The sequence below is a fragment of the Candoia aspera genome, chromosome 10 (assembly GCF_035149785.1).
Source record: "Candoia aspera isolate rCanAsp1 chromosome 10, rCanAsp1.hap2, whole genome shotgun sequence".
In the NCBI taxonomy this organism is placed as follows: Eukaryota; Metazoa; Chordata; class Lepidosauria; order Squamata; family Boidae; genus Candoia; species Candoia aspera.
This window is the reverse complement of record NC_086162.1, coordinates 22,401,954-22,473,826: the sequence shown is the minus strand read 5'-3', so window position 1 is coordinate 22,473,826 and position 71,873 is coordinate 22,401,954. Positions and strand designations below refer to the sequence as shown.

At 44.4% G+C, this 71,873-nt stretch overlaps 1 protein-coding gene across 3 annotated transcripts; it reads left to right on the top strand.

Annotated features, from left to right (window-relative positions):
• Window positions 1-25,901: 25,901 nt before the first annotated feature.
• On the top strand, window positions 25,902-62,914 carry LOC134503623 (carcinoembryonic antigen-related cell adhesion molecule 16-like). 3 transcript variants are annotated; one of them, XM_063312478.1, is made up of 8 exons: window positions 25,907-26,315; window positions 28,517-28,894; window positions 52,390-52,662; window positions 53,084-53,344; window positions 56,014-56,137; window positions 57,788-57,840; window positions 59,178-59,206; window positions 60,468-62,914. In XM_063312478.1, exons 1-8 carry the CDS (start codon window positions 26,258-26,260, stop codon window positions 60,588-60,590), a joined length of 1,299 nt encoding a protein of 432 aa, XP_063168548.1. In that variant the 5' UTR covers window positions 25,907-26,257; the 3' UTR covers window positions 60,591-62,914. The 3 variants fall into 3 exon arrangements, with proteins under 3 accessions (XP_063168549.1, XP_063168550.1, XP_063168548.1); XM_063312480.1 differs by lacking the exon at window positions 57,788-57,840 and having other exon boundaries at window positions 25,904-26,315; window positions 60,468-60,562; XM_063312479.1 differs by lacking the exons at window positions 57,788-57,840; window positions 59,178-59,206 and having other exon boundaries at window positions 25,902-26,315.
• Window positions 62,915-71,873: the final 8,959 nt, after the last annotated feature.

Below are 71,873 nucleotides of genomic sequence, written 5' to 3'. Positions count from 1 at the left end.
GCTAGCAACGAGGAGGTTGAGAGGTAAGGAAGCAGCCACACCTCAGCTGCAAGATTGAGAGGTGTGGAGGTGGCCAGATCTCATTTGCCAAGTTCCTATTGGATCGAGCTTGGTCAGAATCCCTGGTAGTTTCAGATTTTGGTTCTGGAACCAAGAAACCAGCAGACCTTCCAGATATACAGTGCAGACGAAGTCACCTTGCGCGATGGATGGTGTATGCAGGTCCCCTAGAGGGAAGAATTCCTGGTGGATGGTGCTTTGGGCAGGTATGGACCAGAACCTCAAATAAGCAGAGTCTGAAGGGGCTGGATGTGAACTTGGGTGGAAAGTTGGATCATCTCCAGTTTTAATGGTTGCTTAGTCCATGCTGTCTTGTTTAATTTGTTTATGTTTTAAATTGTTTTAATATAGTTTTATATTTTGCAAGCTGCCCAGAGTCCATTGGAGTGAGCTGCTACATTCAATCTAATACAATTTATTGTATTTTATATTTATTGAATATTGGTATGATTTATAATTATATTGAATTTTAAATTGTTCTTACTGTGAACCACCCAGGGTCCCCCATGTGGGGGAGATGGGCGGTGATAAAAATATGATAAATAAATAAATATAAATTAGAATTAGAATTCCAGAAGCTTCTACCTGTTTTTCACAGCTTTGGTCTATTGTTTTGACATTAATGCTGGTCTTATTTTGCAAGGCAGGACTTTGGTGTCAGTAATGATTATTGATTGCATTTCAGTTAATGAACTTAGGGAGTCCCAAGACTTAATAACAAAACAAACAACAAATAAAAACCCCACATATTGGGTGGAACTCTGGAAGGTCCATTTTCCCAAAACGATTTCAGAGCAAACCATTTGCAATGTCTCCCTAGGGCAATTAAAATTGGGAAAACCTGTGGAACACCTTCTGTTTCTGGCCCCACTCTGTATGACCATTTCTCCAGCATGGATTGGAGGACCAGAGATCACCTCTATTCATTACAGTTTTCCCACATGGTTAGGAACTGTGATTGCGCTGGGTTCTAAATTGTGCAGGAATAATGCATCCATAAGGGTAATACCGATCTTCAATAAAGCCCTTCTACCATTTTAGCAAAATTAAGAAACATACAAACTGGTCAAGGAAGTGGTTGTTCAATCGCTTCCCATTTTTCATGACCCAATGGACAACAGTTTGCCACAGTAATCAGTAGGAAAATACTTATCTGATTTGTGTAAACTCAGATTTATGTTATCAGCGATAGTGTCTACCCATCTGGTCTTTTGTTGGCCTCTTTTTCTAATGCCTTCAGTTCCTCCAAAGACTCTTACTTCTGCATTGGGTCCAAACTAGTTGAGTTCTAACTCCATCATTAGTGTTCCCAGTGAGTTGTCTCTTCTTGCTGTCTGACGTGCTCTCAATAATTTTCTCCAGCATCAGAGTTCTTCTTTCAACCTTTCTGATGGTCAGGACCATGGTCTAGACAGTACATATGTCCCTTAACTAGCTCAAATTATTGTGTGCTAACCCTCTCATTCTAGCACAATAAACACTGTGGTTTTTTGGGGGGGGGCGTTGTTCACAAAGGCTTCAAAACCTGTGAGCTGGTGGTTTCTTTGACTTCCCTGGCAGAGATAATGATTTATCTATGAAAGCATTTCCAAGCTGTTTAGTCACCTTCTTAGGAAACACAAAAGAAAATAATTAAAGACTACTCTTAAGACTTCGTTATACTGAAAATTAGTACACTATCTTGTATAGCTTCTTACTTGGTTCCATTTTTGTTTAGATACAAGTATTTTATCCTTCCCCTTGTTCACAAACTCCCCCCCCTTTAAATCCCTATATTGCTTTAAATATGATGCAGAATGTAGTTCTAATTGGATTATAATCCAGCCATTCTTGGATTATAATGTTATATGGATTTGTGCCACATCTGGTATTTGGATTCTCTTCTTTATAAAATCATACCTTAATCTGATTGCTGCATTTCAGTATTGATCTAACGCAGTGTTTCTCAACCTCAGCAACTTTAAGATGTGTGGACTTCAACTCCCAGAATTCCCCAACCAGCATGGCTGGCAGGTTGAGAAACACTGATCTAATGTCTTGTTTACTGCTTGGGGGGGGGAGGTTAGTGAACAAGGGGTAATCAAGTATGTTCAGTTTAAAGTTCAGTTGAGCTAATTATTTTCTGTTTTCTTATACATGTTGTATCGTTCTTATTTCTTTTTCATTTATATTCTTTCAAATATTAAATAAGTTTGTAAAGGAAAAATCCCTATATTGCCTGGGGGACAGTTGGATCAGAAAATAAATCTAAAGCTGAAATGGCTTGCTGGAATCTCATAGACGTATAGTGTCCGAAAAAAGAACTTGGATGGTTTGAACTCCAATTATTTCAATACAATCAAAGGTCCCGTCAATTTTCTATAAATGAGATTGTCCTTCTAATATTGTAGCACTCGAGGTCCTTCTGGGACTGTAGCACCAGAATTGCCTAGACTGCTACCTCTCAGCCAAGACTAAGAAGTGTGCTGAATATGGAGCTGCCCTTGTAGACTATTTGGGAAATTTCAGCTGGTTCAGATCATGACAAGAAAGGTAGAAAGTTAAGACATTAGTCTTAAAAATCTGTACTAGCTACCATGATGTAGTTCACACAGTACATTATATTGTATAGCTTGTTCGATTTTGGTACAGCATATTATGGGAACCCAGACAACTGTGGTGTATTCAATGAATTCTATTTAAATGATAATTTAACATGATGTAGGCCCGTCATTTGTGTGCTTTATATGCCTTCAGCTTTTTCTCAGCTGTTTTTTTTTTTATTAATTGAATTGATAAATTGTTCAAGTCCGTTCCTAATTTTTCTTGTGTTATAGCATTGGTTTGACTGCTCATTATATTGCAAATGAGCATGCAACAGCATTTGCCATAAAGCTTTGTTTCTACGAATAAATCAATTAGTTAAATGGGCCTTTTGCTTAAAATGTATTTTGCTTAGAATCTTTTTTTTTTTTCTGTCTTTCTCTTTCCTCTTATACTGCAGCCTCCATCTTCCATTCTAGCTTTAGCCTGGCTCTAGCCGAAGATACAGTTCCTGTTGTGTTGGATCCTTCAAATCCAATGGAGAAACTTGGGGTTATGATGAGCCCACCAGAACCCATAGATAAGATTGTCTTTTGCAGCTGGTCCAGGGGTCTGTCACCAGAAACAATGCAGGAAATTGGAATACGGTTCCGGGCCCCATTATATGGGTCCATGCAAGGACCACAGTACACTAGACGGGAGATAATTCACCCAAATTGTTCCCTTTCCATCCACAATTTACAATCCCAAGATTCTGCAACCTACATGTTGATAGAAGGAGCGCCTGGACTTTCTTATGTAGGTTACGCAAAGATCAATGTTGTAGGTATGGCTTAATACCTTTTTTCATGTCGTTTTCTGAAACCCTATGCCAGTGTTTCTCAACCTTAGACACCTGAAGATGTGTGGACTTCAGCTCCCAGAATTGCCAGTGCTGGCTGGGGATTTCTGGGAGTTGAAGTCCACACATCTTCAAGTGGCTGAGGCTGAGAAACACTGCCCCATGCCATAACATATTCAGACGGATTGACCCATTTACTCAGGTGAAGATGAGGGCTTCTGATCTAGCAAAGTAATGCATCAACTTCACTATGGAAATAAAAGCCAGTCCATGTTCATAATATATTAGAGCAATGGCTGGACAAAGCTATTAATCACTTGTATGGATTATCTTGCTTAGTCCAGTTTTACTCAAGTTTGGTTCTATATCCCAAGAGAAACTCTGGAGAAAATCAGCAGCCTCAGCAATTGATCACCATATCCTTAAACTGAGTACACAATTACACCGAGGCACTATCATACAAGTCAACAGTAATAGCAATAGGGACCTAATCAAGCCACTTGTAAAGGAGTCAAGCAAGGATGTCAAGCAAGGATGCATACTTGCCCCCTTGCTGTTCAATCTTTATATTAATGATATTGTTGAGGTTTTTGCCAACCCAGATTTCCATCCTCTTTCTCCAGCCAATCATCCCATATTTACTGTTACATGCAGATGATACAGCCATTTTCTCTCTATCAGAGGTTGGGCTGTGTAGGTGTCTTACAGCATTATTGGTCTATTGCAGTAGAGAAGACCTTGAAATAAATCGCCCAAAATAAAAGTCCTGGTATTTTCAAGAAAACATTTCAACACTCAGCTAGATGGTTGAGAAGTGGAAGATTTATTGAGCGGGTGTAATGCTTCAAATATTCAGGCATCTACTTCCAATCCTTTACCTGCTGGGGCAACCAAGTAAGAGAACTTGCTGTAAAGACCCAAAGATCATCTCCAGCAATCACAAAATTTGCAAACTGGCATGGGAACAACAGGCACAAAAGTTGCTGGTAACAACCATCTCTTTCCTGTTTCCAGAGTTTCTGCCCGAGCCAAACGTGATTGCCAAACCAAGCAATTTCATTGTGGAATTTGCCTCTGTTCGTCTAATCTGCAATGCATCGAAAGACCTAAATATTAAGTGGTTTAAGAATGGAGAACATTTCCAAAATACGTCCCAGCTCTTAGACAATAATCAGACTCTCTTCATTCCATCTGTAACCAAGAGTAATGCTGGGAGATATCAGTGCCAAATTTCCAACCCAAACAGCTCAAGAATAAGCGACATACTCAACCTCAACGTTCTCTGTAAGTATTTGGCTTGCAACATCTCTAACTTTGCCTTAACTCTGCTCTCCCTTCCACCGTTCCCTGAGATCTCCTGCATCAACTGCATCCATCAGCAGTTGCTTGAAATGGGGTCAGCCCTACCTTGAGGCAAAGTATGACGGTTTGCCACGGGCAGGAAAGCACGGTGTTATATCAGAAAATGAAAGTCGTTTTTTTTTTACAGAGTGACCCCATACTGTGCAGGGGAAAAAGAGAGAATTTAAATAGGAGAAGGGTGAAAATGTGTTTGCTCAGCACAATAGAACATGTCTCATAAACAGTTTATGTCTTTCATAGAGGGCTTGTTTCCTTATTGCATCTGACTACTGTGATTTGGCACTGCCTTGACCCAAAAAGGGCTTGAAACTTTAACTGGGGAAAAGGATATCCAGGGGAGGGGGGGACAGCCTCTAAAGGTCAGAAAGAAGGGAATTTATGGCTGCTGGTAAATCCAATGGGAACAGCAGGCAACACCCAGCACCTCTGAAGACTAACTGGGGAATGTGGGGAACAGGGCCGGACCAAAGCCCTGGTCCATAAAGAGAAGCGGTGACGCCTTGTTGCCGTTTCCTAGCGCCAACTGCCTCACCCTGTCCAACAACAGGGCTGGCCCCAAGGAGGACATAGCTATGGTTCCAAAGGAGTCCATTCTCTGCATTTCAGTGGAAACGCAGCAGGTAAATTTATGACAGGGACCAGATGGTTGAAATGTATCTTGCCCATTAGGGATTTCGTTGGTGAGGTAGTCCAGTTCAAAGGCCCGTTTGAGGCCTTATAGACCAGGGTTTCAAGACCCAAATGTGTGGAAGCCTCATATTGAAGAGGTTGCTTGCTCTTGTGTGGGAGCATGTTAAGTATTCAGCCCAGTGTGAGAAAAGAGCCAGAGTAAGCTTTTATCTACCATTGCTACTCTTCCAAATGAGGACTCCCTCCAAGGAGGGACGTGGATCTCATGAGCTTTACCTAGTTTTTTTTTTTTTAAAGGAACATTTGACTTACGCACTCTTTTGGTGCACAACGCTTGCTTGACTTTATCTTTCAAACTCTGGTTTTATTATATTGAAGGTATGTTTGAAGAGTGTTGTTGTTATACCTCTTGTGTATTTCTTTTTTCTTTTTTTTTTAAGAACTTCATTAATTTTCAGAGTATAGTTAAAATCCAAAATGTAGAATATAGAAAAGATGGAGTACAGAACTAAAGAAAAAAAAAAGAAAAAGTATAAAAGTGCAGAACTAGGGAGAAAACAGAAACAGAAAGTGATTCCGACCTTCTCTAATACAGATATAAACGCTTTTACAAATATAATCTCTTGCCATTAGTTAAACCTTAGTAACATTATTCCTAAACCATTTAATCATCAAAACCCAAAATCAAAACTTCATTTTTTTTCTGACACACGCAAATAGTCTAAAAGTGGTTGCCAAATAGAGACAAATCCAGACACGGTATTTTCAACACCTCTTGTCTATTTCAAGATGGCAACAATCTCTCATACATTTTTTTAAATTTAACTGCATTTGCTTCTGTGGGCCCTACAGCCTCCATTACACACACAAACATGGATGGATGGATGGATGTAAAGATAACCCCAAAATGATAGTGGGTAGAAATGACAGGGTATCCTGGAGCTGAGAATTAAGAATGTGGGGGGGGGGGGTCATCCAATGCTCAGGGTAGTGCCTAGATATTATGGGACACACCTCCTCAGTCCCTCCAGATTGCTGTTTCTGAATTCTTTTCATTTGAAATAATCAGCCCTGTGTTTTATCTAATCTGTGAAAGGGCCTTTCGGACATGAAGAGAAGAGGGAAGGTATTCAATCCATATCCAAATTTACCTGCATTATTTATTTGTCCCCAGATGGTCCAAGTATACCTGAAATCCAGCCAACCGAACGATATTACAAAGAACACATCAATGTTGTGCTCTCCTGCACCGCTGATTCATTTCCCCAGTCAAAGTATGTTTGGTTTCATAATGGAAAGCAACTAGAAACCGGGCCAAAATTATTCCTTGAAGATTTCACAGGGAGCAAAACAGGGAGCTACATCTGCCAGGCTGAAAATGATCTCCTCCACGAGAAAAGAAATAGCAAAAGTTTGGAGGTTTACTTAGAGAAAAGTGAGTAACCAGAGCATGGTAAAAAGTTGCTATCCATTGCAACTACTCCAGCCATCCATTTGTGGCTGGGAGCACTTTCACGAGCATTGCCCACCCCACACCCCTGCCAAAGGCTGGGCTGCTTTGCATTACAAGCTGCCTTGATGCTGACCATGTTGGGTAGTCACACAATTCTGTCTCTCAGGATATTTTTTTACTTGTACATTGAGCACATTTCCTGGTGACCTAAGATCCCTTGGGCAATTCATGGGGTGCATGTGGCCCTGAAGTCATTCCTGTCAAGTCCCCCAACACACACACACACACATGCACACACACACATTTTTCAGTGAACTGGGAGAATTGTTGGCAACTGAGTTCCTTGAAAAAGGAAAGAGCTAAGAAGATGCCAGCTGTTACCTCACGTGGCGTGCAGATTCAAATGATCCAGCAACTTCTATGGATGACCCAAGGATGGGGAGAAGGTTGCCAGCTTTGGCTTTGAATGCAAGAACTGCCAGATCAAAACTAAGTTTGGTTGGTCTAGCATCAGGATGGGCAACCAAACTGAAGAATCCCTCAGGTTGGCAACAGTTGCTCCCATGTTAGCTCCCAGTCACTGATATTCCCACATTACGGCCATTAGTCCTATCCTCTTCTGAAGTTTGCTTTTCATGTGTCACTCAAGGCCTCACCTCCTGATGAGACCTGCAGCATCATCTGCTCTTTTTCTCTCCCTGCAGGTCGTGTAAGTGAGGTCACCATCACTGGTCCATCAGAGGCCATAGAGGACAAGCCTATCTCCTTGACCTGCACATCAAGAGGTGACAATGTTTCTTATTCTTGGACCAAAGGAAGCCAGGTTGTGCATCCAGATGGCCACATCATTTTGAGAAACAACAACCAGACCCTTGAGTTTAACCCATGTTACCGAAGTGATGCTGCTGACTATAAGTGCCATGCTTCCAACAGCATCTCTTTCAATGAGAGTGACCCCTATCATCTAGATATCATCTGTAAGTCTGATCTTCCTATCTTGAGTCATGAGATGCAGCCAGTGATCAATAAGCTCAACTTTTGCTTTTTCACTCAGTCTATCTTGCATTTTTTAAGAAGAGTTAAGAGTTGGGAAACCTTTCATTCGTACTTAACCTCCTTAGTCAGTGGCTTATCATATTGTATGAACTCAGCCCATTTGGTTAGTTTATGAGTCAGTTTTTAGTGCAGAACCCAGAAACTGGGTTAATTCTGTTTTTATTTCAGTTGGCCTTCTAGTCAGTCTAGCTGCTGACCAAGGCGGTCCTTTCAACTGACATGTTAAATAAAATGAAATGGGAAAGTTCTTCATTGTGGCCCTTCAGAAGATTGCAAAGATGTTCTTTTGAAAAATGTTCTTCTACTTAAAACTAATCATAAACATGCATGTTTGTCCCAGATGGACCTGACCCTCCTATTATCAATGAGACAATTGACGTCCCACAAGCACAACTCAAGCTCGCTTGTAAAGCTGCTGTGTTTCCTTCTGCATTTTATACTTGGATTTACAATGGGATGGAATTGGCTGACACAATCCTCTTTCGGAATATCAGCTCAGAGAATTCTGGAAATTATACTTGCCGTGTGATTAATCTGGTCTCTTTCCTGAAGAGAAGTACCACCTTGGAGATTGATATGATGAGTGAGTAGCCAGAGCAGGAAACTCCTGATCAGTCACCCAAAAGATTGAGGACTCTTGGGACTGAAGGTGTCCCCCACAAAAGGTGGGGGCACACAGTCACTTGCCAATACAGGGGTGGCTCACATGGAGGGAAGATCGTTATAATATCCCTGGGGTCTCTTTCTCTTTTTCTCTTTTAGGAAAGTTCAAAAACCTAAAATGGAAACGAGGAACGGAGAGCCACTGAGGGTGCTGTAAGTACCAATTTTACAGAAAGTATTCAGGAATGATTCATCTGCCCTTGTTTCCCCAAGTGTTTTGATGTTCACAAGGCATCCGGGCTGGGCATCCGGGCCCCACAGCAGGGGCGTCCACAGGGTGGGGTGAAAACAGTCAGGATGGCAGCCATGGCACTGCAGTGGAAGCTCCACCAGGTTTTATCTGTGTAGCGTGTGCAATGCACATTAAAAACCAGGAGGACCTTTGATCACACCAATGGGGCCACCATCTTGAGTTTTTATACCATATCCTGCAGACACTCCTGGCCCCCTGGGAGGAATCTGCTTTGCAACCATACTGTGTTTGTGTCACTGCAGTTGTTTCTCTGTTGGTCCTTTTTTTTCTTTCGAATTGCCACTATTTGTACACCTACTTTTCATGAGACATCCAGATGATGCAGGCCATATAAGAAAGAGGCATTTAAGGCGGACTTTCCTCAACCTTTTGACCTTGGAAGAACTCTTCAAATATTTTTCAGACCTCAGGGAACCCCTGCACATTCAGGCTCAAAGATAGGCCAGAAGTTACAAAATGATTGTATTTATTTCATGGGTAGGCCTGCGTATATGCATTAACCGTGTTCTTAAACTGAAAATGAAGAATGAAACTTACCTCTTTCATGTGAAGTTGCCTGGATTGAAATAATTTTTTAAGTAAACCGTGATCTCCCAGGGAACCCCTAGGGACCTCTTGTGGAACCCAAGGGTGCCATGGAACCCTGGTGGAGAAACCCTGGTCCAGAGGCTTCAGAGCCTCTTTTTCTTCTTTTTCTTAATGGTAATGTTACTATGAGAGCTGGTTTGGTGTAGTGGTTAAGGCACAAAGCTAGAAACCAGGAGACTTTATTTAAATTAATAATTAATATTTATTTAATTTAATTATTTAAGCATTATTTAATCTCCTAGACCAGAGTTTCTCAACCTTGGCAACTCTAAGATGTGTGGACTTCAACTCCCAGAATTCCCCAGCCAGCACTGGCTGGGGAATTCTGGGAGTTGAAGTCCACCCATCTTAAAGTTGCCTAGCTTGACAAACACTGTCCTAGACAGAGAACCAGCTTGTGTAGTGGTTAAGGTGCCAGGCTGGAAACCAGGAGGCCATGAGTTCTAGTCCCACCTTAGACAGAAAGCTAGCTAGGTGACCTGGGGCCAGTCACCCTCTTTCAGCTCTAAGAAGGAAGCAGTGAAAAATATGTCAAAAAAACTGCAGGGACTTGTCCAGGCAGTCTTTGAGAATCAGACACAATTGAACAGATTAAAAAAAATGTTACTACAACTCAGGGAACTTTTTCAAACCCCTACCTGTGGTTAAAACCAAACTTCCAACAGAGAGTTTTCAAACAGTGCCCCAAAATTTAGAACAAAAAAGGTGCCCTAACAGTCAGATATTTTCCTTTTTAGGCTTCCAATCCCTGATTTCTGATGGTAAATATCAAGGCAGAAGAATGCAAGAAGAGCAGCCTATTTGAGGCTTCATCTGCTCTGAAATTATTTTGATTTTTGAAATATGTACCTCTCTCCTTAAAGTAGAGTCCTTGTGGGGGCTCATTCATGCCAGTATTAAATACTGTAAGTAAATCTGTAAAACAAGTATTTATCACAATGTATTAAGATGGCAGTTTTATTTTAAGGCATAGGATTCTGATCTTCTAATTACATTTTGAAGGTGCTTTAAATCATTGGTTGTTCTCTCTTTCAAATGCATCATAGAAGAATGACTGTCCTAACAGCCAGGAACCACGCTGAGACAAGGAATAAGTCTCTAGTGTTTATTACTGCTACATTAGACAGAAAATCCTAACAAACTGAAGAAGCGTGGGGAAAAACCCAGACAGATAAACCCTGAAAGTCAAGGCGGGTCTGTTCTGTGTCTCTTTGAATGGCTGCTTAATTCCTCAGTACTACGCATGCGTTTTCCCCCCTGGATAGAGGCCCCTTCCAGCTCGCCATCAGTACTCATGACAATGGCCTTGCTTTCTTTAATTAATTTCAATAACTGCATATGATTTCTATTTTCCCCTATGAAAAAAATGTGTGCCATTAATCAAATGCCTTGAGAAGTATGGAAATTTGTGTTCAATAAATCATTCCCTTTGACCTGTTGACATTGTGCTGTTTTTGTTGTTATTGTCACCGTCACTGTCACCGTACTGTTCTTGTGAATTTCTCGGTGTCGGGGGTCAGACATGCATGCCTGCAAATAAGCTGGGGTACATCCTATGATCAATCTTTGCACAGGATCAAAAACATCCTATAGATTTGGGGAGGGAGATTGCATTTTTCTTAGACATTTTAAAGAATATATATAAAAAGAAGAAAAGGACAGAACGGTAAAGTGGAAAGGAATAAACAAAGGATTTTTGAATGGCATGGAAATTATAATTTTCCAGAATATCATTAGTAAATTATGAATAACAGAACATTACATCATTTCAGAGACTGAAAATCACTATTTAGCTCTAAGCTAAACATGAATATGCAGAATCATGGTCTACACAGTATATATAACTGGCTGCCATTATAAGGACAATAAATTCAATCTATATTACAAATAGTCTATTTTGATTTAAATAACCTGTAAAGTTGAAATATAGACTCTATGCATGGAAAACTCCAAATTTTGAATATGGTATAAATCCATGTGTTAAATTGCAGTCTAAGAATGCTTTCCAATTTCAGTTTAATTCTAGATCAGATTTAAATCTAGGAACATCCTATAGATTTGTTAAGGCCCAAACTCACACTTTTCTGATATGGAAGTTTTTCCCGGTCTGATGTCCTTTAGATATCTTGGATTTCAACTGCCACGGTGCTAGATGGAAATTATAGGAGGATAAGACAAGCACTGTAAATGCTGAGCTCCTGCTTTGGAGTATGAGAAGGTACTTCCCACGAGCTGGTCCTTTCTTGTTCCTTAAGAAAAAGCCCATTATGGCCTCATCTCCAAAAATTGAGAGACAATCCTAGGATCACCTGCAGGATGGAAGTCCACCTAGAAAGAATTTTGCGGTGGCCCAGACAGAGTTGGGTCACCCACCAGTTTGACATGTTAGAAGGTAGTAATATCTCTGCCCCAACATCATCCCATCTGCAGCAGGACTTTGCATTAATATGGTAAACCACATTGGCTGATGTATTACCTGCTTCATGGATTTGTTGACCACTTCCCATTCTTGCAAATCTTGAAGCCGTTTCCATTGAGAAGAAATACCAAATACAAAGAATAAAGTAACCAAGCATAAGGCAGAAGAACATGGCAGATGCAATTTAGTGAGAACAAGAGTAAACGAAGGACAGCAATCAAGTGCAAACTAGTCATCTAAAGAAGGCTGAATGCAGGGGAAGGTCATTAAGAGTGCTGCAAAGATGGGGGGGAGCAGCCCAGGGTAAAAGTGCCCCCTACCCTGAGAAGATTTGCCGGGAAGTAACTGCAAGTTGGCATTCTGTGCTTCTCGACACACCCAGGGACCTCATCCTGGCCATCTTAGCTGTTGGTCCCATCAGCAACAGTGAAACGTGATCCACCAGCTTTATTTCTAATGTTTTATTTGTAGTATTGGCTTCTCCAACCCGGCCCCCTCCACCTGTTGCAAATGGAGCTTGCAAAATCATTATTGACTAAATGACTACATGACTAAACCAAGTGTACCTTGGCTTTCGTGAAAGCTTAAAAAATGTGTTCTGTGTGAAAGCATCAAGATCAGTTTGGAAATTTTAATTATTATCATTATTATTTTATCATTATTATTAATTATTACATATTATTGTCAGTGAAAGCATCAACGTCAATTTGGAAATATTGAATTAACTCTTAGTGCAAAGTAAGAAGTTTGCCAGTGAAGAGCAGTAAGTAATTTTCTGAGCAATCAGCAGAGGGTTGATAATCCTATCTCAAGCCCAGTAGGGTAGTCTCCAGAAAGGCAATCGTATCCCAGAAGATGCAAAAGCCACCTTGTATGGCAACAGCAATTCTGGAAGGGCTGCTGGAAAGAAAAGTTCAGCCTGACTTAACTTTTGACATGTCAGTGCTGTTTTCCTGGCCACAATACTGAAGTGGTTCCCACTTCTTTCCTGCAGGATTTTTTCCCCCCCGACTTTGCCGTCTTGCTTTCAGCCCTGAGATCTTCTGGTGATCTCCTACCATCTGATAGGATGCCCCTGCTTAGCTTCCAAGCCCAAAAAGATTGGACAGATACTCCTATCTGCTGCCGAAGAAGAACACAAATCACACCATGCTCAGAATTAAGAGAAACACATTTTTAGATGGGTAAATTGAGTCTTCTTTCAGTTCAGTTGATCTTGGAAAAGGAGCATCAGATTTCAGAATCATGTTTTGGGGCTGCTGAAGAATAAAATATTTTATTTATTTATTTGTTTGTTTGTTTATCATATTTTTATCACTGCCCATCTCCCACACATGGGGGACCCTGGGCGGTTCACAGTAAAAACAATTTAAAATTCAATAAAATTATAAATCATACTAATATTTCAATAAATATAAAATACAATAACATCCAAATAAGGGCAGATGTCATGAGCACTGATGGTGAGCAGGAGGGGTCCCCTATCCAGGGGGGGAAATGCATGCATAGTACTGAGGAGTTAAGCAGCCATTCAAAGAGACACAGATCAGACCTGCCTTGACTTTTGGGGTTTATCTGTCTGGGTTTTTCCCACGCTTCTTCAGTTTGTTAGGATTTTCTGTCTAATGTAAAGGTAAAGGTAAAGGTTTCCCTTGACGTAAAGTCCAGTCGTGTCCGACTCTAGGGGGCAGTGCTCATCTCCGTTTCTAAGCCTTGGAGCCGGCGTTGTCCCTAGGGACACTTCCGGGTCATGTGGCCAGCATGACGACATGGAACGCCGTTACCTTCCCGCCGAAGCGGTACCTATTGATCTACTCACATTTGCATGTTTTCGAACTGCTAGGTGAGCAGGAGCTGCGACGAGCAACGGGAGCTCACCCCGCCGCGTGGTTTCGAACCGCCGACCTTCCGATTGGCAGCTCAGCGGTTTAACCCGCAGCGCCACCGCGTCCCTCTTCTGTCTAATGTAGCAGTAATAAAACACTAGAGACCTATTCCTCGTCTCGGCATGGTTTCCTGACTGTCAGGACATCAGATCAAATGCAGCTCATAAGGGATAAGGCTGGCCCCTGCAGGGCTAGGGAACTAACCAGCCCCAGGAATGGCTCTTCCTCTCCCCACTCCAGGCATGGTGACAAAACCAGGTTTTCAGCTGTTTCCTGAAGTCCAGAAGAGAGGGGGCTAACTGCACTTCCGGGGGAAGGATGTTCCAAAGGGCGGGAGCTGCTGCAGAGAAGGCCCACCTCCTGGACCCCGCCAGATGGAGTTCTCTTGCAGACGGGGTCCATAGCATGCCCTCTCTGCATGACCAGGTGGGACAGGTTGATGTGACTGGGATGAGACGGTCCCTTAGCTCACCTGGTAAAAATAGGTGGTGGGACAAAGGAACACTTTTACTGTTCAATGAAATAAAGTGGATCCTAGGTTAACTAAACCCAATTCTACGGAAGTAAATGAAGGTATCTCATGCTTACCATTAATTTAACTACAGCAGAACATTCTTAAGAACGAGAACTTTCCGTTGCAATTACTGTGCCATTTGTTTGTGGTACAAACAAGAACGCCCAGAAGGCCAGTCAGATTGTCGACTGATACTGAGCTACATTTCAATCCACCTTTTCTGCTTAGTGCACAATTAAGTTAATAAAGGTTAGGGTTCGCATGGGATGTGTTTTGCTAATTTCAACAATATTTCTGTGGCCATAAATACTGTTTTAATATAAAAATGCACCTCTCTTTAGTAGGGATTTTTATCTGTTTCTAACAACGTGAATGTTCTTTATAGATAATGACATCCCTGTTGGGTTTGGGCAGAGGCATCCAGAGGGGGGGTCAAAAAAGTCAAGATGGAATCTGCAACGGAGGTCTCGCACCATTTTCACACATGTCTGTTTATGGCATATGAGGTTAAGGTACAGTAACAGCATACCTTTATTTCATTCTTTGTGCTTTCTTTTCTGTAGGAAAGACTTTGGAGAAGTGTTCCTGACATTTTGCAATAATGATAAGGAACATTCCTTTGGTATCTGGTATGAACCAGTCTTCAACTTACAGCGTTTTTATTGTTTGTGCCTGCCTCCCAAGAGAAGGGCTAAATGATTTCTGCAAAATATGGCATGGTGTGAGCTGAATAGCTGCATAAATAAGCTGTATCGATTGCACACCTAAGGATGTTTTCATCCCACAATTATTCAGACTGAGGTTCTTTCTGCAAATAAAAGCTTCCCTAGTTCTAAATCTATTATACTGTACATTTATTTATTTTCCTTTACAGTTTGCAAAGATCTAGGAAACATAAGAAAGCATGAGCCAGGAGCCCCATTAGTTGAATGCTTCATAGAGAAGAAGTGTCAGATTTCAGAATTAGGTGTTGGGGCTATTGAAATTGGAAAAGGGGAAGACACTTTTCTAAGGAAAGAAATAAAGGGGATTCTATGATGAAATAGGTAATAATGCTATCCGTTCAGTCTCAGAGTCACTTGTCTGGACAGTAAACAATCTTTCACTCGTTTTATGCTCTGGCTGGTGTCGGCTTTGATGGTGTCTAGCCACCCTGTTTTTTGGCAGCCTCGTTTCCTTTTACTGCTGACCATTAAATTATTATTTAATGATATATAATTCATAAAGAATAAATTAAATGGTCAAACACCTAAATAGACTTACCCCTAAAGGATTAAATGAAAATATCTCCAACGTACCGTAAATGTAGCTACTGTATATATCATTCTCTTTAAAGATCAAGAACATTTTGTAGCTTGTTTGTGTTATCCACAATAACAACCCCGAACATTGCCGGTTGACCAGGTCTGCAGGTACAAAGGAGCTCCTTCTTGATGATACTCCTTCTTGGCTTAATATACAACTCAAGCAAGTAATATTTAGAGATTCCTGTGTTAATTTTAGATTTATTTACATATCCACCAAAAAGATTATTTTCTCTTTAATGGGAATTTCTGTCTGTCCCTAAGAATCTGAATGTTCTTTGTAGATAACAGCAATTGCATAGGGTGGGTGCACAACAGCCTCCTTTCTCTCTAAAGCTAATTTTTGTTAACCTCACCAGCCAGACAGATACAGGACTGTTGTGCTCCTACCCAACACATTTGTTTGATCTCCTTTATTATTTATTATTAATATACGTGTGTGTGTGTGTGTTTATGTGTGTGTGTGTGTGTGTGTATAAATATAAATATAAATATTGGCACCTATCCCACATATGTGACTCTGGCTGGCTTACAATAAAAATCATAAGACACACAGCAGCCAGAATCATAAAACAGCCATGAACACAGCAAGAAGACAGGCTCCGACACACATTCGGGGCCCCAGGTGGGAGCATTACGCCAAGTTTTCAAAGCCTTGCAGAAGACCAGCAGGGTCAGGGCCAATCTGACCTCTAGAGGGATGATGTTCCAGAGGCTGGGCACCATGGCGGACAAGGGTCTCCTCCTGGGCTGCTCCAACCGACAACGCCTGAGCATACCCTCCTACTGATCTGGTGGGGTGGGTAGAAACAACCGGGAAGAGATGGTCCAGTAAACCACCCACTCCCAAGCCATTAAGGGCTTTAAAGGTAACTACCAGCCCCTTGAATTGCATCTGGAAGCCAACTGTCGCCAGTTCAGCTCACAGAGCAGTGGTGTCACACTTGCTGAATAAGTGGTGCCATGACCTGCCTGCACCGCAGTTTACCTATCAATCAATGTTACCTAAGTTCAGGAGCAAGGTGGATCAGCTAGCGCAGTGTTGCTCAACCTGGGCAACTTTAAGATGTGTGGACTTCAACTCCCAGAATTCCCCAGCCAGCCAGAATTCTGGGAGTTGAGGTCCACACAAGTTGCCAAGGTTGAGAAACACTGAACTAGGGCTTTGGGTGGATAGGAATTTTCAGAAAGCTCATCAAGAGAAATTATACATTATATACATGTAATAGGATACAGTGCCTGTGGTTTAGTCCTTACTTAGAGGAGATGCCATGTAATCCCCTCATCCTCCTTTTTAATATTAATGTGTGTGTGTGCGTGTATGTGCGTGTGTGTGTATATATATATATATATATATATATATATATATACACACACACACAGGAGCATAAACAGGCTGTGGTTTAAAAAGTCAAGATGGCAGTCACAATGGTGCAATTGAAGCTCCACCTGTTGGTTATGTGCATTGCTAATCCATTGTGGTCACCATCTTTACTTTCTTGACCACACCCTACAGATGCTTATACAAAACCACTTTGTCCCTTCTTATCCGTCTTTCTGTTCTTATCTTTCCTTCTGTTTTTTAGAATATGGATGTCATGCTGCTGACTATAGAATCTGTTCCATTGTACCTCTATTGAATTTCCTTGTCATGTTTTTACTTTGAGAGTGCCTTGATAAGGAAACGACTTGCTGAAATAAAATCTTTTTATCAGCACTTGGGAACCAGTCTATCACTTTAATTCTTTGGAGAAGAGCAAAACAGGATCCAGGGTTCAAGTATGTTCTTGGCTAATTTATCTACTCGTTCAAAAAGTTGTATGACAGGTACCAGGACATATACATTATTTGTTATCAGTTATCTTCATGGCATATGAGGAATGAATAATAGGACACGCTTATTTCATTCTCTCTGTATTCTTTTCTGTGGACAAGAGTTTGGGGAAGCCTTTTTGATATCTTGCATCAATGGGAAGAATCACTGATATCTGATAGGAATAATATTCAACTGACAACTTTTTCATTTATTTCTACTTGTATCTCAAGGCTAAGTTACATTTTCAAGATGCAATGCAGATGCCATAAACTGTAGCCCTTTGTAACTAATTATATGCTTTGAACATCTAATAATGCTTTTAATTCGGGTACCATGACTCATGTTCTTTTAGTAATGAAAAACTTTATGGGTACTATGGTACATTTAAGTCTTCCTTGTACATCACAGCTTGTGAATCTTCTCTGCACCTGTTTGGAAAGAACAAGTTGGCTTTGGTTAACTGTGAGGAGGCTGAGAGATAAGAAATGGCCAAGCCTCACCTGCCAAGTTCTGCAGGATAAAAGCTTGGTCAGTGGCCCTGATGGTACCAGGTTCTGGAGCTGAGGAACAGAAAAAGCTTCCAGTTACACACTGTGGGCAAAGTCACCTTGCTCAATGGATGGTGTATACGGCATCCTTGGATGGAAGAATTCCTGGCAGATTGTGCTTTGGGCAGGTGTGGATGAAAACCTTGAATAGGTAGAGTGTGTAGGGGCTCGATCTGAACATGGATAGAGGGTTGGACTTCATTAGAATTCCGGATACATCTACCTTTCTTTTCTTTTCTTTTCTTTTCTTTTTTCTTTTCTTTTTTTTTCGTTTTTGCAGTGTCTTTCTATTGCTTTCATATTCATGCTTTTTATTTTGCAAAGCAGGACTTTGCTGCCAGTGATGAAGATGATGATGATTTTTTAATCCAGATATACATATACATATGTATATGTTTTCATTTTCATTTTCATTTTCATTTTCGTTTTCATTTTTGTGTGCCTTCAAGTCAGTGTTGACTCCTGGCGACTCCCTGCACCAGTCCCTGCAGTTTTCTTGGCAAGATTTCAGAAGTGGTTTGCCATTGCCTTCTTCTTCCTAAGGCTGAGAGAGAGAGAGACTGGCCCAAGATCAGCCAGTTGGCTTCATGTCCAAGGCGACACAAGAACTCACAGTCTGCTGGTTTCTAGCCCACTGGCTTAACCACTACACCAAAGTGACTCTCATATATATGTCTGTCTGTCTGTCTGTCTGTCTATCTCAAGGCTGCAAACATACCTAATTCTCCTGCCTTCTATTTTCCCCACCACAACAACCCTGTGAATGGGACTAGAACTCTCATACCACGCCTGATTGGCTCTTGGGCTGAGAGAGAGGGACTGGCCCAAGGTCACCCAGCTGGTTTTCATGCCCAAGGTGGGACTAGAACTCACCGTCTCCTAGCTTTTAGGCCAGCACCTTCAGCACTACACCAAACTGGCTCTCAATGATTATTAATTCAGTTAACTAACTCACGGAGTTTCAAGCCTTTTTAAAAAAAATAATCTGTGGAATTCCAAATGGATTTCAGAACAAGTTGCAATGTCTGCCTTGTGCAATTATAACTGGAAAAGGTGAGGAATGGTTTCTGTTTCAGGCCCACTCTTATGTCCACTGGAGGGCTAGAGATCAGCTGTATTCATTGCATGCTCCCCACAGAGGTAGGAACTGTGGTCACACAGAATTCCTAAACCAGGAAACTACTGCTACACGCAGACTTTTTGGTATAACAGTCAGGGCATAAGAGAGGAACAAGGCTACAGAAAGACTGAATAAACATTGTCTGGTCTTTTTCATCCTCCACGGGATTACTATCTCATCACAGGCCATACATGAAAGAGGCATTTAAGGCAGACTTTCCTCAACTTTTTTGACCCTGGAGGAACCCTTGGAATATTTTTCAGGCCTCAGGGAACCCCTGCCCATCCAGGCTCAAAGAGAGGCCGTAAATTACAAAATTAGTATATTCGTTTCATGGGTAGGCCTGTCTATAGGCATGAACAGTGTTCTTAAACTGAAAATAAAGAATGAAACTTGCCTCTTTCATGTGAAGTTGCCTGAATTTGAAATAATTTTTTAAATAAACCGTGATCTCCCAGGGAACCCCTAGTGGCCTCTCGCGGAACCTGAGGGTGCCACAGAACCCTGGTTGAGAAACCCTGATTTAAAGAAATGTATGAACGCATGTTCTTGAGTAAAATTCAGAAATGTATCAACTGGACAATACAAGCAGCCTTCTTTGGCTTCTGTTGTTGTTCAGCAGCTTCCAGATTTTTGTGACTAGTTTGACAACACTTATCTTTGAGTTTTTGTATGTACTGGCTCATGGTATCAGTGATGGTATCTAACCATCTCGTTCTGCCAGCCTTTTTTCTCATGCCTTCCGTTTTTTGAGGCATCAGGCCTTCTCCAAAGATTCTGGCTTCCCTATGCTGTATCCAGAATAGCTAAGCTTTTAGCTTCATTCTCAGTGCTTCTGGTGAGCTGGCTGGTTTTACCTCATCTAATGGCTTAAGTTAAACAAATGACAATTTAACCAAGAGGTTTAAATTCCTTCAGCCTTTTGTCAAATTGTCTCTGCTCTTTTGTTAATGTTGTTGGATTGATGGATGTTTCACAGGTGTTCTGAATTTATTCTGCATAATAGAAAGGATGGCTTTGTTTGTTTTATCATTTGGAACATTATGAATAAGCAAGCAAGCAAGCATGTCATTTATTTACTTATTTTCATTCATTCATTCATTCATTCAATTCATTCATTCATTCATTCATTCATTCATTCATTCATTCATTCATTCCATTTATATAGCTGCCCAGCATACAACTGCAATTATCTTTTGCCAGGAAGTTTTGCTTCTATAAATAAACTTTGTTCCCTGAAAGCGCCTTTTGCTCAAAATGAAATTTGTTTTGCTTGAAAATGAGATTTTCTCCCCCCACCTCCTTGTCTTCTTTTCCCTCTCTCATTGCAGCCACCGTCCTCCTTGCTCACTTTTGGCTGATCGAAGCTGAGGTTGAAATTCCCATTATGTCAGATGCTTTCAGCCCAAGCGAAGGGGAGGATATCAGATTCTGGACTCAGGAAACCCCAGACAATATTCTCTTTTGCAGCTGGTTCCGCGGGAAGACTCCAGAGACAATGAAAAAAATTGCAACCGTGTTCCGGGCACCCTATTATGGGTCCAATCAAGGACCAGGATACACCGGGCGGGAAACCATCTCCCCAGATTGCTCCCTTCACATTCGGGACATAAAATTAAGTGATTCTTCCACCTATATACTGATGGAAGGAGCACCTGGAGTTTTATTAGTAGGTTATGCAACGCTAGACATCCCAGGTATGGTTGATGATGGTTGACGATTTTGTTTATTTGCTTATATAGTTTCTGTGGCCACCCATCTCAAAGTTTCTAGCCTTTCAGAAATTGCCCTGCTGTAACATATTTAGAAGGATGGACCCATTTATTCTGCCAAAGATAAGGACTTCTGCTCTAGCCGTTTAAAGCGCTAACCAGCCATCCCTCCACCTTTACAGTTGCCATGTCGCCAGTCTGTCTGCAGCCATAACACATCACGGCAGGAACAGCAGGGCCATGTCATCAACTGCTAGCCTAGCGGTCTTGATCATCCAGTTTTACTCTAATGTAAGGTCCCTATGATCCACTGGTGGGGAAGACGCAATCCCAACGTATTTGGAATGTGCGGGACAGGGAGGGGATGACTGCCTTTAATGTCCATTCTCTGGGCGTTTTCTCCAAAGGTGAACTTCCAACGGACACAGCTAGTTTCAAAAGACTGTGAGTCACCAATGATGGACTTGAACTGTCATGATGTTGGAATCAGGAGTTACAGAAATGAACACCAGCTTGGGGGGGGGGGGGAGAGAGTTCAGTTTCCAACTGTTTAAGCCAGTGTTTTTCAAACTTGGCAACTCTGAGGTGTGTAGACTCCAACTCCCAGAATTCCCCAGCCAGCATGCTTGCATTTTGTTTGCAAATCGTTTTATGTTTACCTCCTGATTTTATTAAAGCTAACTAAGAAAGGTATTTAAGCATTTCATGAAATGCTTGTATGTACTTACACCTTTGTGAATAATATCCAGGAAGGGTCTGCTTCATCCTTCTCAGTCCCAACTTCTAATAACAATTAAGCCAAGGTCCCAGTAACAGCAAGGAACTTCTGTTCTTCATCCATGCTTCTAAATCTCCCTAATTCCGTTATTTCCTTGTATCTGCTTCATACCTAAAGCTTCTTAGAGGGTGGCAGCAGCAATGTCTTACATTTTCTTTGTACAATTTAATTTGCACGCATGTCCAAAAAGCAAACAGTAATTTTACACACACGCACGCATGGATGTATATATGGTTGTGGATGGAAATCACTAACGCTCTGGGGTTGAGAAGTAAGCATACGAAAGGTCATCCAGCACTTGGTGTTATGTGCCTAAATACTATGGTACCTAAATCTTCAATCACTCCAAGTTTCTGACTTGGAATATATGTTCCTTTTTTAAAGAAAAAAAAAAGAGGAAAAACACAAATCTTATCTAATTCTGGTGAAACGGTCTTTCAATCCAAAATAACAGAAGGGAGGTGCTTCGTTCATACCCAGACTTAGCCATGTTATCTGTTTGTTCCCAGGTGCTGAAGATGTGCCCACGATCTAGGTAACTGAACAAGTTTATTCAGAATAAAGCAACATTAAGCCCTCCTGAACAGCCAACTCGTTGTCCACATCCAGTTTCTTAATGGGAACAAATGGGGCATTATGCTAAAATTATTTATCTTGAGTCTGATTCAGGACAACACAGGGAGCCATATTTGCAACGTAAGAAATAAACTCCAGTAGAACTGAAGCAGCAGTCATGTGCTGATTGTCTGGAATGAACAGGAGTAGCAGCTGAGTGGCACAACACCAGTAGCCACTGAGCGGTCTGTGACTGAGAGCCCTTTCACCAGCACTGTCCTCCTCACAAAGATGGGCTCGCTGCACAGGTCTATTTCTCAGGATGACTTTTTATTATTACTATTATTATTTAGCTCATTCTCTCTTTCATCTTGACTTCCTGACCAAAGCCACCTCTTATTTCAAGGAATAATCCATGGAGCATCATGATTTTCCTGGTGACCTACAATCCCCTGGACAACTTGTAGGGTGCATGTGGTTTTGAGGTGACTGCTGCTAAATCCACCCAACAAATACACACAGACACACAAACACACACATGTTTCAGTCAACTGAAAGAAGGTTATTTGTTTGGAAAGGAAATGACCCACTCTAGCTGGGTTCGTATAACACAACAGGCTGGGGGAAAATGGGGTTAGATCATTTGCGTTTCAGCCTGCAAGGGCACCCAGGCCATCATCTTAAGCCATGATATAGTTTTTTTGGGAGGGGGGCACAACATTGTACGTGAACACAGCAGTTATGTTTTGCTAGTTTGTGGTGAAATGTGTTATGTGAACCCAGCTACTGTAGGTCAGGCAGATTATCTTTGTGGTGAGCTGGAGGCAGACTGAGGATGACACCACATACTTCTTTCCTCAGGAAACGGGCAGCCTGTGCAGTTTCCACAACTTCCCATTCTTATAAACCCTGAAACAGTTTGCAATCCGCTGAAATACAAAATGTAAAGAATACGTTCAACGTGAAAAGTCTCTCACACAGCAATAAAACCTGAATAATTTGTTCGGGGAAGGTCTGAGCAGCTTAAAAGAGGTTGGGAGAGCAGTTAAGAGTGAAAATGTCCCCCCCCCCCGAAAATTTGCTGGGAAGTAGTTTTAAAATGGTATTCAGTACTTCTCCACACACAAAAGGACCCTCAAGCGATTTAAGCCCTCAGTCCCATCTGCAACAGTGAGACATGACCAATCAGCTTTATTTTTAGCTTTTTATTTGTAATATTGGCTAGTATCAGCCTTCCTTGACATGACCTCCTTCATGTGCTGGGGATCAAAACTTGCAGGATTATTATAGCCACATACATTACTCAACCAAACAAATCTTCAGTGTGTTTTGTGAAAGTTCAAAAACGTGCTCCACGTTGTGGGTGAAAGCATGCAAGTCCTAAACAGTTTGGACGCCCTGAAGTAACTCCCGGAAAATGGGAAATTTGCCGGTGAAAGCTAGTTAGCAGTTTCCTGATCGGCCAGCAGGGGACTGTAGAATCCCGTCCCAAACCAAGGATTCCAGCTTAAATGCCCAAACGGAACTACTTTTTCTCCCTGCCAGTCGCTTCGTGATATAAGAAAGCAAGCTACCATCACTAACTGTACTTTCAATGGGATAGCCTCCAACGACCGGTATCAAACTCTGTTTGATAAATCTATAGTGCAGCAATTCATGAATGCAGTTTGCTGGACAGGTTAACTGATTGTTAGCAGTCTAAATAATTTCTTCCCATTTTCAGGGCAAAACAGATGTTCAGGGCACGAACAGCTTTATTTTACTACAGTATGTCACTTGGTTTCAAGGGGTAAGTGGAATACTGTACTAAAATAAAGCTGTTCATGAACACCGGAGCCATTTCGGCAGGAGGCGGGCTCTTACGCGGCTGGATACAAATGCAGGTAAAGTCCAGAATGACACTGGCTGGGTTCACACACCATTCTCAGCTAGGGTTTCGCGGGTTCCCCGAAAGAAGTGACGATGGCTGAGATCACCCACAGGTCTGACAGCGTGCTGACATTGCAAGGCAGCAAGCCATCATGTGCTTGTGGCTTAACACTGTAGGTAAGCCCGGCATTAATGGATGTGCAAATCTCAACTGATGGCCACTGTGCAGAAAGGGCAGCCTGACTCAGTTTGCCTTTTCCAAGAAGAAATGTGAACACACCCTTTGGGGGGTTGGAAGGTCTGCTCACAACCTATTTTTTTTCTTACCGCTGCTTCAGTCACCTGTCCCCTCCCCCCTTGAATAATCCCTACACCACCACCACCACCCCCATCTCAGGGCACTGCCCCAACTCATACTGGTGGCTACTTCCAACTGCAGGCGTAGCCAGTTACACCAGCATGCAATTGTTTATTCTGTCACCCCGCTTAGCCAAACTATGAACTGGACCATTGCATCGGTCAACTAACCCCCAAGGTAGTTTTCTCTCCATCTTTACAAGTTATGCCCACAGGTACGGTCAAAAACGTCAAGATGGAGCCCACGAGGAAGCGCTTCGGTCTCACCGTCGGGTTCCCATCTTAACTTTTTTTTACCATACCCTGCGGATGTCCCTGTTCCCACTCGCCTCTCGTCCTGGCTGCCTCTGGCTATAACTCGGGGCGAGACGTCCTTCGTTTTTCCGCAATAAAGCCAGTCTTTTCTTGCGCAGAAAATAGATGACCCGTAACTCGCGACTTACGTTGCAGGCGGCCTTTCTGCGCGCGGCGGGGGACGAAACGCGCACCTTCCCCGCCGCGCAGACGGTCTTGAAAGCGGCGGGAGGGATCGTGCAAAATTCAGGGAGAGGAAAGCGGCTGTCCTTATTTTCCTCCACCTCGGGGGCCTTGGCGTGGATCGCGGCAATAACGCGCGGCTGGCAGGGACGGGGCACGGCGGAGGCTGGGCGCTGCGTTCTCAGGGGGCCGCGCTGTTTGCTGCTTTGAGGGCGAAAGTCCGACGGGGTCACCTCCGCGGAGTCCTCGGTGCTCTCTGACGTTGGTTGCTGCTTGCAGACGTCCTATTGGGGTCTACTGCAGACGTTCTTCCATTGGGGTCGCCTCTGTTCTCCCACTGCCTCGCCCGCCCGTCGCCGCTCCTGGAAACCGCCCCCCCGCGATCCCAGCCTGGAATGCGGAGCCGGTTGGAGTCACCCTCGCCCAGATCCCCACGCCTAGACTCGGCTTGCCTTTAGAGCGAAGATCTCAACCTACAGAGATCTATCAGTAAACCGCCTTAAGCAAACAACGAATAAAGGGTTGCGGAAGACGGTGGGAATGGCTGGGGAGGGGGGAAAAGCCTTGGAAGGGCTGGTGCGGGGTCGTTTCGGCCTTCCCTGAAAACCCACAAAAAACGTCTCGGGAGTCGACTGGTCCGCGGCTTCGCGTCCAAGCGCTCCCCAGCTCCCGGACAGACCGGGGGCTCCTGCCTTACCTCGCGCGAACCCCTCGAGCGGACGGGCTGGCCAGGAGCCTCTTGCGCACCCTCGACTCCCCGCGGCTCCTTCCCTAAAGCGGGGCTTAGCGAAGCGCCGCTTAGCGCGAGGCGTGGGCACTCCCGGAGCCGCCCCGCCTTCCCTCGCGCCCCCGCCCCTTCGAAGCCCACCCCCCTGGGCCAGCCCCGATTTGCGCTCGACCCTTGCGCCGCGCAGAGCCGGCGAGCGCCCCAGCCCGGCGGGCCCCTGACTTGGGCGCTGCACGCGGCTTCCGAGCAATCGGCCGAGCGAAACGGGGGACAGCGGAGAGCGAGCAGGCGGGCGGCCCGAGGGGAAACTGAGGCCGAGGTCAGCCTGCCGCGGCCGCTCTCCAGGCGACGGCGCCTCCCCCGGCTCGCCCTGCCCCGCCTCGGCCCCGAGCCCGGCGGCCGAGCAAGGCGTGGCGGAGCGGAGCGGAGCGGAGCGCACGGAGCCGCGGGCCGCTTCTGCGCAGGACCCCGTCCTTCTCGGCGCAGCCCCATCCCCGCCGCGTCCCGTTACCCCGGCCGGGCTGGCAAGGAGGGAGGGCGGGCGCCGCCTTGGTGGCCCAGCCCCCGAAGGCGGAACGGCCGGGCAGGGTGGGTCTCGGCGGCGGCGGCGCGCCCAAGTCCCTCTCTCGCCCGGCGCCTGAGGGCGCAGAAACTGCTAGGCGCTGCTGCCGGCGGCTGGGCAGAAGGCGAGCGGCGCGGAGGACGGAGCCCGGCCGAGCGGCCACACCGAGCGGAGCCGGGCGACCATGGAGCGGCGGGACCCCCCCAGATGGACGAGCGCCTGGCCGGCGGGCCTCCTGGCAGGTAAAGGGGGTGGGGTCCCGCGGGGGACTCCAGCGGGCCCCGCCGGCCCTTGGGAGTTGGAGCCCCCACTGCTTTTCGCTGCCGCGGAAAGGCCCCTGGCGGTGCTGCCCCTGGAGTTCCCGAAAATCCCTGTTTGCAGTGGACATGCCGCCGCAGCTGGCTGGAGTTTGCTCCGGGTCAGGTGATCCCAGCTGGCGTCTGCCCAACTTTCCGTCGCCTTAGCCCGAGATATCTGAGCCTTGGTCGGGTGGGCTCCCAGTCACGAGCGTTGGAGTCCGAAACATCTGCAAAGCTGCTGGCTTAAAAAGGGAGAGGGGTCCTTAATTCCACATGGCCAAGGCCTCACTGCAGCCTCTTCTCAGAAATAAGTCCTGTTTTCAGGGGGTTGATTTTCCTGGAAAGTGGCCCTCCCCACTGCAATTTTAGAATAGGTAGCTATTGTTCCTTCCCCCTTACCTGCTGTCTCAGAGGGTATTTATTTGTTGATTCAGTCAATCCATTTTCGAGCCCGTCCAAGCACACGAAAATGCAGTGACTGGAAGAGCCATTCAACAAGCTGTGAAACTCAAACTTAACTCACGGGTTCTCCGTGCCCATCCTATCCCATGGCCTGGGTGAACAACCAAGTTTTTAATCATTTCCCGAGCCACACGAATTGGGGGCGGGAGGGGGATGTCATTTCAGAGGGCGGGCAGGCACAGCCACAGCCCTAGGTCAGCTTAACAAAGCGCAGTCGCTGTATTCTCAGAATGTGCTATGCCTAAATATAGAAACCAAAAGATGGTTTAAAGGCAACACCTGGTTTGCACAACATGCTCAGATGCTGGCTAAGTGCCCACAATATACTGAAGACTACTAATGTAGCAAGGCTAGAAATCCACCAGAGGGAGACAGAATTTGAACCCTCTGCCATCCTTCCCTTGTCTGGATTGTTGAAGCCCAGATCCAGCTTAGCCTTGTCTAGCTGAAGCCATCCATCCAGAGAATGAACCGAGCACCACTTTTAACTGCTTTTCTTCGGGGATTAAAGAGTATTAGCAAATCCGAAGTGTAGATTTTCTACTACATGCACATCAGTATCTCTTACATGTGTGTAGCAGAAAACTGACAACATGGATTTGCTAACACATTCTTGTGTTCTTCCACCAAGAAAATTCCTTGACATTCAATATCTTCTCCATAAAGTTCTAATCCTGGGTTAAATTTAGGACTAACTCCTATAGACCCTCTGATGTCTCCTCCAGGACATCTCCAGGTGTCCCACTTCTTTTGTGGCCTGTGCGAAGACATTTGACTTGTATCTTTTGACAATAGTTGTCACAGGCGGTTACAAAATAACCAGTCTGCAGTTTCATATCCTTGAGATGTGCCTGGGCTTCAACTTCCAGAAATCTTAGCCATGAGAATGTGATGAGGATTTGGAGGGCACCAACAGAAATGAATCTGGCTTATTCTTTAAAAATACACTGGAGATTTTAGGTCCTTTAGCTAACACTGTCATTTTTTTTTCTTTCTTCTTTTCTAAGGGACTGTTCATTAGCCTTCAAGACGATTACTGTACCTTTCTAACAACTGTTTAGGTAGATGGTTGTCCAACTTCACTTCTCTACAAGTAGTCCTCACTTAACAACCATTCATTTAGTGACAGTTCAGATTTACAACAGTGCTGGAAAAACTGACTTATGACCGGTTCTCACACTTACGACCGGCACAGTTTCTCCATGGTCACATGATCACAATTTGGGCGCTTGGCAACCAGTTCACATTTATGACCATCGCAGGGTCCTGCAGTCACGCGATTGCCATTTTCAACCCTCCCGGCCAGCTTCTGTCAAGCAAAGTCAATGGGGAACTGCATGATTTGCTTAATGACCATGTGGTTCGCTGAGCCCACAGTGATCCGCTTAACAACTACCACAAAAAAGTTTGTAAAATCAGGTCAGATTCACTTAATGACCACTTTGCTTAGCAACCAAAATTCCGGTCTCAGTTGTCCTCATTAAGCGAGGACTACCTGTATTGGGTTTGTCACCATTATTGTGGTTAAACATTTTGAAAGAGAGTAAATCTATAAGAATAGTTTGAGGAACAGACATATACCGATTAGCTAAGATTCTTCTGAGGCTATAACTGTTGTTTGGCCAGAATGGGTATTTTGCTTGAAATGAGGTTTTTCTCTCTTTTTTCCCTCCACATTCTAGCTTCCATCCTGAGTTCTTCCTTCCTGTTGACTCAGGCTCAGCAACCTACAACCGTTTACAACATCTCAGTCTTCATGGACCCACCAGAGGCATTAGAAGGGCAGAAAATCAATTTGACACTAACCCATGCCCCAGCCGAATTCTTTCTCTGCAACTGGTACCGAGGGACAGAGGTCAAAGAAAACTTGATAGTCACTATCTACCTACCGCCATTAACGGGAAACACATTTGGATCTGCCTACACTAACCGTGAAATTCCAGGCTTCGGCTGCTCTCTGCTCATCACAAACTTACATCCGAACGACTCTGGAAACTACACCGTGACAAAGGATGGAGCTGGAGTGCATGGAAGAGGGCTTGCCAACATACAGGTCCTAGGTATGATTTACCTTCTTTGTGCGGTCTGAGCTGTTTCCTCTACTGAACCTTGAAATAGCTGTCAGCTTTCATTCCAAATTCTGTTGAGTCTTCTGGCCAATACAATTTCTGTTTCTTCCAAATTACTGTAAAGCAGTGTTTCTCCACCTTGGCTGTTTGAAGATGTGTGGACTTCGACTCCCAGAATTCCCCAGCCAGCATGAATTCTGGGAGTTGAAGTCCACACATCTTCAAACAGCCAAAGTTGAGAAACACTGCTCTAGACTCTCATTCCTTATTCGTCAAGACATGGGTGGCTCCCTGCCTCATGAGCTCGGTTTCAGGATCTCATGCCTGGTACAGATGTGTCTTTTTCAAGGTGTTTTTGGTCTGGGTTCTTACATCTCCCTGAGCCATATAATGATCTGCTTGGTTTTTGGTTTAGCGTGATAGGTGAAACCAGCCCAACCATCATATGTGGTTTGTTTGAACCACAGTTTGTTAACAGACACAGTTGGCTGGGTTTATATGCTATGCTAAGCCATCAACCATGGTCTACAATCCCCAGGGGATGGCTTCACATCACATATTACACCGAAACTAAACAATCACATTCTGGCTTCGCTCAGTATGTGAACTTGGCCATTGTGGTGTCTTCAGCAAAGTGTGATTAAAAACTAAATATGGCTTAGGCCATTATACAACCACAGCCAAACTGTGTTCACTGCGAAATGGCAATTCTGTTTAAGGATCTGGTTGTAACTGCTGGTTGTTCCAGAGAAATGAAGTGACTTTCAAGAATGTTAAATATGTTGTCGTTACTCTGATTACATTTGCCCAGAATTGCCCTCTGTGATGGGCTTAAGCTACAGAGTCTGTGGCTTCATCTGTGATAGAACAGAGAATTGGGTGGCAAAGAGATTGAGGTGAGTTACACTGTTTTCAAGCCTGTTTGGTTGATTCAAATAACTTAAATCCAGCTGAGCAATGAGGGGAGTGTGACCTTTAATTGTGAGAAAAATGAAACAAACTGGAACAATGCATGAATGAAAATTCAGTTCTGCCTGCAAACGTGCATTTCTTCAAATAGGAGAAGGGACATGAGCACAAACATACATGGATTCATGCATTTAAACATTATATTTTCATTAGGCTGGAGAAAATTGCTTGGCAAAAAGAGAATGCTAGGGAAAAGTGTGTAGGAGAAAAACACATTGGGAGTAAGGCCCACAAAAATGCACACTGATTTTGGTGTGCCTTATTTTTTTTAAAAAAAAATTGCAAAATTATATAGAAGAGATATAGAGCAAATAAGACTGGAGGGAAGAAAAGATAAAACTGAATTGACTGACACTGAAAGGGATGGATTATTTCATCTCTGATTGGAAATTATCTCAAACCAATTCACAGCATGAAATTAGGGGAGTGGACTCCATTTCAATTTTGGGTGCACAGATGTAGCTTGCCTCTGGACAGCCTCTTGGTGAATATAAATCATGGCTGGAGATACGTCTTCTACCTGCCCACATGCCGAGTTGTGGTGGGATTGACCACACCCAAGTGGTGTGGGAGTTATATTTCCATGATCCAGCAGTGCCCCTACCTTTGAAGGTCCACTGAAAAGTAATGTGTGATGACCCACCAGTGACATATTATTAAACCAAAGAAAGTTTGGGAAACTGGGCTTCTCACCTGATCACTAAATACTTGATTTCCCATAGTTACACATGTATAGGCATCCGCTGAAAAGTGTTGAGTTGGAGGTGATTTCAGTTGGTACCAACTTTTTCTCCAATCTGTTTTCATTCCTTCATGCAAGGTGTTGTTTATGTTGCTGTAAATGCATGTGTGAAGCGACCCCCAAGATTGCATGCTGCTGAGCAGATTCTGTGGAAGTTGTTTGACTGGAATGTTAAACTGTATCGCTGAGCCGATGCTTCTGCAGAGTGTGAATGGTTCAGTTCTGTATTAAATGCCACCATTGTTGCCCTGGGTTTTTTGAATCAAGAAGGTGATCCTTAAACTGCTACACTTTGGAAAGGGCCCTTTGGGATATTGAGTCTGACCTCCTGCTTAATGCAGAAAGCCAAATTCAGATATCCCTAACAAATGGCTGTCTGGTCCAGCATTTCCCAACCGTGGCAACTTTTAAGAGGTATGGACTTCAGCATGCTTGGACTTCAGCTCCCAGAATTCCCCAACCAGCTTGCTTGAACTTCAACTCCCAGAATTCTCCAGCCAACATGCTTGGACTTCAACTCCCAGAATTCCCCAGCCACCATAGCCAATGCTAAGAATCCCCAGGAGCTGAAGTCCACACAGCTGGGAAACACTGGGCTGGTCCTTGCCTGAACACATTCAGTGCAGGGAAGCTCATCACCATTATAACTTGGGTCTGCTATCAAACTGTTTTGAGTGTTAGGAAGCTTTGCAGAATTAATGAGCTTGAGATCCCCCAATCCCATGACAATACCTCATGTCCAGCTTTAGCAGGAGAAAGGAATTTGTTGAAAGAAACACAGCAAGGCTAAAGTGAGGGTGGATGACTGCACCAAGCACCAGAAGGTTGACTTCCGTTAAAAGTCAGCATCCAGTGAAAAAGCTTCATCTGTCAAATTTTGCTGCCTCAGTCACCAAAATAACTGTATTCAGCAGTGTGAAAAGGTGAAAGGTCCCCTGTGCAAGCACCAAGTCATGTCTGACCCTTTGGGGGGGATGCCGCTTTCACGACGTTTTCTTGGCAGACTATAGCGGGGTGGTTTGCCGTTGCCTTCCCCAGTCGTCACCTTCCCCAGCAAGCCGGGTGCTCCTTTTACCGACCTCGTAAGGATGGGAGGCTGAGTCGACCTGAGCCGGCTACCCGAGAATCCGGCTTCCGCTGGGATTGAACCTGGGTTGTGGGGAGAGTTTTGGTTGCAATACTGCCGCCGACCACTCTGTGCCACACGAGGCTGTCCCTTCAGCAGTGTAGTCCTCTAAAAAATAATTTGGACATCCTTCATGACTTAGACATCCCACTTTCCGAAAGTGTTCTGCTGTTGCAGGATGAGCTGGATGTGTTTCCATGTAAATCTACCTCACCAGCAGCTCCACTGATTGGAGAAAGGGCAGACTCAAGAAGCATTGCCCGTTCCATCCATCTGACAACAGCCGGGGTCCCACCATCCAGTACGGTAGTTACCTGCACTGACTCTGGAGTTGATCCGAGTCAAGTGTCCAAACCAGCTTTAAGTAAAACAAGCAACAGGGCATCATTTCTGTGAGTATTTGGCTTTCTCTGCAGTCAGTCGGAGGTCCTTCTTCACTAACCTGTATTTTGACCCACCCGCATTTCTCTCCTAAGTTACTTTCCCACATTTCTTATCTTTCTGTCTTGGCTCAAGAGGTTTTCTAGATGGTTCCTGTTTAAAGGTGGTAGCTTCAGACTAATACCTCTTAATTCAGGAGAGCTCGTTTGAATATTTCTGGACGGGCTGACAAGTCCAGGCTTGCTGCTGTCTCTGACGCTAGGTCATTTCTCTTGAATTTTCTGCATGTGTCTGTGAAGTTGAAACGTGAGTGGGTAGCTCTTTTGAGTCTGTGATTTCTTTGGCCAGGCCTGGTGCAACAGTGCCTAGGATTTCCTGAAGAACCTGGGTTTTTAAACTCTGAAGGCCTCATCCATGAATCTAACAAGAGCTAAGATGTTCAGAATTGCTCACTTGCTTTTAAAGAGCCTGGAGTAACTCCTCTTCCCCCAGTCCTTCCTCATTCCATGTGGCATTGTTAAGTTCTCTTCCTTGCTGTCTAGATCCCCTGCTTGTCTCCTATGGTTTCTCCTCTTCGTGTTTGGCCCTGGCACTCCTGCTCGGCCCTTTCCTTTTCTCTGCTTTTCCACCACTCTCCATGCCAGCACCAGGCCCTAGCCAGGTGCCAGCCCCTTCCCCATTTCTTTGCTCCCAACAGAAGACCTCTGCCAGAACCCACCCATCCTCCCATCTTCTTGCTCCCCAGCCCAAGATACAGCCTTCCTCTATCCATCATACAAGTAGTCCTTGACTTACAACCAATTGTTTGGTGACCGTTCCAAGTTACAGTAGCACTGCGAAAAGAGACTTGCGACCGGTCCTCGCGCTTACAACTGTCCCAGCTGTCACATGATCAGAATTCAGGCACTTGGCAGCTGGCGTGTATTTACAATGGTTGCAGTGTCCTGGGGCCACATGATTGCCATTTGCAATCTTCCCAGCCAGTTTCCAACAGGCAAAGTCAATAGGGGAAGCAGGATTTGCTTAACAATCACATGATTCACTTAACAACCACCGCAACCCACTTAATGACCACAGCAAAAAGGTCATCAAATCGGTGTGACTCACTTAACAACTGCCTCACTTAGCAATGGAAGTTCCAGGCCCAATTGTGGTCATAAGTCGAGGACTACCTGTACTCCTCTTATAATTTCCACCAAGGGTGGCTAGTGAAGAACATTGCTGGAAGTATAGATGTGCATATTGTGTGCTCCTTAGACTGAGGGGGGATGTGTGTGTGTGTGTGTGTGAGAGAGAGAGAGAGAGAGAAATTAACAGACCTTCACTGGTTAATCACAAAGCTCACTGGGTGGTTTTGGGCCAGTCATTCTTACCCCAGTTGTTTTGAAATAAAAGGAGACCCTTGAGTTCCCCCCTTGAGATCTCAAAGAAAAAGTGGGGGAGCAGTGCAAAAATAAATAACTTTTATTGCATGGTGCTTTAAGTAAGGCTACCACCTCTTCAGCATCTGCTCTGTTTGGAAAGTCCCCATATGGTACTTGTAGTAACACTTGGCCACTTACTTCTGTGGATCCCATTGATGGGCTCCCCTCATTTTCTGCATTTTCATTTTCTGCATTTTTGTCTCTGTACTTCCTGAGAGTGAATCTTGACTATTGTCATGGGCTGCCGGCAGCACTGTAAATATGAGACCTGTTTGGTTAAACAACTGACATCCTTGAACAGACTTAATTTCTCTCGTTGGAACTTTCCGTCTCTCTTGGGCCACAGAAGGGTGTTTGTAGAGTTGACTCTTTCTTCCCAGTTCCCCCAGGGGGTGACGACTGAGACCCACAATCTCACGTTATTTTAATAGCAATAAGTAGCTTCTTACTGCACATCAGCCTTCTCCAATCTGGGGTGTGTTGAGTTCAAGTCCCATAATCCCCACCCAGCATTTCTTTTATGAATTTGGAGTGGAAGCTCCGAGTGGTAGCATTGTTCCAAACTACTTCTGTTCTACAGCAATTGATGCATTTTAAGTGCCTGAGAAATTGTTAGTGATAATAATTAAATCTACATTGTTCCAGGGGTATCTCCAGGACCTTGAGAAAATGCCCCCGTTCAACAGTTAAGTGGATTTTCAAGGCTAGTGATTGCATTCTCTTGTCTGAGAGAAGACGCTAACGGTTGTTGCATGTGAAAAACCTCATTATCCCAGGTTTCTGAATTTGTGTCTGTTAACAAACAGGGCAAGGGGAGCAGAGAGATCTTGTTTCTTGAGTGTCAATTGGGCTAAATTTCCTTTATTTTTCAAGCCTGCCTTACTACATTTTTCCTTCTTCTGTACTTGAGATTCTGGGGAAACAATTAGTCAGAAGACAGAGTAGGGTCAGCAGTTTCGGGAAACAAGAAGGCATCTCACTATGGTTCCAAGTAAGGGTTGGAAGTAAGAAGGCTTCCTATTACGGAAGCCCAAGGAGGTTCACACTACCATTTTTTCCCCCTTGCATAGTCCTGCTCGTTTTCTGCTCTTCTGTTGTTTTTCATCAACTCAACAGCTTTTTTTTTTTTAATTCACTGGCATCAGGCCCAGATAAGACTGTTGGCATCAAGAACCACTGCTCTCTTACGCAAATGAGCGTCCAGTAAGAAAGATTAAACTGAGCAGCCTTTAACATTCATTCATTCATTCATTTATTCAATTTATATAGCTGCCCATCTCAAACATCCAGAAGGAGCTGAACCATTTGCTCTGGTTGACATTGGCAAGGAAGGAGATTGACTTCCAGGTTTATCACACAGGCTGTACGTTGAAAATGAAGGAATCAGTAGAGACTGACCTATTGTTTATTCAAAAAAAATTATAGTAACCAACAGCTGGCCCTCCAGAAACACTTTACTCTCCTTTCTTTAACTAAACAGTAACTTTTCATCTGTTCTCTGTTCCCAAATCAGTTAAAAAACCCTTTAGAGTGGAACTTCCTGCAAACTTAAAAGTCACTTTTTCTTCCTTTTTCTGTTTTTGGTGGCTAACGATCATAAAAACAGTTAAACAATTAAAACAGTACAAAAAAACTAAATACAAATAGCAGCCAAGAGATATTAAAATCCATCGGTGTTTGTTTGTTTGTTTGTTTATTCCATTTATATAGTCACCCATCTCAAACCAATGACTCTGGTTTATTGTTTGTTTAATATTGTAGTATCTGGCTCTAGAATTATAATTTTAATCACGAAACACAGAGCTGGCGAAGTAGACCAGGAATTCTTCATGGTCATTATTCTTTTGATAGAAATGTGATAGCACATTTCTGTCAAAAGAATAAATTAATTTGTTTACTTAATTTGTACATGATACAAAGATAGATCTCTGTATGTTATGTTCATAACAAGCAACTTCTCAATTTTCTTGGAAGGGAGAAATAAAAAAATATATAAATACCATCCTGGTCGGTTGGATATAACAAGATTGGAAAGGCAAAATTAACGTCTGCCAAGAATTGTCTGATGTTTGTTCCTGTACTATAAAAAGATAAGGTCTCTCTCTAGTCAAGCTAAATTCCTGGTGACTTCATGGATACATCAATGTTGTTTTCTTGGCGATCATACAGAAAATAATTTGCCATTGCTATCCTCCAGAATGTTTTTCGACTTTTAGTTTACTCTGTAGCTTCCCATCCAACCCTACTTAGCTCTTCTGAGCTCAAAGCTGAGTGCTGCTGCTCCCTGTGCCTTTCTGCAATACATTGTGGTACCAATCTTGCTCATGCTATTCATAATCTTCTATATCCCCAAAGGAGAGGAATGATCCAGGTGGCATTTTATTGCATCACCTAATAAGGCTTTGCAATTCCCTCTGAAGGCAAGTATAATAGGAGCAGCCATTTCTGAAAATGGTGCTGGCAAGGACAGGAAGTGGATGAGAAGACAGCGTAGAAAACCCTCGAATGCAATAATTTTGCACCATGCAGCTTTTCTGTAAGAGGTGAGGGAAAGTTGTCAGTGCCAGATAACAGAGCTCCGTGGATGCAATTTCAGGTGTTATCACACCCACAGGAGTTGTGCAGAAACTGAGAGAGGAGGCCACACATCAAGCAGACTTACACTTTATTAGTCCCCACAGAGAGAGAGAGAAATAACTGGAGATGTACTGTACTTGTCATTCCCGCAAATGTGACATGCACAGTTCCTGGAATGTTTGACTAGGAAGGTGATTTTTTTTTTAAAGCCACCTTGTCACTTTTCTTTAACTCCAGAGGCCCATTCCTAAAAACTCCATCTTATTCAGTGAAGTGAAACAAGGTGGAGGAGGAGGTGGCATACCTTGGTTATCTCTAGCAGGAATCCCAACATCCTAGCTTGATGTATTTGATGACAAGCCTAGTTCACTTGTAATCAAGCCACAAGCAACCATTTACAGTGAGCATTCCAATACTAAAGTCTTCCATAGCTGATGCCTTTCGTAAAATGGTGTATCTCTGGTTTCTCAATGGGATATAGTTATAGATCTGAATTGCTTGTTCAGTACATTATTGTGAAGCAATCTGGTAATCATACTTGACGGGCTCATGAAAAATGCATCCTGGTGATTGAGGTGGTTGGTGAATAATCTTAACATGGTTTGATATTGGCTGTTCTCCCCCCCCCCACTCCGCAATGTAATGTTTTCCATATTTTTTCTAATTTATTCAGTAGTTTGCTGTCTTCATTCACCTCTGTTGTCTCCAATCCAAACATTTGCCCATCTTCTGCAACATAGTGCTCTGAATATTATTTCACCCAGTGCCCAATCAAAGTTCCTTTGGGCTGAGTTTTATTTTCCATATTCCTTTCTCCCTTAGGTTGTGTCTGCTCTTGATGGATTCAGTTTGCATTTCAGTTCATTTCCTTGCTAATTGGCATCTGTTTTTTCATGACTCTTCTTTCGGCTGGAATATCAGAACGGTTAAAAAAATAATGTCCTGCAATTTAGGCAATGTAACTTATGTTTACCCCAATTCATTTGATACAGGGTGCAGGTTAGACATAGAGAGGAGCACCTTAAACTGAAACCATAAAAAAGCCAGATTTGGCTGCTACTGAAATACTGAAACAATTTGCAAGGTATGCAAAGCAAACAGATGTATGAAACACTTCAGTTAACATCAGGCCCTACTCAGGGGTGTCAGAAATAGTCAAGGTGGTGGCTAGGACCATGCAGTCAAAGCCCATCGTGATGCACGTCAAAACCAGGCATGGTCGCATGGTCATGGCCACCATCTTGACTGCAGACTCTTCAAACTCTAATCATGGAGGAAAAGTGGGAGAAGGATTGCAAAGGACCATATATAGTAATTGCAAGGTTTTATTCTTTTAATGACAAATCATAGGCTGCATGGTTCTTCCCTCACTACTGATGGTTAACTCAGGTTTGGTTTCTCTGTGTTTCCGAGTTTGTCTTTCATTGATCCAGGACATTAGGAAACATTAAAAAGTGAACCAACTGAAAAAAAGAAAAAAAAGGCACTTGGCAAAGGTGTTTCGGTATTTCCTGCAAGTGAATGTGTTTTTGGCACAACATCTATGTTTGCTGGGATCTGTTTACTTCTGAAAATGGTCTCCACTCCGTTCCATAGGAACAGCATCCATCTCGTGTTGCTCCATGGAAATGAAGGGCTGTCTTTTCAAAGTGGATTGCTGTGGGATGGCTTGGATAGTTGGCTACTTTATCTCTACTTTATCCCTATTTTTAATGCTTGTGTTTCTGGCTGTCTCTGATCTTGACCTGCAGGGGTTAAACAGGTGTCCTACAATGTGCTTCTCTATTATGTTCCCAAATTGATTGTCCTTGTGATCGTTTGTATCTGTCTATTTGTAATAGGTGATTGGCTCTTTCCTTGGGCTTCGTAATCTGCTTAGAATTGATGGTGGGGGTAGATGATTTGCTTCTGCGGCTACTTGGAGCCTCTTTGCAACTTTTCTGTCCCAACAGGTGCTGTCTATAAAGTCACCATCACCGGCCCTTCTAATGCTATAGAGAACCATCCTGTCACTTTGCGGTGTTCCTCTTTGGGTAGCGATGTTTCCTACTCCTGGCTGAAGGGAGGCCAACTGATGGAAGCAGGAGGGAATGCCCTTCTGGAGAGCAACAGCCAGACCCTCACGCTCCATTCAACTTCTCGGAGTGACGCGGCCAGCTATATCTGCTACGGAAACAATAACTTCTCTTCCAACAGCAGTGAGCCTCACTGGCTTGAAATCTTCTGTAAGTTTAGGCTGGCAGGCTGGTGGCAGTGAGGTCTCCATTTCCACCCAGCCAATGGCTAACCACCAATTGGCCCCTTTTAATAGACCAGGGTTTCTCAACCTTGGCCGCTTGAAGAGGTGTGGACTTCAACTCCCAGAATTCCCCAGCCAACATGGCTGGCTGGGGAATTCTGGGAGTTGAAGTCCACACATCTTCAAACAGCCAAGGTTGAGAAATCCTATAATAGACCCTCAATAGAAGATAAACGGCTTTTGACGCTCTCTCCTGCCATGCTGAACTCAAGACAGCTGGCTTTAGAAGGGGGGAGAACCAACCCAAACTCATTTGCTCTCTTAGCCATGTGATTGGTTCTAGTCTCTCTTTCTGTTATTCCTGGAATGGTTGGTTTGTCGTTAACCTGCATCCGAGGAGGGATGAGACTTTGACCCTTCTGCTTTGTGTTTTTTTCCTGAACTGCCTACCATTCTTTCAGCCCAGGGAGTTGAAAGAAATTCATGCCAAACCTGAATGCAGCATGCTGGAAATGCTTTCAATTTGGGGCAGGATCCAGTCCTGTAACTGGTCACCAATGGCCAACCGGCTTAAAGCCATAGTGCGTGCTTTCAGTCAATCAAATTGGGGGCCTGGTTAATCACAACAGCAGTTGCAGTAATCAAAGCCAATATTTGTGTGTGTGCCTCCTCTGGTCCAGTAGCCCTGATGGAAGAATGTAGTTGCAGAGCTACAAATGTCTAACCACCTCTGTGCTCCTCAAATGAATGCTAAAGGAAAAGCTCAACAATAGGAATCATCCTCTTCATTTGAGCTTGAAATTTACACTTTAGCAAATCAAAGACGACCCAGGAAACTGGAGCCAATTAATCTTTTGAGTGGTTATTATTGTTGGTTTTTATTCAGATGTCCCCTAATAGAATAGAGAGCCAGTTTGGTCTAGTGGTTAAGGTGCTGGGCTAGAAGCCAGGAGTCTGTGAGTTCTAGTCCCGCCTTAGGCATGAAAGCCAACTGGGTGACCTTGGGCCAGTCCCCCTCACTCTCAGCCCAACCCACCTCACAGGGTTGTTGTTGTGGGGAAAAGAGGAGGAGGAAGGAGTGTTAGGTATGTTCACCTCCTTGAGTTATTTATAAAAATAATAAGGGCGGGATAAAAATTAACATGTATGTCTCCTCCAGTGGGAGGAGATGGGCGGTGACAAATTTGATAGATAGATAGATAGATAGATAGATAGATAGATAGATAGATAGATAGATAGATAGATAGATAGATAGATAAAAATGCATAAATAAATAGTGCATCCCCTGGCCTTCCACTTCCTTGGATTTTTCTCTATAGAGCCAGCATATTGTTACACCAAAAATGTGGGGTGGCATTTTCAGACATAGTGTCATAGTAGCACCAGTAGTTGGCTAAGAGACGTGATCTTTTCCAACCTGTGCCTTTCCTATGTTTGCTCCAGACGGGCCTGATCACCCCATAATCAGCCCACTACAACAAGTTTATAATGAGCATTCCACCCTCCACCTCTCCTGCTCTGCCATCTCCAATCCACCTGCAAAATTTTCTTGGTATCTTAATGGGGAACTACTGGAACATCAGAACAATTCCCACCTGGTCCAGCATCTTTCTCTGGACAATGCTGGAAACTATACTTGTAATGTTACCAATGATGAAAGTGGACTTTTCAACTACACCATACTGGAGATCAGCATTCTGGGTGAGTTGCTTGGATGCCCAAGTTAACTCATATCTGTTGGAGGACTTGCTGTCGGTGATTCCTCTGGGTACCCTTCTGTTGTTGTGACTCTGTCCTCACTTCCTGTCATCTTGAAATGTTTTTTTCAGATCTCTGCATGGATGTGATTTTGGACATACCTGCCCTTTTGTTTGAGTTTTCTTGTCATGGTCCTCTGTTCTGGTACTTCACCATGACTACCTCAACAGGCTGTTCCTCCTTTATGTTGATTTCTTTCTTACTCTAAATCTATGATCTTTGGTAGACTAGATTCCATCTGGTTCTTCTAAGAGCCAAAAGTCATTTCACTTCAAAGGATATCCCATATGCTGTCACCTCACCATGTCACCATCAGGACTTCTCATGTATGGTCCCTCCAGTTCAGATACTGGCATATTTTGAGTCAGTTCTGTTATTTAGGTCAAACTGAGTTCTTTGCCTTGCAGTAGAATTTTCCAATACTGTGAGCTTGTTTTTTCCCCTCTCTCAGTGTGAGAACCTGCATAGCTAAAATCAGTTGTGCAATTTATTTTTTTTTAGTCTTTCTTCCTTTTTTGGGCACCCTGTCTTTAACCCTGTTTCTTTTATCTCTTTGGCACTGAATGTTTCCAGCTGGCCAATTTCTGGCTAAGATTTCAAGTCCACCCATTAATATTCACTCTGATGCTATAAGTGCCATATTCTCTTCTTGTATTTATTTATCTGCCTCAAACTTGCCTCATTTGGGGTTTACCTCCATTAGTTTCGTCCTTCACAGGTGTTGAATGTCTCAGAAGTGGTTCAGGAACCCCTCTACTGCTTTGCAGTGAAACAACAGATACCTCATTCCTGAAGACATAAACCTGATACTTCCTTTTTCTGTTGATAAATTTTCAGCTTATTTTGGCCCCTCCTTCCCACATTTTAGCAATCATCCTCCATGGAACATTTGATGTACCTTGACAAAATCTTCCAGTCCAGGAGAGGCGATTGATTCATATCAAAGTTCTCCACCCTTTCCATTCTGTAACCATCGCTTCATACCTCATGGCTGTAACACCTGATTGACCAACGTATCCTAAATGCATAGAGACTCACCTCTCAGCCACAGATCTTGCTGCACAGTCCCTTCTGAATGGAAATTCAAGATTAGATCTTTTTTTTTTTTTGGTCTTAATTATATCTTGAACAATTACTAATTAATAAAAAAAAGGAAATTCGAGATTAGATCTTGAAGCCCTGTGCCAATTAGTGACGACAAAGAGGCACGGCTACGTCAGACTTTTGTCTCAAATAACAATTACTCTCCTGCTTCCCTTTTTTTCTCTTTCTACAGAGGCCATCCATAATATCAGCATCAGTGACCCTGGCAAGATTGTTGAAAATAGCACTACATTTCTCAACTGCACAGCCTCAGGCTTCAATGTTTCCTACTATTGGCTTAAGGGCAACCAGAGGCTAGAGGCTGGAGGGCACATCTCTTTAAGCAGCAATGGGCAGAATCTTATCTTGAGCCCAACAGGTCGGGAAGACTCAGGCCTCTACACTTGCTGTGGAAATAACAGCTTCTCTAAGAGCTTCACCACCTACTCTCTGAATGTCCTCTGTAAGTCTGGTTTTACCATTGAGGGATGATTGAGATGTAGGGATCTGGGGAACAAGCTCCCAACAAGCATGTATGAGAGTCTGACTTTTAAAGGGGGGAAGGTATGACCAACTTTTAACAGATCAATTCAGAGCAAGGTTTCCCCTGTTCTGATTGCATTCACTCGGTCTGATCACTTTTCTTCTGGATTTGGACCACCAACACTCCCCCTTGCAACACACCAACCACCACATCCCTAGGGTAGCTGGATAGATAGATCATTGTAGCAAGACTTACTTTGACTTGGAACTGTATAGGCTGTACCAACCAGGTGAGTCAGTTTGAGAAGTGGCATCATTCCAAAATATGATTACCTGATAGAGCAGGCCCTATCATTAGACAGAATAAGATGATCCCCTCAGGCTGCCTATAATAATGTAATGTCAAACACTAATCCAATGCAAGTCTTAAAGTGTTGGCTGCCAGTTGTACGTGGAATGGAGAATGACAGCATTTCTTTGTGTGAAGCTCCAAGAAGCCCTGGGCCAACCATGTCACTTGAACTTCAAGGATCTGTGTGAAATGGAGACAACCCAGCAGTCTGTATAGTCTGGAGCTCACTGTCTGTATGGGCAGTAGGAGTCTCTCCAGCAGCCTGGACAAAAATTGTTTTCAAGCTCTTGAAATCCTTAACTAGAGAGGTCAAGAAGTGGCTAAATGTGAGTCCTTGTGTAAGCAAGCCACGCTTTACAACATTGTGTGGCATTCGGTACATCTTTTCTAACTTCCCGTGTATTACTCCTTCCCGCTATCTGGAATGTGTAACCATGCCAAAATGTGCTCCAAATGCCACTTCGTACAGACCACACCTGAAGAACCAGGAGAAGTAATTACTCCTTCTGCATGTTTAACACACAGCTTCCCTTTTCAATTTCTTCCATGCCCCAGCTGTGCTTACCGTTCCTGAGACAGAGTTTAACGTTGTTTTCTGTTCGGTTTTGCTTATGTGCCACCTGTAACTTGAGAAAGTAGCATCAGGCTGCTGAAACTAGCATAACATAAAGCATGGCTTGGACCCCACCCTAGCTAGCTGGCTTAGCGTTCCATTTTAGGTCCACTGTTTTTGCTTCTCTGTGTGGCCAGCATACCCCAAGTCATGGTCACTGGGCTTCCGGAGAATTTTAAACTCTGGAAACCAACTTACGCCAAAGATGAATTGCAAGAAGGGCCAAGTTAGAAGTCTTCCACCTTACCTCCTTTTGTTTGAAAAGAACTTAGTGTTCTGAGCTCTCAGGAGGCGGGGAACTGAGTTAAATCAATAATCTGGCATCCTCTGAGGCTACTGGAAGGTGTATTTGGGCTGCCCAAATAAATGGCCCTGGATATAAAGGGCAGTCTCAATTTCTGAAGGCAGCTGCTCCCTCCCCAACACGTGAGTGCAGAAGACAACATTGTGTCCCCACATCAAAGGCACAGGCGTGCGTCATTCCAGCTCTTGACTGAGGCTTTTGACTGAATTTGGCATCTGAATACCCACCCCCACTCACCCCCGACACGTTCACTGACCTTCCCCAACGTGTAACTCTCCTGTATTTGCTCCAGATGGGCCTGATAGGCCTGTAATCAGCCCCAGTGTGCAGTTTTATGCAGAAGGCGCCAATCTCTCTCTCTCCTGCCGAGCTGACTCCTTCCCACCTTCAAACTATACATGGTATTTCAAGGGCTCTCCATATCCAGGGGGGACCTTTCAGCTTTTTCATTTGTCTTACGTCAACAATGGGAGCTACACGTGCAAGGCCTACAACGACGAGACAAAACTCTCCCGCTCTGAAGTCCAGCCTATCTGTGTACTGGGTGAGTATATAGGTAGCTGCGTTGTACTTCTGGTCTCTATAAGGGAGTCCTTCTAAATGGGGTGATATTTCTAATGCTAGTAATTTATTTATATCCCTGTCTCATTTCCTGTCGCCATGGGACTCGTCCTGAATCATCCAGCTCCAACCCCAACTTCTGTCTTTTGCCTTCCGTTCTATTTGTTACACATGTTTGGGTATATTCTTGTTTCCCTGACAGCTCCCTCTGCTTCATCTACAGCTCTTTTTGGTCTTTGACAGGGGTCCTGTCCCCAGGTGATTCCGCATGACTGGGTTGGATTTAAATGATTTGTCTTGCAACGGAATCTTTGGAAGTCATCACTGGAATGGCTCCTTTCTTTTTTTCATGAAATCTCATTGCTTTGGCCACCTCCTTGGGTGGTTCCTCTTCGTGACTGTTCTTCTTAAGCCATATTCTTATCTCCTGCAACTGGATTCCCGTCTTGATGCAACCAAGTACTGTTCCCTTCAAAGGTTTGGAGCTCACCACCTCTTCCTTTCACTGTCCCTCTTCGTTGCCTTAGGATGATAATTTTGAAATCTGTGTCCTAGACTGCTGATTCATAGACATAGACATATACCTATCTCCTGGTCATCAAACTTCTCCATCTAAACCAAGTTAGAACTTCGCTTGTCTCCTGTCACTCAAAACTTCTCCAGTATTGTTGCATTTCTTCATGCTGAACTGTCAGTATATAAAGTGGTGTAATTTGTTTTCTTTTTTCCCCCTTTTGGTCATCCTTGGATGATATTGAGGGAACTGGGATTTAGAAGACCAAGCACATGGCATCTTCTCCCTTTTCCCACACTGTTCATTTCTCTTATGGAAAAAATGTCTAATTTTATCACTGCAATTTTCCAATATTCAATATTCCAAACTAAGAGCCAGTTTGCTCTAGTGGTTAAGGTGCTGGGCTAGAAACCAGGAGGCGGTGAGTTCTAGTCCCGCCTTAGGCATGAAAGCCAGCTGCGTGACCTTGGGCCAGTCCCTCCCTCTCAGCCCAAGAGCCAATCAGGCGTGGTATGAGAGTTCTAGTCCCGCCTTAGGCATGAAAGCTGGCTGGGTGACCTTGGGCCAGTCCCTCTCTCTCAGCCCAAGAGCCAATCAGGCGTGGTATGAGAGTTCTAGTCCCGCCTTAGGCATGAAAGCCAGCTGGGTGACCCTGGGCCAGTCCCCCTCACTCTCAGCCCAACCCACCTCACAGGGTTGTTGTTGTGGGGAAAATAGGAGGAGGAGGGAGTATTAGGTATGTTCGCTGCCTTGAGTTATTTATAAAAATAAAAATAATAAGGGTGGGCTTTGTTGTTGTTTATTCGTTCAGTCGCTTCCGACTCTTCGTGACCTCACGGACCAGCCCACGCCAGAGCTTCCCGTCGGTCGTCAACACCCCCAGCTCCCTCAGGGACGAGTCCGTCACCTCTAGAATATCATCCATCCACCTTGCCCTTGGTCAGCCCCTCTTCCTTTTGCCTTCCACTCTCCCTAGCATCAGCACCTTCTCCAGGCTGTCCTGTCTTCTCATTATGTGGCCAAAGTATTTCAGTTTTGCCGTTAATATCATTCCCTCAAGTGAGCAGTCTGGCTTTATTTCCTGGAGGATGGACTGGTTTGATCTTCTGGCAGTCCAAGGCACTCTCAGAATTTTCCTCCAACACCACAGTTCAAAAGCATTGATCTTCCTTCTTTCAGCCTTCTTTATGGTCCAGCTCTCACAGCCATATGTTACTACGGGGAACACCATTGCTTTAACTATGCGGACCTTTGTTGTCAGTGTGATGTCTCTGCTCTTAACTATTTTATTGAGATTTGTCATTGCTCTTCTCCCAAGGATTAAGCGTCTTCTGATTTCCTGACTGCAGTCAGCATCTGCAGTAATCTTTGCACCTAGGAATACAAAGTCTTTCACTGCTTCTACATTTTCTCCCTCTATCTGCCAGTTATCAATCAAGCTGGTTGCCATAATCTTGGTTTTTTTCAGGTTTAGCTGCAAGCCAGCTTTTGCACTTTCTTCTTTCACCTTCATCATAAGGCTCCTCAGTTCCTCTTCGCTTTCAACCATCAAAGTGGTATCATCTGCATATCTGAGATTGTTAATGTTTCTTCCAGTGATTTTAACTCCAGCCTTGGATTCCTCAAGCCCAGCTTGTCGCATGATGTGTTCTGCATACAAGTTGAATAGGTAGGGTGAGAGTATACAGCCCTGCCGTACTCCTTTCCCAATCTTAAACCAGTCCGTTGTTCCGTGGTCTGTTCTTACTGTTGCTACTTGGTCGTTATACAGATTCTTCAGGAGGCAGACAAGATGACTTGGTATCCCCATACCACTAAGAACTTGCCACAATTTGTTATGGTCCACACAGTCAAAGGCTTTAGAATAGTCAATAAAACAGAAATAGATGTTTTTCTGAAACTCCCTGGCTTTTTCCATTATCCAGCGAATATTGGCAATTTGGTCTCTAGTTCCTCTGCCTTTTCTAAACCCAGCTTGTACATCTGGCAATTCTCGCTCCATGAACTGCTGAAGTCTACCTTGCAGGATCTTGAGCATTACCTTACTGGCATGTGAAATGAGTGCCACTGTTCGATAGTTTGAACATTCTTTAGTGTTTCCCTTTTTTGGTATGGGGATATAAGTTGATTTTTTCCAATCTGATGGCCATTCTTGTGTTTTCCAAATTTGCTGGCATATAGCATGCATTACCTTGACAGCATCATCTTGCAAGATTTTGAACAGTTCAGCTGGGATGCCGTCGTCTCCTGCTGCCTTGTTATTAGCAATGCTTCTTAAGGCCCACTCAACCTCACTCTTCAGGATGTCTGGCTCTAGCTCACTGACCACACCGTCAAAGCTATCCCCGATATTGTTATCCTTCCTATACAGGTCTTCTGTATATTCTTGCCACCTTTTCTTGATCTCTTCTTCTTCTGTTAGGTCCTTGCCATCTTTGTTTTTGATCATACCCATTTTGGCCTGGAATTTACCTCCAATGTTTCTAATTTTCTGGAAGAGGTCTCTTGTCCTTCCTATTCTATTGTCTTCTTCCACTTCCGCACATTGCTTGTTTAAAAATAATTCCTTATCTCTTCTGGCTAACCTCTGGAATTTTGCATTTAATTGGGCATATCTCCCCCTATCACTGTTGCCTTTTGCTTTCCTTCTTTCTTGGGCTACTTCTAGTGTCTCAGCAGACAGCCATTTTGCCTTCTTGGTTTTCTCTTTCTTTGGGATGTATTTTGTTGCCGCCTCCTGAACAATGCTGCGAGCTTCTGTCCAGAGTTCTTCTGGGACCCTATCTACTAAGTCCAGTCCCTTAAATCTATTTTTCACCTCCGCTGCATATTCCTTAGGAATATTAGTGAGCTCATATCTAGCTGATCTGTGGGTCTTCCCTAATCTCTTTAGTCTGATCCTAAATTGTGCAAGAAGAAGTTCATGATCTGAACTACAGTCAGCTCCAGGTCTTGTTTTTACCGACTGTATAGATGTCCGCCACCTTTGGCTGCAAAGGATGTAGTCAATCTGGTTTCGGTGTTGTCCATCTGGTGAAGTCCATGTATAAAGCCGTCTCTTAGGTTGCTGGAAGAGAGTGTTTGTTATGCACATTGAGTTGTCTTGGCAAAATTCTATCAGCCTATGTCCTGCTTCGTTTTGTTCTCCCAGGCCATGCTTACCTGTAATTCCAGGTGTCATTTGACTGCCCACCTTAGCATTCCAGTCTCCTGTGATGAAAATAACGTCTCTTTTAGGCGTGTTGTCCAGTAGGTGCTGCAGATCCTCATAGAACTGCCTACTTCAGCTTCTTCAGCATTTGTTGTTGGGGCGTATATTTGGATCATTGTGATGTTAGATGGCTTGCCCTGAATTCGAATTGAGATCATTCTATCATTTTTTGGATTGTATCCAAGCACTGCTTTAGCCACTTGACTATTAATTATGAAGGCTACTCCATTTCTTCTGTGGTCCTCTTGTCCACAGTAGTAGATCTGGTGGTCATTTGATGTGAAGTGGCCCATTCCAGTCCATTTCAGTTCACTGATGCCCAAAATGTCTATCTTGAATCTTGACATCTCACCAAGAACCACATCCAATTTGCCCTGGCTCATAGATCTTACATTCCAGGTTCCAATGGTGTGTTGATCCTTAGAACATCGAATTCGCCGTTCACCACCAACACCGTCGACTGCTAGCCGTCCTTTCGGCTTTGAGCTAGCTGCGTCATCACGTCTGGGGCTAGTTGAACTCATCCTCTGTTCCTCCCCAGTAGCATTTTGACCACCTTCCGACCTGGGGGTCTCATCTTCCGATGGTATACCGACATATCTCTGGTTGTACTGATCCATTTAGTTTTCACGGCAAGAATACTGGGGTGAGTTGCCATTACCTTCCCCAGGGATCGCATTTAGTCTGACCTCTCTGTCATGACCTTCCCGCCTTGGGTGGCCCTTCACGGTTTAGCTCATGGCATCATTGAGGTGCTCAAGCTCCAGCACCACGACAAGGTAACGATCCTTTGCTGAAGAAGGGTGGGCTAGAAATAAATAAATAAATATTATTTTAATGCCAAATACCCACAGCATTAGAAATGCAGCCATGAGGACTGATACCTGCTCATCGCTTTAGGGATGTTCATCTTTATTTAGAATGTTCTATCTGTAATAACTGGAAAAATTCTGAAGGTTGACGGTTGTGTCTGCTCAAACCTCTGCCCCTTTTCTAATAGTCTTAGTTCTGGAAAGTATTGGAAAGAATGAATGAAGGTAAGATGCTGTTCCAAAAAGACCTGCATAGAAGGATATTATTTTGTTTTTATCCATTTCAAAATTACTACCTTAGGGTAACAAGGTTGTTTTAATGGCAGTTAAGCATTAATAGAGTAAGTTTATATTCATAGTTGGTGGGTATTAATGGCCAATATTCAACTTTATTATTTCAGTGGCTTTAATAATTACAATGAAAAAATGCCACAAAGTGCTCCTTGGTGTTCTATTCATTTGGGCATAAAGTGACAGTCTTTGTATGAACACAGAGAGCACCTGATAACCATGATAGAACTGGCAGGGGAATGCAGTCCAATGCATCTGTCAGGACCGTTGAACTTTTTCGACATTGATGCAATTTCTCCAGTGTCTCAGCTTCACTTCCTGTATTGTGGAGATGCTTGGACTGTGTTCCCCTTTCAAATGGTGCCCACTTTAATGGACAGTCCTTTCCTTTCACTCAAAGCTGTTTGGAATCAGAGTCCTGTGACGGCCATTTCAGGCTTTTAGCGGGAAACTTTTAACATCTCTAACCAAAAGAGACTTCCTAAAATTGAAACTAAAAACTAAAATCACTCTTTAGTTTTAAGGGCCAGGCAAGGGGATCCACAAGGGGTGATCAAAAAAGTCAAGACGGCAGTTGAAGGGGTATGATCGAACCCCAGTTTTGCCATCTTGACTTTTTTGACCTTACACTGCAAACCCTCCTGCAGCCAAGCCCTCTTTGGTAAGTGCCTTTATTTTTATTTTTGTCATGATGGGCTATTGCAGGCTAGGCTGGTAGATGTTCCACCATATGAATTCCCACCCAGTGCCCATGTTCAGAGACCCAGAAGAAACGATGAGAGATCTTATTACCAGACATTACTTGAAATGCAGAGTTGGACAAAAATAATAAGGGAGGCCTCCAGACCAGGCACATATTTGATCCCACATCTGTATGTCTTTGAAAAATCTTAGACAGCCGAAGTAGAAAAGGGCCCTGGCTAAAACCTTGCAGAATTATTGCAGTTTTTTTTACCAGGCAAAGACTGATAAAATATCAATAAGATACTTGATTGCTATTGCAAGAGAAGATTTTGGCACTGATATCCAAGGCTGCTTTGTAACAGAGATGGAAGACTATGGCACTGTCAGAAAAATAGAGAAGGAGCCATCTGTCAGTCCCGCCTTAAGAAATATTTGCATGGTGAAGCAATTTCAGTAGCTCGTTTCTTTTGTGAAACAACGGCTTAGCCATCGGCTAGGTTGGTGGTGTTGGCTTCATCATCTTCTACTTTGTGTTCTGCAAAGTTTGGATTCTGAAGGATCTTTTCATGATGCAGTAAGTTTCCTGCTGAAATGTTGCACCTGCAGAGGAGTGAGTTCGTTCAGGACACCCATGACCTAGAGAATTAGACTAATAACAGAGTTTGATTTGAAAAGATCCAAATCAATAAGGAAAAGACTGGCTAAGGAGCTAAGGTTGTGGAGTTGAATTTTTTTTTTTGTTGGATTGCCAGCAGAATCCTCTTGCAAGCGTTGAGTGGCCCTTTAGGAAGTGCCCATGGGGCAGTTTTACACCAGTATAGCTGGACTACTTCTCCTGCAAAAGCATTTAGAGTGTAGGAGTTACGGATGTGTAGCTCTTGTCCACGTTTGCAAGAACTGAGCTACAAGAATGACCAACCCCATGTAAGAAGGGAACCATAATTGTCCCTGGTTAAGAGGTCTGTAGGAAGGGAAACACAGTAAGGCATAGAGGGGCCAGCTTCCTGAGACTTTTGGCTTTCATTCAGAGCCCATCCTAAAAATGTCTAGTCCTTATGCCAAGCTGAGGGAACAGAGAGGGAGATCAATAACATTTCTAACAGCCTGCCCTGATGTACCAGGAAAACAATATTTGCAAAATATAAATAGCAAGAAGCTGCATAGAAATGAGAGGAATTGGGGAGACTTGGATTAATAACAAAATAGAGGTGAGGAGGACAGATCGGTGGAGAATTCAGATTGCCTGAAGGGGGAGAGTTAAAACCTATAATCTGCAGAGCCCTGATTATAAACTCGTGTTCAGAGCACCTCCAGTAGCCTATATGAATGCCCATCATGGCTAGTTCCCAGCTAATGGACCACAGAATCTACCTGGGTCTAGAAAATCTTTCCTGCAGATCCAGCTCTGGTTTCCACCAGCCTTTGGGAGGTTTCTACTGGACTGGTGCTGGTGTTTTCTGTTATCCCTGGTGATATTATAACACACGGTCTAGGACTTTGTACCATCATGAGATTGCTTCTTGGCAAGAGAAGCTAAACAGCAAATTAGAACGGAAGGGAGAAGCTAATGAGAGTGATGAGCTGCAAAATTGATTTCTCCTGGGGTTTGAATGATCACTTTCTTTCCTGGCATTTGTAAACCGTTCCTTTGTTTTGAGGCTGACCTGCTCCGCCCTTTCAGCTGTGCTTCACCCCATGCTGTCCCAGCGTCCTAACATTTTCATCAATATCTTTACTTCAACACACACACAAACGAAACAGTGCATCCCGAATAATATGGTAACCAACACTGCAATTTATATTTTTGGCTTTCTTGTTTTGTTTTGTTTTGTTTTGTTTTTTTCCTCATTGGCCCCATGAAATTCAATTGCCAAAATAGGGCATAGCATGATGCTTTCTGCAGCCACCTGGGGGACATCCTGGCTGACGCATGTCTGGATGGTATCCATTGTGTGCAATGTTTGCATGGCTTCTCAATCCTGCTCCAATCGTTCTTTGCCCTCCCTCATTTTTTTAATTTTCTGCTGTGTGTTATGGCTTCTGAAGTTGGCAGCAATTCACTTTGGCAAGCCCTCCATACTATACTGATCACAGGAACCATCTCATCCCCAGCTTACAAAAACCAGTCTGATGTCAATCCTTGGTATAATTGTTAAGCGGAAAAAACGATGAAGGGTGCTTGATTTCAACACTAAAAGTAAAGCTGCTGTTTGAGAAAAGACATGTCTTCCATGCAGGGGAATTCTCTAAAAAGAGTGATATTTTTTTCTCACCAACTTCTCTAACAACAGTTCCCAAGGCCTGTTTTAATCACTTTTCCTTCTCTCAGACTTCCTTCTTTTATGAGTATTTTGAATCTGTTCAGCTCTTTAAGAAAACAAGAGCTCCCCATTTATTATTTATGTGTTGCTCCATTGTCTTCTCGCAGTAGCAAAAAGGCTTTGGATCGTTTCTCAAAACAAATGAAACACCCAGCAAAAGTTAGAAAGCAGGGAATGGGAAAACAGAATAAAATGGAATTTAAAAACAGCAGTTTTGGCTTTTAAAATTCTCAATCAAATGTGGAATCTAAAATCTAAGGTGCCTGGCAGGAAAGGGACGAAAGGTCAGAGTATGATCAGAGTATGAACATCAGAGAGCTCACCTGTACACAATGTAATTTAAATGCAAAGTTCACAACCAATAGGTCTAAGTCCATCACCCCCCAGATATTATACAGGTAGTTCTCACTTAATGGCCACAATTGGGACCAGAATTTTGGTTGCTAAGCAAAGCGGTCATTAAGAGAGACTGACCCAATTTTACGACCTTTTGTGTGGCGGTCGTTAAGTGAATCACAGTGGGCACATATCCGCATATCTTAAAGTGGCCGAGGATGAGAAACACTGTCTTAGAGAATGCCCAGCCCGATAAATTGAACACAAGTAAAAAGGCAGCAATTAAAGTACTATCTTCTCATAACAGCCTGAAAACTCGTGCTAATGATTCCAGTTAATTGTTTGTTTCAAAGCATACAGCATGCGTCAGTCATTCTCAGCTGTGTATCTTCTTGGCACACGGCTTGCTGGTTCCGTAGAAATGGACCTTCATCTAGGATTCGTGGAGAGACTTCTCAGCAGAGTTGTTGGTGCTAACCATCTCCCTGACTCTGTCTGCCAGCCATGTTGGCTCAAAGGGGAGGGGAGTAAGATAATGTACCCACCTTTTGAGGCAGCTGAATCTTTGTAAGTTTCCTCCCAACAGAGCAGAGGGTCTCAAAACCTCCCAACCCTGGCATTCCTAGATGATGGCTTTGCTGGATGGCCAAGTGTCGGAGGCCGTGAGTACCCAGGAGGGTGACCCTTGTTGTGTTTTGTGTGCAGAAAAACTCTCAAACCCAGACCTGTGGTCTTCGGCATTTCTTGTGGCCGAAAACGGAACTGTCACACTGAGCTGTAACACCTCCAGTAGCACCAGAGTCACCGTCACCTGGTCCAAGGATGGTAGACCTGTCCCAGCTAAGGCACGGCTTTCCGATCAGAACCGAACCCTCACTCTGCTTAAATTTGCCCCAGAGGATGCAGGGAACTATACTTGTATGGCCAGCAACCCTGTCAGCAGCGCCACGAGCAACCCCAGAACAATTACAATGGCATGTAAGTAACCCCGCTTCGACGGGGCCTTTCCTCCTGCTTCTCTCTGGAGATGTGGCAACAAGGCTTTTTTCCCATCTCCAAAATGAAAAATATGGGGATGCTCAGTTGCCAAGAGGCGATGAGCCCCTTGCCCCAAACCCTCTTGGAAGAAAGATAGTGAAGGAGACATTGCAAGGAGGGAAGGATGCTCTGCAGAGATTCAAGGTGACCTTCTCAGGTCCCGAGATTGAGCCCCACCACTGAAAATCATCTTTGGAACTGCACCACAGGGAACCCTGGTCCATGCTAAGCCCTATTCCTCACCCCAAGGGTGCCTGAATGTCTTGCTGGTCCATGGGGTGGGGTACATCCCCCATGCTTACCAGCTGGGCCTCCCTTTCTTCCACCCCTTTGCCCTTATTCTACCTCCTTTCCTTTCTAGACGGGCCCACGGCTGCTAAGCTGAACCAGTCAGGAACCATAGTTCAACCACTGGGTTCCACGTTGGTTCTGCTCTGTACTGCGGACTCCGTGCCACCAGCGGAGTTTGAGTGGTTCTTCAATACCACGGCTAAGAATGGGACAGAGGACACTCTCAGTGTTCGCTTGGAGACCTGGGAAGATGAAGGGAGTTACATGTGCCAAGCTAGAAACTCCTTCACCCACCATAACGCTTCAGCCTCTCTCTATGTGAAGCTGACAGGTGAGATTGTGATTTCTCGGGATGGACCACCCTTCCATGGTTCTTTTCTCGTTCCTCCTATTTTTGAAGTCTTCTCATTCCTCTTGGGTCAGATTATCCAGGGCTGGCGATTATTCTGGGAAGAATGCAACGAGCATGGTGCCAGGGGGAGGCCTCTCCAGGCTTTTATCCTCTGTCTTTGTGGATTACGGTGTGATGAACTAAATACAACTAACTGTCTGAACAGACCCCTTGATGCAGATGTACAGGGCTCAGCAGAGAGAATTGGTTTATGGAGGGGAAAAGAAAATTATTCTCCTGACACTATGGAATGGATTCAAATGATGTGTCAAGGGTTGAAAGGTGTTTGTAGTCTGAAAATTGGAAGATGGAGCTGTATGTTTCTATATGGTCTAGATCAGTGTTTTCTCAATCTTAGCAAATTTAAGATAGGGGGACTTCATGGCTGGCTGGGGAATTCTGGGAGTTGAAGTTGCCAAGGTTGAGAAACACTGGTCTAGATTTAAGAGGTTTCAGGACTGAATTAATTTTATATTGGTATCATGTGGGTTTTAAGTTTTATGTTTTATTTTCTCCTTAATTGTTTTCCTCCCTTATGTTCAGCACATTTTAATCGCTGTAATGTATGTATTATAGGAGGAGAAGAGGGTTAGTCTACAGTGCTAAAAAATCCAAAAGAATCGGGTACCACCGTTTCCAGCTAACAATTTTCAATAAAAGTCAAAAAGCCTTTTAAAACTAATAAAATGTTTTTTAAAAAATGAATCAGAAAAGATGCTACCAGACTCCTCCTGTAATGCATGTAGTTTCTTTATTGCAATATTACTGAAGTACTATTTTTGTTCTTTGTATTTCACTGCCTTAAAAAAAATTGTGCGTTCACACTTTGCCATTCAAACCCTCACTTGGCCATCACGGTTGACAAGGAATTGCATTTAGGGGGCAAACGAGCAGAAAAGACATTCAGTGCCTGGCTAGGAAAAATTAATTGCTAGAAATTCCCTGCGTAGAAATGCAGCAAAACACTGTGAGAGCAACAGCATTTTCCACCTCGTTTGCCGACCGCAGCAGGATAGTTAAAGAAAAGACGGGCAGATAAGAAAAGATAAGTAAAATTGTGGTCTAGCGTTTTTTGTCAGCTGATTTACAAGGCTCCTCTGTCACCACGTGTTGCAGCATAGAAAAACTTAACCTGCTAATTCTCTGCATGCCAGAATCCTGATGAAGATGTTTAACTTTGCCGCTGAAGAAAAAGTTGGGGCAGCTTTCTCCAAAAAATAGGTCCTTGTGCTGTGTGGTAGTAATGTTTTGGATTGGAGCATCCACTGGAGGTTATGTGGTGTATTTATCTGGGAGAACATTGGTTGAGAAGGCATTTGAAGGTTGTCTTTTGGGGTAATGTGGATCGACCATCTGCATATCACACTTCTTATATTACATCTTTGGGGTTCTCTGTGAGTTGGTCATTCTTGCTGCGCCTTGAACAAATCTGCCATCAGGAGCCAGAGTGGTGGCAGTGGTAGGGCTAAGATAATTCACTAGTGCTAGCAGGTTCAAGCCCACCCTCATCCTGGACACTTGCTGGGTGACTTTGGGCCAGTCCCTCTCTCAGTCAGACCTGCCTCACAGGACAGCTGTTGTGGGGATAACGTTAAGGGAGATATTAAGTGTTTTTTCACTTGCCCCATGGAAACCCTCATAGTGATGCTTTAGCACTACCAATGTAGAGGGTATGAATTCGTTAATCTAGAACAGGGTTTCTCAACCAGGGTTCCGTGGCACCCTCGGGTTCCGCCAGAGGTCACTCGGGATTCCCTGGGAGGTCACGGTTTATTTAAAAAATTATTTCAAATCTGGGCAACTCCACATGAAAGAGGTCAGTTTCATTCTTTATTTTCAGTTTAGGAACCCTGTGAATGCCTATAGACAGGCCTACCCATGAAACGAATGTCATAATTTTGTAACATCTGGCCTCTCGTTGAGCCTGAATGTGCAGGGAGTCCCCAAGGCCTGAAAAATATTTCAAGGGCTCCTCCAGGGTCAAAAGATTGAGAAAGGCTGATCTAGAATGACAGTAAACCCAACTTTTATATGAGGTAGATATGGAACAACAGCAACTCCTCCTCCCCCTTCCCTAAAGGTTCATTGGAATTTTTTTGTGTGCGTACGGCAAAAACTATCATTCTCACATTATCTCCTGCAGTGTCACAACTTCTCCTTGTGTGCCAATGTTCAGAAACTAAATAATGTTTGGAAGCAGAGGCTACAAGTTGTTTCTAGGGTGTGGGGTCGCAGCAGCACCCAGAGCTTTTGATATTATCCTTTCTCCTCCTCGAGAAATGTCTGTTCCTCAGATGGCTCTTAAAGAAGTCAGAGCCACAGCTCCATTTAAATTCCCAGCTTAGCTTCAGGGTCAGAAGATAGTGGGCACAGAATAGGACTTCCATTGAAAGTTACCTCCCATTGATTTACTCAACAGAATTAAGAGGTCCATAGCCATGGACCTCTTGATTTTGTTGAGTAAATCAATGGAAGGTAATTTTCAATCTGAGGGAAGTAACTTTCAATGGGAGGTAGATCAATGGGATATAACTTTCAACCCATGGGAGGTAACTTTCAATCTGAAGGTTGCTGTCCAGCCTTCACGTGTCTTCTCTTTTTCCTGACAGGATCGGGCTCAGGACTACCTGGTCTCTCTGCTGGGACCATTGCTGGGATTGTCATTGGTTCTGTGTCTGGAGCTGTGCTTTGTGTGGGTGTCATGTACTTTCTCTTCACCAAGGCTTCCTGTTGGTAAGTCTCCCATTGAATCGGGGTTGGATACACCATCTTCTTGGCTTCTCCAGGTCCTTCCTGCTCTGCATACCAAGTTTCACTTGTCTTTGGACTTGCACTCTTGGGGGCTGGCTGGCACTGTCTCACCAATGACCACATTCTTTCCTGTCTCTTTATCCTGGGTCGGAATCTTGCCGTGCGCATCTTTTGGAAGCACTGAGGGGCCAAATGGCAGGCACACCAACTCCAGCAAGGCTTACTAGATTCAAAATGGGATCCTGGATGCTTCACTAGGCAACAGAGCAGCCACTGCAGCTACCTCTTCGCTGGTATCAAAATCACTGTAGATCTTGCACCCGTTACTGAATCTAGTAACTCTAATAAACCAGAATAAAATGGGCAGAACAGCAGGATAACGTCAGTTGGATACACCAACCTTCCACTTCCTGGTACCTTCCAGGTATGTGGAACTATAATCCCCCTTGCTGAGCCAACAGTCATGCTGGCTGGGGATACTGGGAGTTCCCAATTCATCTTTGGGAAAGACTGGAGTAGAGCTTCTATAAAAAAAGAGAAAAAAGTTGATGTCTTAACTACAGTATTATAAAATGTTAAGACACTGGATTTGCAGGGAGGGTGGTTTGCATAGTCATTTATCAGTCATCCTTTTATAATCTTTGTAGTCGGAAAGATCATAAGGGGAAAAAAGTGCTTAAGGTCAAATTAGGGCTGAAATAATGGGTGGTGCCAACATGACAATTTGGCGTATTAGCAGGGAAACAGAGACCAAACTTCCTACTCATACCCATCATCAGCCACGCAGATACGTTAGGACTGGCTGCAGGGGCTGGGAATTCTGGGAATCAGAGTCACAGCACATCTGGAGGGCACCAAAGTGGGACTAGAATTTCCAGCCAACATGGCCATCCGATATATGTGTCGCTTATATATCATTCCCATCTGTTAATCTGGCTATAATTCCATCTTCACAGGCTCAACAAGTGAAAAATCCTCTCCCTTTGCTTCCCCTAAAGTTTGGAACAGCATTTGATTCACCCCTTCTTTAGAGTCCATCAGTAAAACCAAGTTGGAAGAATATACTTCTTTTCATGCGCCTCCTTTTCCACATTTTGAACAGGCTGATGGGTATGTGTCGGGGTTTGAGTTTCAAAGCAACGTCAAAGAAGCCCCTCTGAAAAATTGGCCTTCCTCTATTAGTTACTGCCCACAAGAAGCATACTGGCCTGATCAGGTGTGAATTGTGGGCGTGGGCCTTAACCTCTGTGCCTGAATTCTCTGGGCAGCAGCGTCAATGGCAAGATGGCAGAGACAGGCTCACGCACGCATACCAAAGCAGGGGGCTTGCATCGCGACCCAACATCTGCCATCTTGATTTTTTTGACCCCTCCCCACACAGATGCCAATGTTTTGGGTCATGCAGAATAGTTTGTTTTACAGGCGCACACTCTGCAGGCCCAGTTCCCGTAAATGTAGAAAACTTGAAAAGGATGGGTGCTGTCTCTGGCCAGATACACAGGAGGGAAGGACAAGCGCATGTTTGATTTCAGAGAATGGTTGGTAGTGCAGGACCAAAAATAATTTGCTGGCTGTGTTGAGAAAGAGATCCCGGATTCGTTTGGGATCACACAGTGTCTGCTATTTATCTAGGAGGACGGAACAGCACTCATCCAATGGAAACATACCCTCAGCGCCCGGCCACAGTAAGTATCAGCCCTCTGGGCTGGGCCGGGGCCTGTGTGATGCATGCCTGTATTTGTGATGCAGTCCCCACCACCAACACGCTGCCCCGTGATTTGGGGGAGTCTCTATAAAGTCACTTCCTTTAAAGCTGGAGAAAAGGTGGAGGACATTTTCCTGCACTCTTTAGAGGCAGAGCATAGGAGAGCAGGTTTCTTCATCCACAGCCGAGATGCATCCTGGGAAACTCCCGCACGGTCTTCAGGTAGGGGGAGGACTTTTTCACCACTGCTCCAGCTTGCATTTCCAAGGGCCTCGTTGGAGAACCTTTCCCTGACCTTGCTGCTGGCATCTCGGTTCCGGGAAAAAAGGAAGCTACTGCTCTGGGTGGAGTTCAGCTCTCTTCCTCTCCCCTGTCATTCTGTTGTTCCCCCTCTTGCCCCATTCCCCAAAAAGTCGGTATCATCTTCTGGGATTTCTGCTGCTGCACTACATGACAGCTTGCATGGGAGTAGGGGGGGAAAAACCCACAGCTCACCAGAGATGGTGAGATTGGGCAGGACAGTCTCTCTGGGAAATGGCCCTTCCACTCTGTGGTGCTTCCACTACATGGGTATCAACATTAAGAATGCACGTGGGGAGGGGGGAGCCGTTGGCTTCCTTTCTCTGCCCCTGCATTGGCCTGGATGCTCCGGAGCCTCACTCAGGTAGGAAGGGAAGGGAGGGTAGGTGGGTTGAAGCAGGGGAGAGAGAGGAAGAGATGTGAAAAGGGCCCTGCCTGAGAAATCCCCAGCCCCCTTTGTCAGACCGACAGTGGTCCTTTTTTCCTCACACGACACCATGGGAGACCTGGACCTGGACGTTGCTTCATATGGAGGGAACGTTCAATAGAAGAGGATCTCTGTAGCTCGGGATCGAACTGTGGAGCTCTTGGTGCTCTCTCAGCTTGGTGGCCTGCTTGCCGACGTTTCATGACCCAACTCTGCACGCAAACAACCACGCTCAGAGAGCACCAAGAACTCCACAGGAGGGAACTTTGACCATCTTGGCTCTTCCTTCCCTGGGCTTTGGTTGGGGAGAGAAATCTGCACCCACGATCTAGCTTTCTGTTACTGTATTTCAAGGCCAAGGGAAGCTTGGGAAGCTTGGTGTCAAGAGAAGAACCTTGGTGTTTTCTCCATGCCCTGCCACTTCCGTTCATCAAGAGGGACTTCCTCCCAGCATGCGTGGTCTCAGCCATTTGTTTGCAAGCTACGCGTGGGGTTGTTCCGTGCTGTGTGTGTGGCTCTTGGGGGCTTGGATACAGACTTGTTTGCTCCCTGATTCTTTCTCTCTGTCCTGTCTGTCTCTGTCATTTCAGACCAGGCCACTGACACCAAGTCCAAACCGGTAAGAACGGAATGCTTATCATTTCTAACGTATCCAGATTCCAAAGGGGGAAACAAGGTCCGGTTGGAAGACAGACGGCTGGAAATGTTGGGGTCTAACCAGAGTCCATTTTCAGTGTTGGGAAAGACAAAGGGCCTACTTAAGGATGGCCAACTACTTCATTAATCCCACTTTTCTTTCATAGCAGTTTGTCCTGCAGACCTTGGCAAGTAGTCATACATATTCCCAAGCTATTTAAAAGCTAAAAAAAATCCCCCAAATAACAACTTGCTGTATTCTATCGACCAAGTTGCTACTAATGTGCATCATCATCATCATCATCATCATCATCCTAGAATATTAGGGTGGGAAGGGGAGGAATGGGGAAGAACCCTAGAATGTTAGGGTGGACCACCTTAGTCCCTCCATCTGTCATCGTCGTCAGCATCATCACCCCCTGGGTCCTCATAACTGTAATGGATTCTAAAGACTCAGGTGTCTGGGTGGCTATCCACAAGGTGAGTAACGTATAGTGCCAGTACAGACAATCGGAGTGCCCCAGCAACAGCGTTTTTACTCCTGGGTAAGTTTGGGTAAGTTAAATAGTTCTATAGAACAGTCCGTTGTTTGCCACAAGAAGAATTTTAAGAAAACCAGGTACAGCTCTGAAATGAAATCCTTGTCGATTCTTAAGAATTTCCTGTTGAAAAAGCCTGTATGCAGATGTTTCTAGTGCCATTTTTTGGGGCCTCTTCAAATGCAGCAAAGGTTGCCACCTTGTTTTCATAGCTCTGCTCCTGTGCCTTTAACTGGCCCTTTGGGCACAAATGTTGGGGGTGATCATGCCCAAGAGTTAGACCAGCAGAAGAGAAACCATAATATCTCCAGGCAAAATAGGGGCAAGATACAAAAGGAATTAAAATGGAAAAGCGTGAGTATTTAAATAATATCTTGAAGAATTTAAAAAAATGCATATTTAAAAATGAGTTCCTGTTGCTTCCTGAATATTCCACTGCTTTTAGGCTCGTTGTTGAATCACTGGAAGTGGGGAACAGGTTTGCTGTGACTGAGAAATGCTGGACTAACATTTGCATGCTTTTTTGGTATCTGTCCAAGATGCATGTTGTGTTGTTGCTGCTATTCCTGTTTCCTGTTTCTTTCTTTAGGGAGAACTGAAAATTCAGGAAGGGGTCAGTTCCACACAGATTCCCCACCCCAAGCGTTGTCTTTGTTTTCTAACCTCCCTGTGTCTTCCTCTTCCCTCCTTCCTCCACTTTTACAGGGTGAAGAAGACATACAATATTCAACATTAGCTTTCAGCACTAATAACACTTCTCAGCTGGCCTCAGGACTCACCCGGCCTTTGGACAGTGGCACCATTTACTCTGAAATCAAGAAAAAATGATTGTGGATTGTGGATTGTGGGTTCTTTAGCACAGGAGCCCCCTCTGCTTCATCTCTCATCCCTCTTGTCGGACTCTGGTGGGGGGCTTATGTGGGGAAGAAGGAGGGTAAAATTATATCTGAAAAGGAGGGGGGAAGAAACCCCTTCCCACGTGATCAATTACTGTCCAGATGCCACCCAACCTCTTAAGTTGGAAGCAAAACAGCAGCAACTGCAGAGGATTCTCTCCATGCCTGATGTAATTGCAGGGTTGGCAGTGCGGTGGAGTGCAATGTAGGCCAGCATTCATTTCATCATGTTTTGACTTCTGTGCGTGCAGCGGTGAGGCTGTTTCATCCACCAACCTGGGTGGGAACCAGAAGCAAGAAGTTGTATTTTCTTCCTCTTCCTTCCCTCCTGTTCCCATCCTTGCCGTAATTGCTGAGTGTGCCAAATGGTTCTTCTTTTGTTTTGCAACTTGGGTTTGGTGTCGCCGGCCAGCTGTGGCTCCAAGTCTCCTGGGGCTTCCATGCCACATGAAGAAAGGTCTCCTTTACATGGGAAAGCATATGACCTGCCATTGGTATTCGCTGTTTTTCAGAACACAGAGAAGCAGATTCCCCCCAGTCAGATCTCTGCAGTTTCTAGGTAGTTTTTCCTGCTCAAAGGTTCCTTTGCATTTTGAACCTGAAGCCGTAGGTAGACTTGGGCCTCCATTACTCAAGGTTGTAGTGGGAAGCGGTGGTGGCAAAGGGCACCCTTGCCATGATTTTCCTTCTGGAACCGTTCCCTGTTTTCTCCAGATTAACCACACAAGCCAGCCTTCAGTCAGAAGAGAAAAACAAAGGAGGAACAGTCAGGAGCCAGACAGTGAAGTGAGCAAGGTCAGACAGTGAGGTCCCTGAAACAGCTGTTTGAAGGATGAAGTTCTCCGAGTTTTTCCAGCAAACTGGCATTTGCTGGGCAGAATGACCACCAGACACAGATTTACAGTCACACCAGTGAGGCTTTCACTTGCTCTGAGAAACAGATGAACATGTCCTCTGGTTTATTGACAACCCCAGAGCTTTGGGTGGACGTTTTTTTGAAAAAGCCCCACTCAGCTTTGAAGACCATCTCTTTGGGCAGGTCCTAGTTCTTCAGACAGACTTCTTCCCACTTGTAGGACTGTTGGGGTATTGCACTGAGATACAGCGGGAGGAGGCTTTTAAATTAATTGCTGGTATATAATAACGGTAAATATAGGGACCAAATGCTAGATTAACTCCCCCGCTGCAGAAAAATGCCTGAGTTAGGCAGGAAGGAAGCGCTGCCTCGCTGAAAGCATCCAAGCATGGAAAGGGAGGGTGTTTAGCCAAGGGTGTCTCTTCGCTTTGAAAAACAGCAGTCATCTTACAGCTATACAGCCTGCCTGCTTCAGCTTAATGGTGTTAGAATTAGCTGTCCGTCTTGCCTCCAAATCCAGGTCGCTTAAGGTCTGTAGCAGGAGGGGAGAAAAATCTCTCTCTAACATCCACTACTTCCTGTTAGGATAGCAAGTTCAGGGCCTCCCCTCCCTCCCCCATCCCTGTTTCTTTCCTTTGGCCAAGAAAGTCAGCCTGTCCCCGCATGGTATGATAGCATCTCATGCACCCTGGGCCTCAAATAATTGTTGGGTGTGGCTGGAAGACAGCCCATGGTCACACTAAGCTTTGGGGCAAGAGGACAATGGAACAGTGTTTCGAATAAGGTGGTTGCACTTACAGTCCCAGTCCCCAAGTTAACCCGTGTGTCATCCTATCTTGAAGGGTTTTCTGGAAACAGCTGAATATATGATGGGACCCCACCAAGAGACCTCGTGTTACTGTTGTATTTGGCTGGCAGGTTGTTCAACAGTGGTTTTGAGCTGTTTTTCAATGGATATGTCTGGATATGTTTTTTAATTTAAATAAAAAAAATAGAATGGGAAAAAAGAGGTAATTTTGTATATCATCAACCATTAAAAAAACAGAATTGCTCTCTGTTGGGGGCACCAACAACTGTCCACCTCCAGGTTGTTGCCTTCCAGATGGGGGAGGGGGGGAACTGCCATTCCCAGAATTCATGGCCAGTATGGCCTTCATCTCTGTGGATTGCATGCCTGTGGTGGCTGCAACAACTTTGCGGGTGGGAAGTGATATCTCAAGTTACCAAGTGACCAAAACATTAATGTGTATATATTGGCTTGCATTCAACTTGGTAACTCACAAATCTTGCAAAGGAGGGGGTTGGGGGGGAATGATGGGAGATAGCCCTAAGCATTCAGAAGGCACAAGTTTAGACAGGGTTGTTTAAAAGGCCAAGAGAGTGATGGTTCTTTCAGATACTGTAACTCTTTACACACAAACACACGTACTCCATCATTATCCTACAATATATACTTAAGCAGCTTCTCTGCAGTCAGTGTGGTACACACAATGGTTGTGATCCTTGCACATAAACCTGTCCAGGTGGGAGTTGAAGATCTTCCCACTCAGGGTTGATTTCAGGGCTGGGGGCTGCTTCCCTGCGTTTTACAATCGGGCCCGTATTTTTGTGAGAACGCTGATGGGGTCGACGAAGAGAGAATCGCAGGGACTGGCAAAACCAAGAAGCTGTAGGTGCAGATTTGTCCTAAGGCTATGTGGAAACCCCGCCCCCGATTGTGCTCCTCAATTGCAATGTTCACACACCACATATAGCACTTACAAACAGCAGCCGCATTCCTGCAACATGCAAAGCTTGGCTGCTTTTCAGCTCAGTGTGGGGCCTGGGGGTCCAAGGGTGCTAAACAAACCCCTGAGTTTGTGATTCAGTGTCTTTTGTAAGTCCAGAAAAGGAGTTCATTCTAGAAGCAGATTCAGCCTCTTCTGACTGATCGGGAGGATCCTTCGGCTGCAACGGGACTCTAGTTCGGACAACCAATAGACAGGGTAGCCCCATTCTCCACAAAAGCTACAAGGCAGAGCAACATTTGCTTCAAAGGGGAGGGAGGCATCAGCACCTGGATTTCAGCCTTACCTGCTGGTCCCCTTCCCATTGCAATTTGAGCACTGCATCTTGTGAACTTCTAGGAACTCAAACACAGAAATAGAAAGGAAAAAAAACAACACTTGCAACTCTCTGCAGCTCCCAGCGTCTTCACCCCAGGCGTCTCCCTGAAGGAAAAAAAGAGGGGAAGCGATGGCTTTTCTGGGTACCTGATTCTGAAATCAGAATTGCTTCTGGTAATTTTATTTATTTATATTTCAAATTTCATCCCCGCCCATCTCACTCAAAGAGCGACTCAGGGCAGTTTACGATAAAACTGAAATATTTTTTTTGTTGTTTATTCGTTCAGTCGCTTCCGACTCTTCGTGACCTCACGGATCAGCCCTCGCCAGAGCTTCCCGTCGGTCGTCAACACCCCCAGCTCCTTCAGGGACGAGTCCGTCACCTCTAGAATATCCATCCACCTTGCCCTTGGTCGGCCCCTCTTCCTTTTGCCCTCCACTCTCCCTAGCATCAGCACCTTCTCCAGGCTGTCCTGTCTTCTCATTATGTGGCCAAAGTATTTCAGTTTTGCCTTTAATATCATTCCCTCAAGGGAGCAGTCTGGCTTTATTTCCTGGAGTAGAAATAAAGATTAAAATACCCTAAAAACAATATTCTTGAATAAAAGCATAAATATAAAATCCAAGATAGAGATGTTCAAAAGTTCTTCAGTTAAATTCATTTAATTCACGGGAGCCTCTTCAAGGTGCTAACCAACCCCAGGACTGATTACCTTACCCATCCCCATGCCCCAAGTGAGATAGCACACGGAATTTTGCTCCCAGAACACCAGTATTGAGATCTTTCTCAGATGCTTTTTTTGTTTTGTGATGGGCTCAGTCACTGTTCTATATTTTGCATTTATATATTGTCGGTCTTTATTCTATGGTGGTTTTCTTCTTTTTTTAATTAGTTTGTGTTTTTATGCAGTACACTGGCCAGAGTTGCATGGTTTGAGTTGGGCAGCCTTGTGGATCTTAAAAATAAAGAAAAAGACAGAGTCAAGATGGTTTGCTCGCAAAGCTGGTGGTAAACCATGCATACCGTCATGGAGCTGTGAGTCTGAATGGGCAGTGCTGAAGGCTGCACCTGCAAAAAAGTTGCATTTCTCATAATTGCTATCAGGAGTTTCTATCCTCCCTTCTTTGTCTGCCCGGTAATGTACCGAACAGTTAAAACCGTGTTTCTCAACCTTGGCCACTTTAAGATGGGTGGACTTCAACTCCCAGAATTCCCCAGCCAGCCATGTTTTCGCAGGTGCCTTTAATGAAAGTAAAGACAGGACTGGAAAAAGTCACGGCTTGGCTTGCTTGGTTTCAGGTGAGGTGAGGTGATGTGAGGGGGAAGCCCGGCTCATTGCAGCTCAGTCAATAAAGGACAGTTTGGAAAGGAATCGGAACTTGGCATGATGTGTGAACGGAGGTTATTACTTGAGGGATTCAGTTGTTGCATTTTTCTTTAGGGAAAGTTCTGCTTTGGAATGGACTTTTTGTTGATCAGGACTGAACAACAAGGTTTTAAGGATTTGTTTATAGCAGTGTTTCTCAGTCTCAGCGACTTTAAGATGTGTGGACTTCAACTCCCAGAATCCCCCAGCCAGCCATATGCCTGGGGAATTCTGGAAGTTGAAGTCCACACATCTTAAAGTTGCTGAAGTTGAAAAACACTGGGTTAAAGGTAAGAGATGAGATATGGGAAGAAGAGATCATTTGTTGTATTTCAAGAGAAGGTAAGTTACTATTGTTTACACTTGTGATGAAGGGGGAAGTCATTCCTTTATATATTTCTGTCCTTTACTATATTCTTATTTTTTCTTTCTTTTCTATTTTTCTATTTTTTTCTTTTATTTTTTATAAAAAATATTTTTATTCTTTATAAAATAAAGTAAAATCAGATATTGGCATGGAGATAGCAATGCTATTTTATATCTACTGGGGCGTTTCTTCAGGTACGGTTCCATCTCACTCTCAGCTCAAAGGGATCTCTGCCTCCCCCGCTGTAGACTGGATTTTTCATTTTAGCAGCCCCCAAAGGATTTCTCTTTTCAACCATCTCTGTCATCATCTGAAATGGAGAAGCAGTAACCACACATGGTTATTTGCTTGGAGGGCCATTTACTCCATTCAGTTTTGCACTGTGTTCTGAAAACAAAACCTGCAAGCCTGAAGTTGGCTCATCCTATCAGGCTCCCAGTGTGCCAGCTGAATGGCAATCTGTTATTTTTTTCCCTTCACAACACCCCTGCCAGGTAGGCCAACACAGATGAGGAATGCAGGCTGAGAAATATCCTAAAAATTACTCTGTTTGTAAGTGAAGACCCATGAGAGTTGATGCAAAATTCTACATGATCTTTGGAGCATGTGCCAGATTGGCAGGAATACATGGTTATAGATGGCAAAATTAGATTTAAGGCACAGCAAGACGGCTGCTTTAAAATGCAATCCACCAGTCCTTGAACTGGCATACTTAAGCAGCTAGACACATTTAAATAAGCCAGACATCTGCTCTCTCATGGCTATGAAGGACTATGGCCAGGAACAGGGGGACAGCACATGCTCACCGCGGCCAAAAACAGCTACTAGGAATGGGCAGATTCCAGACCCTGATCCTGCCACCGGCCACGCCATCAGTGAAGCATGCTAATGGGTCAACGAGGACTAAACTGTGTTGGGAGAAGAAGAAAACATTAAAACTGGGACTGCTGACAATGGCTGAAAAGGCTTCCATTGTGGGTTGGCAACAACACAAAGGCAATCATCCGGACATGGCATATAAACATGCCTATCAGGGCATGTTCGTGCCCCCAAGGGAGGTGTGAGAATTAGCCCTCAGAAACTTTTCCAAGATTTTTCCTTGCAGGGCCTAAAACCCTGGCCCTAGGTTAGAGGAAATGTTGCTGGCTGTGGCTGATGGCAGTGGTAGTCCAACGCATCTGACCAGCATTTGCTTGGCTCTCCCCAGTCAGAAAAGTGATGGAAATGGAGGTATTTCTGGCACCGAAGTTGCTATGAAAAGAAACCATTTTTCTGCCATAAATCTCTAACAGTTCAAAATCATCTCTGCAACCACAATGTGTGAAGCAGTAGGCTGTTCACGGCGTGGCATCTTCCCATGGTGTACCAGCAGCTTTCACAAAAGACAGTGGCATTGCCTCCCACCCGGAAATTTAATTTCTAGACACAGACACACACACCCCGAAGGAATCTGAATTCCCATTAGGGAAAGCCAGGCATCTTTGAAAGGCAATGCGATCCAATAAAGCAGAAAGGGGGATCAGAAAATAGAGGCTGTCCTTGATAAATTGGGACAGGGGAAGCATATGGATTTTTACCCACAACTGGGCGGGGGGGCAGCATAGTTTGGATGCAATGCCTCCGTTCCTAAAATAGTTCGGCTCTGAAGGCAGCCCCTGTATTGAATCATAAAGGAGGAGGAGGTAATTTTAGAAACAAGATCGAAAGTGTTGTCTGACCTGTGGCCTCCTCATCTGTCACGTTTGCAAGGACTTATTTAAAGACAGGGTGGGCAGGTTTCGGGCTTTCGGATCGACTTCGGGGTGTATGTGTGTGTGTCTTAAGGGCCCACCCACCCCAACTCCCAAAGAAGAGGCACAAAAGAGACATTTCGCAAGACCAGGACGGTCACAACAAATTTCCGGAGCCTGCGGCTTTGTTTCCCGGTGCTGGAACAGAGATGAACTCTTTGTCTTTCACCGCAAAGACAGCTCCAGATTGGTGGGCTACCGTCCATTTCAGCAGCACCATTTTGCTTTGCTGCCACCCCTTCGGGAGTCAGGCCCCGTCGTTAGCCCACCACAAAGCACAAACTGAGGCATCTGCTCTCCCCTTTAAAGCCAGCTCTGGAGTATTTAATAATTTGATCATTACTTAATTAATTAATAAGTAATAAATATTTAATGAGAGCCAGGTTGGCGTAGTGGTTAAGGCACCAGGCTAGAAACCAGGAGGCTGTGAGTTCTAGTCCTGCCTTGGGCATGAAGCCAGCTGGGTGACCTGGGGCCAGTCCCTCTCTCTCAGCCCCAGGAAGGAGGCAATGGCAAGCCACTTCTGAAAAACCTTGCCAAGAAGACTGCAGGGACTAGTCCAGGCAGTCTCCAAGAATCAGACACAACTGAATGGATTTTTTAAAAAGTATTTAATAATTCTTTCGCCTCCACCCGATGGAGCAGATGTCTTCCATTCTCCATGTCTCCTCTTGATGCAGTAAAATAAGACATCAACCCACTGACTTTGCAAATGAATGTGTAAAAGCATAAAAATCTGGAGGGGGGAAGAATTCAACTCTCAGTCTCCTCAAGCTCAGGTGGGCAAGAGGCAGAGAAGGAAGGAGCATTCACAGGTGGAAGTCAAAAAAGTCAGGATGGCAGCCCACAGCATGCAACTGAAGCCCTGCCCCCTTTAGACCCATGTAAAAAAAGGGGTGGAGCCTCAAGCACAAGCTTGCAGCTGCCATCTTGGCTTTTGTAAACCCCCCTGTCCGTGCCTTTGGGGGGCAGGTCTTCATTTTGGGACTTTGCAATTGGTCCACGCGCTACAATGTAAAAGGGAATACTACAACATAAAGTTCCTCACCCATGTCAAAATGTTTCAAAGTATTTTACAAAGTGTAGATTTTTTAAGCTGGTCTCTAGGGAACAGGGAAGTTCCCCAAAATGTTATCCAGGATTTCTCTCTTACGCAGACTTCGCGTGAACGCTAGCAGTCACTGGCACGTTTTTCTAAACGGCCATATTTCTGTGACACATTTATTTATTTATTTATTTATTTATTTATTTATTTATTTACTAGTTGACGTACCATCGTAGACTCTCCCCCAAAACCTAACATTAAAGCACAAAATATCCAGCACAAAAACCATGTTCACAGCCGAAACTATCTAGGTTTTGTTCCAATGCACGTTTCTAACTGCTATTGCTCTGGTGTCAGCCCTTCCAGGTAAACCAGACAGGAAACACAACTAGATGAATGACAGGTAGTCCTTGCTTAACGACCACAATTGGGACCGGAATTTCCATTGCTAAGCGAAGCAGTCATTAAGCGAATCCGACCCAATTTTTACAACCTTTTTGTGGCAGTCAAGGAAATTGTAATGATTGCCAGGTATTGTAAGGTAGAACGAAGGTGCCGAGAATCTAAAATTTCGTGCACTTCGAAATGTTGCTGACCATCAATCATGATAGGAGCAGGCGGGGAGGGGTGCGGATGCCAGCGATCCGACTGGTGGCAGGGTTTGAGCAAGCTGCAATGAAAAACAGGGTGCAAATGTTTCAGATTGTGAGGCAAATCCAACTTACAGGATTGATCTAGGCAACAATAGGAAAAGGGCCCACGAACTTTGGTGCGAGTTTCTTAGAAGGTTGGGGTGATTTAATAAATTTTGTGGAGAGATAGACTTTATCTCCAACTCGGAAAGGCGGTTGAGGTGCCTGTTTGGTGTCAGCATAGCGTTTAAGTGGCTTGGGCATCAGCAAGAGCTTGCTTTATTTTTGGCCAGGAGTCTCCCAGATGTGCTGCCCAGTCTGCAGGGGACGAAGGAGGAGAAGTTGGTTGGGGCAGCTCAGGAATGGGTACGAAGTCACGGCCAAAGACAGTGCGAAATGGCACCTGATCAGTACTCTGATGCACTGCATTGTTATAGGCGACTTCAGCAAAGGGGAGAAGATCGACCCAATTATCCTGCTGATAATTAACAAAAGCACGTAGATATTGCTCCAACGTAGAATTAAGAGCCTCCGTGGCTCTGTCAGTCTCAGGATGCGATGCAGTGGATAGGGCTTGTTTAGTGCCCACCAATTTCATAAAAGCCCGCCAAAAGTGTGAAGTTAATTGTGTGCCTCTGTCAGTCACCAAACGGGAGGGGCATCCATGGAGCCTGTACACGTGTACAAAGAAAAGCCGGGCAAGCTGCTGTGCTGAGGGAATGGAAGCACATGGAATGAAATGGGCTTGCTTTGAGAAAAAGTCTTTTACAACCCAAATCACAGTTTTTCTCTGACTTGGAGGCAGCTCCACGATAAAATCCATAGAGATTTCCTCCCAGGGCTGAGAGGGACTGGCCACTGGTTGGAGCAAACCTTGAGGCTTACCTACCTTCTGTTTGGAAGCAGCGCAAACAGGGCAGGAGGCAACATAGTCCTTAACATCCCGCCTTATTGTGGGCCACCAAAATTGGCGTCTAACCAAATGAAGTGTTTTAACAAATCCAAAATGCCCCGCTAGTTTGTCATCATGGCAACGGAGCAAAATGTCTTTGCGTAAAACTTCAGGCACATAGAGGCGATCATTTTTCCAAGCAAAATCCTTGTGAAAAGTAACATTGTGTAAATTTGCTTGTAACCAAGTGTCAGATTTCAGTTGGGAAAGAAACTGTTGTTGCAAATCTGAGGGAACTGGCAACCGTCCCAGACCGGGTGAACCTGAAGCGTCTGGGTGTTGTGCACAAGTCTGGCTGCGAGTGACCGCTGCCAGACTCAATTGCGGCTCCGTCCAGAGAGTCCCTATTACATCCGGCACAGTGCTGGAATCCTGGGGTCTGCGGGACAGCGCATCAGCCAGAAAGTTTTTCTTCCCTGGAATAAATTTCAACTTGAAATTAAAACGACTGAAGAATTGTGCCCATCTGATTTGCTTTGGGTTAAGCTTACGAGGTGCACTGAGTGCTTCAAGGTTTTTGTGATCAGTCCAAACCTTGAACGGATGGATAGCTCCCTCCAACAGATGGCACCAAGTGTCTAAAGCAGCTTTAACAGCAAAAGCCTCTTTTTCCCAAACGTGCCAGCGCCTTTCAGTCTCAGTGAATTTACGAGAGAGATAATCACAAGGCTTTAGGCACCTGGATTCATCTGCCTGCAGCAGGAGAGCTCCAATGGAAAAATCAGAGGCATCCACTTGCACCACAAATGGTTTGTTCGGATCTGGATGCTGCAAAATGCGTTCTGCTGTGAACAGTTTCTTAAGCTTGTCAAAAGCCAGCTGGCATGCAGGCGTCCATTTCAATAACGCCCCCGGATTCTTTGATCTCCGGGTGTCCCCCTGCCCCTTAGTTTTAAGCAACTCAGTGAGGGGGAGGGCGGTGTCTGCGAACCCCTCTATGAAGGACCTATAGAAATTCGTGAAACCGAGAAAACTTTGGAGTTGCCTCCGTGTACATGGTGCCTCCCATGCCAGAATGGCCTCAATCTTAGCTGGATCCATTTCAATACCTTTGTCTGAAATCCTATAACCCAAATAGTCAATTTGAGATTTATGAAAAGCACATTTAGGCAATTTAGCATACAATTCAGCTTTTCTCAGTTTGCTGAGCACTTGTCTGACCAGCTTTACATGGTCTTCCATTGTTTCAGTATAGATTAATACATCATCCAAATATACTAATACACCTTTGTATAAATGGTCATGCAAGACCTCATTAATCAATTGCATAAAAACCCAGAGCCTAGGGGACAATTGAAAGCAGTTTTCCATTCATCCCCCTCCCTAATGTGAATGCGGAAATATGCCTCCCTCAGATCCAACTTAGAGAATATTTTCCCCTTTGACAGGTGTGATAGCATATCCTTGATTAATGGGACTGGATATTTATTTAATATTGATACTGCATTCAGCCCACGGAAATCCGTACATAGTCTCAAAGTTCCATCTTTCTTTGGTCTGTATAGGACAGGCGCACCCACTGGGGAATTTGCTGGTTCTATAAAACCCCTAGCCAGATTTTTATCCACAAACTCCCTTAGCGTTTCCAGCTCGTTCTGGGTCATAGCATAAATTTTTGGCTTAGGCAACTTTGCATTAGGGATAAAGTCTATGGCACAGTCAGTCTTTCGGTGTGGTGGTAGCTGATCCACTTCCTTTTCACCAAATACATCCGCGAAGTCCTGGTATTGCTCCGGCAACCCTTCTAACAGATCGGTAAGGCGGTGCGGAGCGGCCGCTGCCGCCCTCCCAACGTCCCCGCTGTCCAATTCATCCCCCTCCGGTGCTTTATAAAATCCATCTGCAAAAGTCACAGTCCTGTGCACCCAGTTTATATGCGGGTTCTGTTGAACAAACCAAGGCATCCCCAAAACAACAAACGGACCCCCCACAGGCACCACCACAAAAGGCAGCTTTTCCCAGTGACTTCCCATTTGCAATGCCACCATCCCTGTGGAGTGAGTTGCCAGTTCTCCCCCCGCTGTAGACCCATCCAATTGGGTAAAGATCATGGGGCGTTTCAACGGAAACGTGGGAAGCTCTAAGGCAGCCACCACGTCAG

Excerpts from the sequence above, each read along its gene's own strand:
- LOC134503623 (XM_063312478.1), top strand. The coding sequence starts at position 26,258 with ATGGAGCGGCGGGACCCCCCCAGATGGACGAGCGCCTGGCCGGCGGGC. Across the intron at positions 52,663-53,083 it reads CAGAACAATTACAATGGCAT|ACGGGCCCACGGCTGCTAAG; the intron begins GTAAGTAACCCC and ends TTTCCTTTCTAG. Across the intron at positions 56,138-57,787 it reads TTCACCAAGGCTTCCTGTTG|GAGGACGGAACAGCACTCAT; the intron begins GTAAGTCTCCCA and ends CTATTTATCTAG.